Source organism: Monodelphis domestica, chromosome 1, assembly GCF_027887165.1.
Source record: "Monodelphis domestica isolate mMonDom1 chromosome 1, mMonDom1.pri, whole genome shotgun sequence".
NCBI lineage: Eukaryota > Metazoa > Chordata > Mammalia > Didelphimorphia > Didelphidae > Monodelphis > Monodelphis domestica.
Genome location: NC_077227.1, coordinates 356,885,429 through 356,957,517, shown reverse-complemented (window position 1 = coordinate 356,957,517; position 72,089 = coordinate 356,885,429).

Here is a 72,089-nt window from a genome sequence, read left to right as displayed (position 1 = left end):
TCTAAATGTGGACAGCAATCTTTCTCATAAGTCCCTTGGGATTGTCCTGGATCATTATATTGCTACTAGTAGCAAAGTCCCTCATATTTGATCCTTCCACAAATGTTTCACTTTCTGTGTACAATGTTCTCTTGGTTCTGCTCATTTCCCTCTGCATCAGTTCATGGAGGTTCCTCCCGTTCAGTTCATCATTCCTTCAAGCAATATAGTATTCCATCACCATCATATACCACAATTTGTTCAACCATCCCCCAATCAAGGGATACCCCCCTCATTTTCCAATTCTTTGCCACCACAAAGAGTGTAGTTATGAATATTTTTGTACAACTCTTATTATCTCTTTGGGGTACAAACCTAGTAGTAGTATATTGTTGGACCATTGGGCACACATTCTTTTAAAGTCCTTTGAGCATAACTCCAAATGCCTTCCACAATGGTTGAATCAATTTACAATTCCACTATGTGTAACTGGAAATCTGTTACCCTAAAAACTCCATTTCCCAGGAGCCCACTGACTTCCTGTTGTTACGTGGTGACATAGATATGGACATATATTGGGTAAGGTTCCTGGTCTTCCTCTCTTTCCTTCCTGGGTCTAGACATTGGTGGAGCAAGCTGTTGAATAGGTACATTAGCTATGGGCATGTGGTTTCATTGTTACCTTTTTATTTTGTTACTTCTAATGATCATTGATAAATCTTAAAAGTATAATATTTTAAATTACTGTACATTCATTTTAATTTTTACAACTAGCAATATATTAGTGTCCCAATTTTGCCACATTCCCTCCAACATTTATTTTTTTCCTTTACTGTATGGTATGTACAATCTGGTATGTGTGAGGTGGTATTTCAGAGTTGTTTTGATTTGCATTTCTTTAATCAGGAGAGATTCAGAACATCTTTTCATGTGATTATTGATAGATTTGATTTCTTCATCTGAAAACTACCTATTCATATCCTTTAACCATTTGTCAATTGGGGAATGACTTGATTTCTTGTATATTTGAATTAGTTCCTTATATATTGGGGTAATTAGACCTTTTTCAGAGAATTTTGTTATAATTTTTTCTCAGTTTGTTGCCTGCCTTCTAATTTTGGTTGCATTGGTTTTCTTTGTACAAAAACTTTTATGATTTAATATAATAAAAATTATTCATTTTACATTTTGTAATGTTCTCTATTTCTTGTTTGGTCTTAAATTCCTTCTTTTCCTATTGATGAGACAGTTATACTACTCTATGTTCATCTAATTCATTGTGATTTCACTCTCTATATTTAAGTCATTTATCCATTTTGAATTTATCTCAGTATAGGGTGTAAGATGTTTACCTTAACCTAATTTTTCCCATACTATTTTCCAATTTCCCCAGCAGTTTCCTGCCAAATAATGAGTTCTTGTACAAAAAGCTGTGCTCTATATCCTGGGAGATGATTGGCTCAGTATTTATAAGAGTGTGGGAAAGGTTAATAAGAGTGTGGAATAAGTTTATCGGAAAGTGGGAAGGGTTTATAAGTCCTTAAAATTTATATGAATAATAAAATAAATATAAAGCTCCTATTTTGCGGATTTTCACCTATCATCTGTGTGTGTGTGTGTGATGCTCTAGAACGCAACTCCTGTAATAGGTAAGGTATCATTGTAAATTTATTTTTATTACTTTGTTATTAATATAATCAATTCTGTTGATGGTTTTCCTCATATTAAGTCATCCACACATTCCTGGTATAAATCTTGTTTTGTCACAATTTGTAAATTTTGTTTTTATCTTATTTATCTTACTTACTTATTATTCATTTATTTTTATTTAATTTATTAATTTGTTTTATTTATGTTTATTTTATTTATGATTTTTGCACCTATATTCATTAATGAAATTGGTATATAATTTTCTTTTTTTTTCCTCTTCCTTTTTTAAGTATCAGTACCACATTTGTTTCAAAAGAGGAGCTTGGTACAACTCCTTCTTTACCTATCATTTCAAACAAATAATTTAATATTAGAATTATTTGATCTTTAAATGTTTGGTAGAATTAAATTTTCAATCTATGTTGTCTTGATACAATATGTTAGGAAGTTCATTCATGATCTGTTCAATTTATTTTCCTAAAATAAGTACATTTAGATATTCTAATTCATCCTTTATTAGGCTAGGCAGTTTATAGTTTTGGTATTCTTCCATTTAACTTACTTTGTTAAATTTGTTGTCAGTTAATTGAACAAAATAATTTAATGATTGTTTTAATTTCCTATGAATTGGTGGTATATTTATCTTTTTCAACTTTAATGCCAGTGATTTGGTTTTTTTTCTCTTTTTTTAAAAATCATAGTAACCTGAGGACTTCTGGTCAAGATGGCGGCTTAGAGAGAGCTAAAGTTCAGATCTCCTGAAACCCTTCCTAACTGATCTCAAACTGTAGGCTCCTAGGACACGGAAATTCAAAACAAACAACAGGATAGATCCAGGGAACCCTCCTCCTGGACCTGAATCAAAAGGTATGGACCCCCAAAAGCCAGAACCCGAGATCACTCGGATCTAAGGGATAGGCAGAAGGAAGGTCCCAGGACCCATCACCCCGAACCCAGAGCTCTGAGTCCAAAGCAGCAGTGGGAACCTAAGAGGCAGCAAAAGGACCCCAGGGCCAGCTATTCAGAAGGCCACATCCTGAAAACAACCTGAGCCAGTCACCGGGGCACCCAGACAGCCAGGAAACAGAGAGAGACAGAGGGGAGCCTGTAGCCCCCTGGCTGGATCTTTCTGTCTGAGTCTCAGGGAAGGTCCCAGCTTTAAGACACACTCAATCCAACCCAACTGAAGTTAATCCTATCAGGAGCCCTTGGAGCTCCGGGAAGCGTCGGCCCCTCCCCCCTCAGAGTGCAGGCCTCTCTGGCCCACAAAGGCTGAGATACCTCTCGGACAGTGCCAAGCCAGGCTCAGAGTATGGGAGTAAGGCAAGGAAGAAGCATTGGGAGGGAACTGAGAGCAGTAACACCCACAAATGGACAATTTGCCTGGAGCTAAAACCTCTGAACACCAGACAGAGATAAGAAAAGCTAGACCTCCCCACTCAGATAGAGATGAAAAACAGCACAGAAAAGTCCCAAAACTCCAAGAAAAACAAGAAGAAGGGGGCGACTTTGGACACATTTATGGAGCAAAAATACAAAATACAGAGGAGATAGAAGAGGAAACACTAGCAAATGCTTCCAAAGGAAACAGAAACTCTCCACAAACCCATGAAGAATTTGAATCAGAAATGATCAAAAAGATGGAAGCCTTCTGGGAGAAAAAGTGGGAAATAATGCAAAAGAAATTCACGCATCTACAAAACCAGTTTGACCAAACTAAAAAGGAAAACCAGGCTTTAAAAGTCAGAATCAGCCAACTGGAAGACAACGAGCAAGAATTAATAAAGCAAAGCCAAAAGACCAAGAAATTAGAAGAGAACACAAAATATCTCACCGACAAGGTAATAGACTTGGAAAATAGAGGGAGAAGAGACAATTTAAGAATAATTGGACTGACTTCCGGAAAAGATGGCGGCTTAGAGAAAGCTAAGGTTTAGATCTCCAGAAATCCTTCCCTACTGAACTCAAACTATAAGCTCCTAAGGCACCGAAATTCAAAACAAAAAACAACATAGACCCTGGGAATCCTCCTCCTGGACCTGGACCTGGATCTGGAACAAAAGGTAAGGCCCCCCCAAAAGCCAGAAAACAAAATCATTGGGACCTAAGGAGTAGGCATAAGGAAGGTCCCAGGACCCATCCCCCCAAACCAGAGCGCTGAGTCCAAGGCAGCAGAGTGAACCTCAGAACCTCAGGGCTGGCTATCCTGAAGGCCACTTCCTGAAAACAATCTGACCTAGTCGAGGGAACACCCAGATAACAGGGAAACAGAGAGAGACAGGAGGAGCCTGTAGCCCCCTGACCAGATCCTTCCATCTGAGTCTCATCGATAGTCCCTGCCTCAGGTCATACTCAGTCTGAGATTAATCCTATCACCAGCCCCTAGAGCTCCAGGAAGCCACGGCCCTCCCCCTTCAGAGAGCAGGGTCCTCTGAAACAACAGTAACCCTCAGGGCTCTCAAACAGGCCTCGGGAGCCGGCTATTCTGAAGGCCACATCCTGAAAACAAACTGACCCACTCGCGGGGGCACCCAGACAGCAAGGAAAAAGAGAGAGACAGAGGGGAGCCTGTAGCCCCCTGGCTGGATCTTTCTGTCTGAGTCTCAGGGAAGGTCCCTGCCTCAGGGCATACTCAGTTCAACCCAGAGAAAGTTAATCTTATCAGGAGCCCTCAGAGCTCCCAGAAGCCGTGGCCCCTCCCCCCTCAGAGTACTGGCACTCCTGGCCAGCTAAGGCACAGAAACAAACACCCTGGGAAAAGGGCCAAGTCAGGCTCAAAGCGTGGAAGTAAGGCAACGGAGAAGCATCGGGAGGGAACTGAGGAGGCAGAAACAGGGAAACACCAACAATTCCTGGCTTCCCCAGGAAGACAGAACAACAACTGCATAGAATGGACAATCTGCCTAGGGCTAAAACCTCTGAACACCAGACAGAGATAAGAAAAGCTAGTCATCCCCACTCACATAGAGATGGCAAACTCCACAGAACCACAAAAGCCCAATATTCCAAGAAAAACAAGAAGGGGGCGACTTTGGACACATTTTATGGAGCAAAAATACAAAATACAGAGGAGAGAGAAAAGGAAACACAAGCAAATGCTCAGAAACCTTCCAAAGGAAATGGAAATTCTCCACAAAGCCATGAAGAATTTGAATCAGAAAAGATCAAAAAGATGGAAGCCTTCTGGGAGAAAAAGTGGGAAATAATGCAAAAGAAATTCACGCATCTACAAAACCAGTGTGACCAAACTGAAAAGGAAAACCAGGCTTTAAAGGTCAGAATTAGGCACTCAAAGACAATGAGAAGGTAAAAGAGCAAGAATCAATAAAGCAAAGCCAAAAGATCAAGAAATTAGAAGAGAACAAAAAATATCTCACTGATAAGGTGACATACTTGGAAGACAGAGGAAGAAGACATAATTTAAAAATAATTGGACTTCCAGAAAAGCCAGAAATAAACAGCAAACTCGAAATCATAATACAAGATATAATCAAAGAAAATTGCCCAGAGATTCTAGAACAAGGGGGCAATATAGCCACTGACAGAGCACACAGAACACCCTCTACACTAAACCCCCAAAAGACAACACCCAGGAATGTAATCGCCAAATTCCAAAGCTCTCAAACAAAAGAAAAAATCCTACAGGAAGCCAGAAAAAAACATTTTAGGTATAAAGAAATGCCAATCAGGGTCACACAAGACCTTGCAAGTTCCACTCTGAATGACCCTAAGGCATGGAACATGATTTTCAGAAAGGCAAGAGAGCTGGGCCTTCAACCAAGAATCAGCTACCCATCAAAACTGAATATATACTTCCAAGGGAAAGTATGGGTATTCAACAAAATAGAAGATTTCCAAGTTTTTGCAAAGAAAAGACCAGAATTCTGTGAAAAGTTCGATATCAAAAAACAAAGAGCATGGAATACCTGAAAAGGTAAATATGAAGGAAAGGGAAAAGGAGAAAAATGTTATTTTTCCTTTCACTCAAACGCTCTTCTATAAGGACTACATTTATATCAATCCATGTATATTAACATGTGGGGGAAATATAATGTGTAAACAGGGGGAAAAGAAAGTCCAAATAGAATAATCTTTCTCACACAAAGATCCACACGGAAAGGGGAGGGGAAGAAAACACCTATAAGAAGGAGAGGAAGAGAGTTTTTACTTAAACCTTACTCTTAAGGAAATCAACTCTGAGAGAGAAGAGAGCATCCAGATCCATTGGGATCTTGAATTCTATCTTACCCAACAAGGGAAGGGAGAAGGGAAAACCAAAAGGTCAGGGGGGAGGGAACATAAAAAAGGGAGGGAAGAAGAGGGGGGAGGGGGAGGAACAAAAAGGGACTAGAAAGGGAAACATATCAAGGGAGGGGACAAGGGGGACAGATTTAAATTAAATCAATGGACTAAAAGGTAGAGCTGAAGAAGAAAGGTTAGAATTAGGGAAGGATATCAAAATGCTAGGGAGTCCACAAGTGACATTCATAACATTAAACGTGAATGGGATGAACTCACCCATAAAACATAGACGAATAGCAGAATGGATTAGAATCCAAATCCCTACCATATGTTGACTTCAAGAAACACACATGAGGTGGGTAGACATCCACGAAGTCAGAATAAAAGGATGGAGTAAGACCTTCTGGGCCTCAACTGACAGAAAGAAGGCAGGAGTTGAAATCATGACATCTGATAAAGCCAAAGCAAAAATAGACAGGATCAAAAGGGATAGGGAAGGTAATTGTATTTTGTTAAAAGGGACTTTAGACAATGAGGAAATATCACTAATCAACATATATGCACCAAATAATAGAGCACCCAAATTTCTAATGGAGAAACTAGGAGAATTGAAGGAAGAAATAGACAGTAAAACCATATTAGTGGCAGATTTGAACCAACCATTATCAAATTTAGATAAATCAAATAAAAAAATAAATAAGAAAGAGGTAAAAGAAGTGAATGAAATCTTAGAAAAATTAGAATTAATAGGCATATGGAGAAAACTAAATAGGGAGAAAAAGGAATACACCTTCTTCTCAGCACCACATCGCACATTCACAAAGATTGACCATACACTAGGTCACAGAAACATGGCATACAAATGCAGAAAAACATAAATAATAAATGCAGCCTTTTCAGATCACAAGGCAATGAAAATGATGATCAGTAATGGTACATGGAAAACGAAATCAAAAACTAATTGGAAATTAAACAATATGATACTCCAAAATCTCTTAGTTAGAGAAGAAATGATAGAAACAATAATTTCACCGAGGAAAATGACAATGGCAAGACATCCTTTCAAACCTTTTGGGATGCAGCCAAAGCATTAATCAGAGGTAAATTCATATCCCTGAGTGCATATATTAACAAACTAGGGAGAGCAGAGATCAATCAATTGGAAATGCAAATAAAAAAACACGAAAGCGATCAAATTAAAAAACCCCATCAGAAAACCAAACTAGAAATCCTCAAAATTACGGGAGAAATTAATAAAATTGAAAGTGATAGAACTATTGATTTAATAAATAAGACAAGAAGCTGGTACTTTGAAAAAACAAACAAAATAGACAAAGTACTGGTCAATCTAATTAAAAAAAGAAAGGAAGAAAAGCAAATTAATAGCATCAAAGATGAAAAGGAGGACATCAACTCCGATGAAGAGGAAATTAAGGCAATCATTAGAAATTACTTTGCCCAATTATATGGCAATAAATAAAACAATTTAGGTGATATGGATGAATATATACAAAAATACAAACTGCCTAGACTAACAGAAGAAGAAATAGAATTCTTAAATAATCCCATATCAGAAAATGAAATCCAACAAGCCATCAAAGAACTTCCTAAGAAAAAATCCCCAGGGCCTGATGGATTCACCAGTGAATTCTATCAAACATTCAGAGAATAGTTAATCCCAATACTATACAAACTTTTTGACATAATAAGCAAAGAGGGAGTTCTACCAAACTCCTTTTATGACACAAACATGGCACTGATTCCAAAACCAGGCAGTTCAAAAACAGAGAAAGAAAACTATAGATCAAGCTCCCTAATGGATATAGATGCAAAAATCTTAAATAGGATACTAGCAAAATGACTCCAGCAAGTGATCAGAAGGCTCATCCACCATGATCAAGTAGAATTTATACCAGGGATGCAGGGCTGGTTCAATATTAGGAAAACCATCCACATAATTGACCACATCAACAAGCAAAACAACAAGAACCACATGATTATCTCAATGGATGCAGAAAAAGCCTTTGATAAAATACAACACCCATTTCTATTAAAAACACTAGAAAGCATAGGACTAGAAGGGTTGTTCTAACCCTTATATATCTAAAACCTTATATATCTAACCTTATATATCTAAAACCATCAGCTAATATAATTTGCAATGGGGATAAACTAGATGAATTCCCAATAAGATCTGGAGTGAAACAAGGATGCCCATTATCACCTCTACTATTTAACATTGTACTAGAAACACTAGCAGTAGCAATTAGAGAAGAAAAAGAAATTGAAGGCATAAAAATAGGCAAGGAGGAGACCAAGTTATCACTCTTTGCAGATGACATGAGGTCTACTTAAAGAATCCTAGAGATTCAAGCAAAAAGCTAATTGAAATAATCAACAACTTTACCAAAGTTGCAGGATACAAAGTAAACCCGCATAAGTCATCAGCATTTCTATATATCTCCAATACAGCTCAGCAGCAAAAACTAGAAAGAGAAATCCCATTCAAAATCACCTTAGACAAAATAAAATACCTAGGAATCTATCTCCCGAGACAAACACAGGAACTATATGAACACAAGTACAAAACACTCTCCACACAACTAAAACTAGACTTGAGCAATTGGAAAAAGATTAACTGCTCATGGATAGAATGAGCCAATATAATAAAAATGACCATCATATCTAAACTTATCTTTTTATTAAGTGCCATACCCATTGAACTCCCAAAATTTTTTTTACTGATTTAGAAAAAAACATAACAAAGTTCATTTTGAATAACAAAAGATCAAGGATATCCAGGGAAATAATGAAAAAAAACACAAATGATGGGAGCCTTGCATTCTGAGACATTAAACTATATTACAAAGCAGCAGTCATCAAAAGAATTTTGTACTGGCTAAGAGAAATAAAGGAGGATCAGTGGAACAGACTGGGGGCAAGAGACCTCAGCAAGACAGTATACGATAAACCCAAAGATCCCAGCTTTTGGGACAAAAATCCACTATTCGATAAAAAACTGCTGGGAAAATTGGAAGACAGTGTGGGAGAGATTAGGAATTGATCAACACCTCACACCCTACACCAAGATAAATTCAAAATAGGTGAATGACTTAAACATAAAGAAGGAAACCATAAGTAAATTGGGTAAACACAGAATAGTATACATGTCAGACCTTTGGGAGGGGAAACACTATAAAACCAAGCAAGACATAGAAAGAATAACAAAATGTAAAATAAATAATTTTGACTACATCAAATTAAGAAGCTTTTGTACAAACAAAACCAATGTAACTAAAATCAGAAGGGAAACAACAAATTGGGGAAAAATTCTCATAAAAACCTCTGACAAGGGTTTATTTACTCAAATTTATAAAGAGCTAAATCAATTGTACAAAAATCCAAGCCATTCTCCAATTGATAAATGGGCAAGGGGCATGGATAGGCAGTTTTCAGATAAAAAAACCAAAACTATTAATAAGCACATGAAGAAGTGTTCTAAATCTCTTATAATCAGAGAGATGCGAATCAAAACAACTCTGAGGTATCACCTCACACCTAGAAGATTGGATAATATGACAGCAGAGGAAAGCAGTGTATGCTGGAGGGGATGTGGAAAAGTAGGGACATTAATTCATTGCTGGTGGAGTTGTGATCTGATCCAACCATTCTGGATGGCAATTTGGAACTATTTCCAAAGGACGATAAAAGAATGTCTACCCTTAGATCCAGCCATAGCACTGCTGGGTTTGTACCCCAAAGAGATAACGGAGAAAAAGTCATGTATAAGATTATTCATAGCTGCACTCTTTGTGGTGGCCAAAAATTGGAAAACGAGGGGATGCCCTTCAATTGGGAAATGGCTGAACAAATTGTGGTATATGTTGGTGATGGAATACTATTGTGTAAAAAGGAATAATAAAGTGGTGGAATTCCATGGAGACTGGAACAACCTCCAGGAAGTGATGCAGAGCGAGAGGAACATAACCAGGAGAACATTGTACATAGAGACTAATACACTGTGGTATAATCGAACGTAATGGACTTCTCCATTAGTAGTGGTGTAATGTCCCTGAACAATCTGCAGAGATCTAGGAGAAAAACACTATTCATAAGCAGAGGACAAACTGTGGGAATAGAAACACCGAGGAAAATCAACGGCCTTACTACAGTGGTTGAGGGGACATGACAGAAGATAGACTCTAAATGAACACTCTAATGCAAATATTAACAATATGACAATGGGTTCGAACCAAGAACACATATGATACCCAATGGAATCACGTGTCAGCTATGGGGGGTGGGGGGAAAGGAAAAGAAAATTATCTTTGTCTGTAATGAATAATGCTTGGAAATGATCAAACAAAATATTATTTAAAAAAACAAACAAACAAACAAAAAAGAATAATTGGAATACCAGAAAATCCAGAAATGAACAGCAAACTCGACATCGTAATACAAGAGATAATCAAATAAAATTGCCCAGAGATTCTAGAACAAGGGGGCAATACAGCCACTGACAGAGCTCACAGAACAGCCTCTACAATAAGCCTCCAAAAGACAACTTCCAGGAATGTAATTGCCAAATTCCAAAGCTTTCAAGCAAAAGAAAAAATCCTACAGGAAGCCAGAAAAAGACAATTTAGTTATAAAGGAATGCCAATCAGGGTCACACAAGACCTTGCAAGTTCCACTCTGAATGACCGTAAGGCATGGAACATGATTTTCAGAAAGGCAAGAGAGCTGGGCCTTCAACCAAGAATCAGCTATCCACCAAAACTGAATATATACTTCCAAGGGAAAGTATGGGTATTCAACAAAATAGAAGATTTCCAAGTTTTTGCAAAGAAAAGACCAGAGCTCTGTGGAAAGTTCAATATCGAAAAACAAAGAGCATGGAATACCTGAAAAGGTAAATATGAAGGAAAGGAGGGAAAAGGAGAAAAATGTTATCTTTTTCTGTTACCCAAAGTCTCTTCTAAAAGGACTACATTTATATCAATCTATGTATACTAACATATGGGGAAAATGTAATGTGTAAATGGGGGGAAAAGAAAGACCAAATAGAGTAATCTTTCTCACACAAATTCACATGGGAAGGGGAGGCGAAGAAAATTCCTATAAGAAGGAGAGGAAGAGAGTTTTTACTTAAAACTTACTCTCAGGGAAATCAACTCTGAGAGGGAAGAACATCCAGATCCATTGGTATCTTGAATTCTATCTTACCCAATAAGGGTAGGGTGTAGGGAAAACCAAATGGGGTAGGGGGGGAGGGAACATAAAAAAGGGAGGGAAGAAGAGGGGGAGGGGGAGGGAACAAAAAAGGAGGGGCTAGAAAGGGAAATATATCCAGGGAGGGGACAAGGGGGACGAATTTAAAATAAATCACTGGATTAAAAAGTTAGAGCTTGTAAAAAATAGACTCGAATACAGGACTACAATCCCCACGAGCCTTTGCTCCACTTCCCCAGAATGCCTTGTAGTCTCACCTGGGCCGAGATCAAGAAGGTTTAAGCTGATTCAAAGGCTTTTGAGGGTCTCTCTCTTGGCTCTTGGACTTCCGTCTTGGGGCAGGCCTGGCTTTTTTTCATAAAGTAGGTGAGGTTGTGTCTAGGCCACTCTATGGCCTGGACACTTGTTTCTTATCTTGTATTTCCTTTAATCCTTAATCTTCAATAAACCTCTAAAAAATATAATACTCCTTGCAGAGAGAAACTAATTTCTACCTGCCTCAGTCTCCCCAGTCTCCCCTAAATTTTAATCTTTACAGTTGGCGTAACCACTTTGGGAGAAAAAAACTCTCAATCTTCTGATTTAATCTTTAATACCTAGTACCTAGAAATTTTTTTTTGAGCCATATCTCTCTGGCCAAGGTTTTCTACCCTTGCAAAGCTGCTACAGGCTCCGGACCTGTTGCATTTGCTGCCCACCCCACCTGGCTTGGCCCAGTCGCTTCCTGCCTACAGCCTGCTTTGTTGTTTCCCTTCTGATTTTAGTTACATTGGTTTTGTTTGTACAAAAGCTTTTTAATTTCATGTAGTCGAAATTATTTATTTTACATTTTGTGATTCTTTCTATGTCTTGCTTGGTTTTATAGTGTTTCCCCTCCCAAAGGTCTGACATGTATACTATTCTGTGTTTACCCAATTTATTTATGGTTTCCTTCTTTATGTTTAAGTCATTCACCCATTTTGAATTTATCTTGGTGTAGGGTGTGAGGTGTTGATCAATTCCTAATCTCTCCCACACTGTCATCCAAATTTTCCCAGCAGTTTTTATCGAATAGTGGATTTTTGTCCCAAAAGCTGGGATCTTTGGGTTTATCGTATACTATCTTGCTCAGGTTGCTTGCCCCCAGTCTGTTCCACTGATCCTCCTTTCTGTCTCTTAGCCAGTACCAAATTTTTTGATGACTGCTGCTTTGTAATATAGTTTGAGGTCTGGGACTGCAAGGCCCCCATCATTTGTGTTTTTTTTTCATTATTTCCCTGGATATCTTTGATCCTTTCTTATTCCAAATGAACTTTGTTATGGTTTTTTTCTAAATCAGTAAAGAAATATTTTGGGAGTTCAATAGGTATGGCACTAAATAGATAAATAAGTTTAGGTAGGATGGTCATTTTTATTATATTGGCTTGTCCTATCCATGAGCAGTTAATGTTTTTCCAATTGCTCAAGTCTAGTTTTAGTTGTGTGGCGAGTGTTTTGTAGTTGTGTTCTTATAGTTCCTGTATTTGTCTCGGGAGATAGATTCCTAAGTATATTATTTTGTCTAAGGTAATTTTGAATGGGATTTCTCTTTCTAGTTTTTGCTGCTGAGCTGTGTTGGAGATATATAGAAATGCTGATGACTTATGCGGGTTTACTTTGTATCCTGCAACTTTGGTAAAGTTGTTAATTATTTCAATTAGCTTTTTGCTTGAATCTCTAGGATTCTTTAAGTAGACCTCATGTCATCTGCAAAGAGTGATAACTTGGTCTCCTCCTTGCCTATTTTTATGCCTTCAATTTCTTTTTCTTCTCTAATTGCTACTGCTAGTGTTTCTAGTACAATGTTAAATAGTAGAGGTGATAATGGGCATCCTTGTTTCACTCCAGATCTTATTGGGAATTCATCTAGTTTATCCCCATTGCAAATTATATTAGCTGATGGTTTTAGATATATAAGGTTAGATATATAAGGTTTTAGATATATAAGGGTTAGAACAACCCTTCTATTCCTATGCTTTCTAGTGTTTTTAATAGAAATGGGTGTTGTATTTTATCAAAGGCTTTTTCTGCATCCATTGAGATAATCATGTGGTTCTTGTTGTTTTGCTTGTTGATGTGGTCAATTATGTGGATGGTTTTCCTAATATTGAACCAGCCCTGCATCCCTGGTATAAATTCTACTTGATCATGGTGGATGAGCCTTCTGATCACTTGCTGGAGTCATTTTGCTAGTATCCTATTTAAGATTTTTGCATCTATATCCATTAGGGAGCTTGATCTATAGTTTTCTTTCTCTGTTTTTGAACTGCCTGGTTTTGGAATCAGTGCCATGTTTGTGTCATAAAAGGAGTTTGGTAGAACTCCCTCTTTGCTTATTATGTCAAAAAGTTTGTATAGTATTGGGATTAACTATTCTCTGAATGTTTGATAGAATTCACTGGTGAATCCATCAGGCCCTGGGGATTTTTTCTTAGGAAGTTCTTTGATGGCTTGTTGGATTTCATTTTCTGATATGGGATTATTTAAGAATTCTATTTCTTCTTCTGTTAGTCTAGGCAGTTTGTATTTTTGTATATATTCATCCATATCACCTAAATTGTTTTATTTATTGCCATATAATTGGGCAAAGTAATTTCTAATGATTGCCTTAATTTCCTCTTCATCGGAGTTGATGTCCTCCTTTTCATCTTTGATGCTATTAATTTGCTTTTCTTCCTTTCTTTTTTTAATTAGATTGACCAGTACTTTGTCTATTTTGTTTGTTTTTTCAAAGTACCAGCTTCTTGTCTTATTTATTAAATCAATAGTTCTATCACTTTCAATTTTATTAATTTCTCCCGTAATTTTGAGGATTTCTAGTTTGGTTTTCTGATGGGGTTTTTTAATTTGATCGCTTTCATGTTTTTTTATTTGCATTTCCAATTGATTGATCTCTGCTCTCCCTAGTTTGTTAATATATGCACTCAGGGATATGAATTTACCTCTGATTAATGCTTTGGCTGCATCCCAAAAGGTTTGAAAGGATGTCTTGCCATTGTCATTTTCCTCGGTGAAATTATTGTTTCTATCATTTCTTCTCTAACTAAGAGATTTTGGAGTATCATATTGTTTAATTTCCAATTAGTTTTTGATTTCGTTTTCCATGTACCATTACTGATCATCATTTTCATTGCCTTGTGATCTGAAAAGGCTGCATTTATTATTTATGTTTTTCTGCATTTGTATGCCATGTTTCTGTGACCTAGTGTATGGTCAATCTTTGTGAATGTGCGATGTGGTGCTGAGAAGAAGGTGTATTCCTTTTTCTCCCTATTTAGTTTTCTCCATATGCCTATTAATTCTAATTTTTCTAAGATTTCATTCACTTCTTTTACCTCTTTCTTATTTATTTTTTTATTTGATTTATCTAAATTTGATAATGGTTGGTTCAAATCTGCCACTAATATGGTTTTACTGTCTATTTCTTCCTTCAATTCTCCTAGTTTCTCCATTAGAAATTTGGGTGCTCTATTATTTGGTGCATATATGTTGATTAGTGATATTTCCTCATTGTCTAAAGTCCCTTTTAACAAAATACAATTACCTTCCCTATCCCTTTTGATCCTGTCTATTTTTGCTTTGGCTTTATCAGATGTCATGATTTCAACTCCTGCCTTCTTTCTGTCAGTTGAGGCCCAGAAGGTCTTACTCCATCCTTTTATTCTGACTTCGTGGATGTCTACCCACCTCATGTGTGTTTCTTGAAGTCAACATATGGTAGGGATTTGGATTCTAATCCATTCTGCTATTCGTCTATGTTTTATGGGTGAGTTCATCCCATTCACGTTTAATGTTATGAATGTCACTTGTGGACTCCCTAGCATTTTGATATCCTTCCCTAATTCTAACCTTTCTTCTTCAGCTCTACCTTTTAGTCCATTGATTTAATTTAAATCTGTCCCCCTTGTCCCCTCCCTTGATATGTTTCCCTTTCTAGTCCCTTTTTGTTCCTCCCCCTCCCCCCTCTTCTTCCCTCCCTTTTTTATGTTCCCTCCCCCCTGACCTTTTGGTTTTCCCTTCTCCCTTCCCTTGTTGGGTAAGATAGAATTCAAGATCCCAATGGATCTGGATGCTCTCTTCTCTCTCAGAGTTGATTTCCTTAAGAGTAAGGTTTAAGTAAAAACTCTCTTCCTCTCCTTCTTATAGGTGTTTTCTTCCCCTCCCCTTTCCGTGTGGATCTTTGTGTGAGAAAGATTATTCTATTTGGACTTTCTTTTCCCCCTGTTTACACATTATATTTCCCCCACATGTTAATATACATGGATTGATATAAATGTAGTCCTTATAGAAGAGCGTTTGAGTGAAAGGAAAAATAACATTTTTCTCCTTTTCCCTTTCCTTCATATTTACCTTTTCAGGTATTCCATGCTCTTTGTTTTTTGATATCGAACTTTTCACAGAATTCTGGTCTTTTCTTTGCAAAAACTTGGAAATCTTCTATTTTGTTGAATACCCATACTTTCCCTTGGAAGTATATATTCAGTTTTGATGGGTAGCTGATTCTTGGTTGAAGGCCCAGCTCTCTTGCCTTTCTGAAAATCATTTTCAAGCCTTACGGTCATTCAGAGTGGAACTTGCAAGGTCTTGTGTGACCCTGATTGGCATTCCTTTATATCTAAATTGTCTTTTCTGGCTTCTTGTAAGATTTTTTCTTTTGTTTGAGAGCTTTGGAATTTGGCAATTGCATTCCTGGGAGTTTTCTATTGGGGGCTTAATGTAGAGGGTATTCTATGAACTCTTTCAGTGCCCGTATTGTCCCCTTGTTCTAGAATCTCTGGGCAATTTTCTTTGATTATCTCTTGTATTACAATGTCTAATTTGCTGTTCATTTCTGGCTTTTCTGGCAGTCCAATTATTCTTAAATTGTCTCTTCTCCCTCTATTTTCCAAGTCTATTACCTTGTTGGTGAGATATTTTGTGTTCTCTTCTAATTTCTTGGTCTTTTGGCTTTGCTTTATTAATTCCAGCTCGTTGTCTTCCAGTTGGCTGATTCTGACTTTTAAAGCCTGGTTTTCCTTTTCAGTTTGGTCAAACTGGTTTTGTAGATGCGTGAATTTCTTTTGCATTATTTCCCACTTTTCCTCCCAGAAGGCTTTCATCTTTTTGATCATTTCTGATTCAAATTCTTCATGGGTTTGTGGAGAGTTTCTGTTTCCTTTGGAAGCATTTGCTAGTGTTTCCTCATCTATCTCCTCTGTATTTTGTATTTTTGCTCCATAAAATGTGTCCAAAGTTGCTCCCTTCTTCTTGTTTTTCTTGGAGTTTTGGGACTTTTCTGTGCTGTTTTTCATCTCTATGTGAGTGGGGATGACTAGCTTTTCTTATCTCTGTCTGGTGTTCAGAGGTTTTAGCCCCAGGCAAATTGTCCATTTGTGGGTGTTACTGCTCTCAGTTCCCTCCCAATGCTTCTTCCTTGCCTTACTCCCATACTCTGAGCCTGGCTTGGCACTGTCCGAGAGGTATCTCAGCCTTTGTGGGCCAGAGAGGCCTGCACTCTGAGTGGGGAGGGGCCAACACTTCCCGGAGCTCCAAGGGCTCCTGATAGGATTAACTTCAGTTGGGTTGGATTGAGTGTGTCTTAAAGCTGGGACCTTCCCTGAGACTCAGACAGAAAGATCCAGCCAGGGGGCTACAGGCTCCCCTCTGTCTCTCTCTGTTTCCTGGTTGTCTGGGTGCCCCGGTGACTGGTTCAGGTTGTTTTCAAGATGTGGCCTTCTGAATAGCCAGCCCTGAGGGTTACTGTTGTCTCAGAATACCCTGTAGTCTGAGGGGGAATGGGCCAAGGCTTTCCAGAGCTTTGAGGGCTCCTGATAGGATTAACTTCCCCTGGGTTGGATTGAGTGTGTCTTAAAGCAGGGACCTTCCCTGAGACTCAGAAGGAAGGATCCAGCAGGGGGCTACAGGCTCCCCTCTGTCTTCTCTGTTTCCCGGATGTCTGGGTACCCCTGCGACTGGCTCAGGTTGTTTTCAGGGTGGGGCCTTCAGAATAACCGGCCCTTGGGTCCTTTTGCTGTCTCTTAGGTTCCCACTACTGTTTTGGACTCAGAGCTCTGGGTTGGGGGGATGGGTCCTGGGACCTTCCTTCTGCCTATCCCTTAGATCTGAGTGATCTCGGGTTCTGGCTTTTGGGGGTCCATACCTTTTGATCCAGGTCCAGGAGGAGGGTTCCCTGGATCTATCCTGTTGTTTGTTTTGAATTTTGGTGTCCTAGGAGCATACAGTTTGAGATTGGTAAGGAAGGGGTTTCCGGAGATCTGAACTTTAGCTTTCTCTAAGCCGCCATCTTGACTGGAACTCCCCAAACTCTTTTTTTAAGATACAGAGTTCAAGAGATCTGGAGAAAGAAATCAATGTACCCTTTACTTTTCATGACTTATAACAGTGAAAGTATATGAAATAAGACTGTAAAATGCACTTTCCAGGATAGATCCTGAAGCTCTTACTCTGAAACTATTTAGTCTTACTTTATAAAAATTTTTAATAATCACTGTTATTAATATTAAATTAGAATAGGTAGATACAAATGCAAGATAAGTGTAGCTGACAACAAGAAAGAGAATGGAACTATAAGGTAAATGTTTAAGTGTAAAATCATTGCAGTCTATTGCTATTAAGCACAGAGAAAGCATTTTGACATATCAGGTTTTAAGGATGTTACTGTACTGTATAATAGAAGAATATAAATAATTGTTTTACCTAATTATGGTTGTCATAAAAAAGTTATGTAAGGACTCTGAGGACAATAACCAGGTTTAATTTCTCTTTATATCCTCTAGCATCCAACATAGGCTTCTATAAAATGTGGATGCTCAGTAAATATTTGTTGAACTTAACTTAATTCTCCTTTGTGTTTACCTTGCTTAGTTAATTTTTTTAAAAGATTCATATTCTAAATGTGAACAGGATAATTAGACAATAATTTAAATCCTAATTTCAGTCTATTTTCCCCCAATATCTTTTGGTTTTTGAGATGATAAAATATTTGTCTTATAGCAAAATGAAGAGTAGTGACCATCTCAGTTACATTAAGCAAAAGGATTCTAAAATCTGTTATTCACAACCTCTGTGGCAAACAATGGTCAAAGTTATGTTTTCATTCTTTTTAAAGTTATAAGGCTACATCTTTTCTTACAAGTGTTTTTAAGAACAATGTTTTCTTTGGCAAACAAATGTTTTACTGGGACTTTTCTTAACAGCACATACTATTTCCATCAAAGACATTTGTTTTGCCAGCAAATGTTTCCAGAATTGAAATGTTAGTTTCAATGTTGTATCTGAAACAAACATTTATTTTAGGGCTTCTCACATGTTGTGATATAGAAAATGCAGGCATAGGATTAGAATTCAGTGACCTTGGTGAGATATAGAAATGGCCAAAAAGCAGCAAAACCGTACAGATAGAAAAAAAATTTGGGTAGTATATAAAACTAATACAACTAGCCTTGTTTATGTTCAGAAAAAAGATGGAGGGATTCTATTGGGCCAGAAACCTCTAAAAATGTAATTTGAAGAAAACAATGCCAGTGTGTTAGATCTAGAAGGGATCTTAGAAGATAAAAGATAGAACATTAGAGAGCTATACGGAACTTTGATGTTTTGCATTCTAGAGTTTGTAATAATCCTAAAAAATGAAGCAGAGAATAATAGAGTTAGAAAGCACTTTATGGAATATTCGATATAACTTGAAGGAACACTGGACACTATCTAAACTCTTGAACGTACAAATAAAGAAATTAGTTTTATATAAAAAATTTAATTGGTTACCTCAGGAATTAGTGAGTTCCCTATATCTGGACATGATTAAAAGAGGTTTGATTACTCCTTGTCAGAGATAGAAAAAAAGAGAGAGAATTTCTTTAAATATGGATCAGAACAGATGAGGTCTGAAATCCCTTCAAATTCTGAGGTTCTGTGAAATGTAAGACTCCTTGAGGTTCAGTAATCATACTACTAGTGAACTAATGGACCCTATATTCCACCTACCTTTTAGGACATGAGAGCATTTCTTCTATGATAGATATTTTAAAAGGCTATCATTCCCCCCATTCAGGTTTAGTAATCACCAACCCTCAATCATACAAATAATTTTAATAAACTAAATTAGCCCTTCTGTATCCAAAGACCCAGAGCCAATTAAGTTTATGTGGTATGCAAAAAATGCATTTCAATAGTAATGCATCTGTGAATGTATATATACACACATAAATCTAATATAAAACATAAACCAATATATGTATATACATGTGTATATATTAGTACTGAAATTCAATTTTGCATACTATATAACCTACATAATTATGTATATATGTGTGTATGTGTATGTGTACCTGTGTGTGTATGTGTGTATATGTGTGTACTATAGAACCTTAACCTAATTAAGGTGGGTATTTGATGATTCACTTCTTAACTAACCTATTATTCACACTTTTTTTTGAAGTAAATAGAAGACATTTAAAGGGTCATAAGAAAGCCATTTATTGATAGGTTTACAACCCATTATAAAAAGGTAAATATTTCTCTGAGCTCCATTTCATTAATTGTTACCCTTTTTATAATAATAACCATAGTGATTCCTCCTGGATCACTTCCTTATTGTGGCAAAGCTTGTGCAGCTCAATGAAGACTACAAGTTTTCAGTAACCCAAAGATGGGTAAGTCATAGTGGAGAGTTCTGACAAAAGGTGAACCACTGAAGAAGGAAATAGCAAACCAGTCTAATATATTTGCTAAGAAACTCTATGAGTGGCATTAAAATAATAAGAAATATGACACCATAAGATGAGCCCCTCAGATCAGAAAGTGTTCAACTACACTACTAGGGAAGAGTGGAGTACAACTAATAGTAACTTCTAAAACAATGAATTAACTAGATCAACATCAAAAGGAAGCTCAGGTTCAGATGTGGCTGGTGATGAAAGTCTGATGCTATAAAGATCAATACTGCATAGGAACATGGAATGTAAGATCTATGAATGAAACTAAATTGAATGTGGTCAACAAGAGATGGAAAAATTAAACAGCCACATCTTGGATGACAGTGAACCAAAAGGAATGGTTAAAGTTCATTCAGGTGATTATATTGCATACTACTATCATCAAGAATCCCTTAGAAGAAATAGAATGGCTCTCATTGTCAGTAAGAGAATGAGAAGAACAGTATTGGATAAGTGAATTATATGAACTTAGTAGTATGGGTAGCAAGGGTGATTGTGGTTAGAGTAAACTTTCCCTTTCTCTTACTACATTTAGAAAACTTTTTACTACTCACAAAAGGACAGTTATAAGCCTCAAGAATTGAATTTATGGTTTGTATCTTTCATTACCCCATCATCCCCTACCTTATCTCAACTCCTTAGAATACCTAATTTTCCTTAAAGCTCATCTCAAAAGAAACTCAGAGGAGACCTCTAAACTGATAGAAATCCCCTTGTTCCTAGCAATGTTCCCACAAATCATTTTGTATTTACTTTGTATGCATTTTAGAGTTGAAAGAGTCTTCAAGAGCTGTATATCCATAATATGCTATTGTGAGAAAAGCATAGAATTTAGATGCACAAGAAAAGAGACAAAATACTAGCCTTTCTACACTACCTATGTGACCCTGGGAAAGTCATTGAACATCACAGGGCTCCATTTTCTTCATCTACCAAATAAGATGATTGGACTTAATTATTACTTAATTTACTTATCTCTTTCTCTTTAAATAATTCACTGTCTTCCATTCAGTTTTTAAGGTCTTTCCTTGGCTACCTTTAAATTACAAATCTTCTCTGTTCAGTTCTAAAATGTCTCCATACACCCTTTTCCCCATCATATTTCTTTTATTTCATTGTTCTTTTATCACAAAGAAGTATGTACAAATTAATTTAATGTGCAGAAGTTTCTCTTTTATATAAAATATAATGGAGGAACACATATATACATAAGTGTGTGTGTGTGTGTGTGTATAATTGGAGCAGGACTTTTGCCCTCACTTCAAAAGATCATCAGCTTTTCCAAATGTCATCTCTAGGGAGGGATAAAGAGGAAAAAGATGTACTTCTTTCTGAATCTACTCTTCTTGTGGCTAAACATCTCTAGTTTCTTCAGCCACTCCTTGCTGATATTTTCTACACTGTTCACCATCCTGGTGGTACTCTGATACTACAGTTGATCAAGTGTGTCAATTTCCTTTATGAAGTGGGATGCCCAGAACTCACCAGGAAAGTCCAACTAGTATCTGACCAGCACAGAGAACATTGGGGCCTTCCTCGTTCTATATGCTATGCTTCTGTTATGTGGTGTAAGATCAATTAACTTTTTTCATAACTACATTTCACTGTTGGCCCACAATAAGTTTTAATTCCTCTATAGACCTCAAGTACTTTGTAAACAGACTTCTCTCCTATCTGGTAAGGCTTTTTTTTTAATCCTAATGTTTACAATTGATTTTTTTTTCTTTTCACAGATGTTCAGAAATAAGATCTTGGGAAAGGGTTTAGACTTTGATTTCATTAACTCCAAGACTCCCTGAATGAGGAAACTCTTTACCAATATATCTCAGCATTTTCTCTAATACTTATAGTTTTTGAGTTGCCTAGACAATTCAAAGGTTAAACAAGTCACCCAGGATCACATAATATATATTTTAGATAAATATATATATAAGCTATGTAATATTATCTCCATATAGAATATATATGTGAATATGCATGAATATAAGAATGTACATATGTATGTACAAGCATCCTGTAGACAATATAGTATAATAGGAGAGCTGGTCTTAGAACCATGAAAATCTTGGTTCAAGTTACAAGCTGGCTGTGGGACCTTAGATAAGTCAGTTAGCCTCTTAATTCTTTAAACAACTCTAAGACTAACAGTTTCAGGAAACATTTTGGCCTGCAATGGTACATAGATTCTTCATTCAAGAGTTCCTTATGCTAATAAAACCACAGGCCCAGTCCCAAGGAAAGTGTAAAAATTAAAATTAAATATCAATAATAAAAATATTCTATTTTAGGAGATTCATTAATGATCATTAGAAGTAAAGGAATAAAAGAGATAACAAAATAAAAAATACCACATGGCCATGACTGATTAGCCCATTTAAAATCCCTGTGCTTAGCTTACCCTGGCCACCATGCTCTCTACAAGCCCAAAGAGGTTGTGACCCTCAATGTCACTTCCTAATATCCCTTGTCTACAGGAAGTATGTAATGACAGGAAGTTGGTGGCCTCTCAGGAAATGTAGTTCTTTTTTAGGGTTACAGATTTTCAATTATACATTTCCCCTGAGATCTGTGGAAGACTAGTTTCTCCAATGGATCTTGTAAACATAACCAACTTTTAAATTACAATAATTTGGGGAGAAAAGGAAAAAGAACAAAATCATGATTGCTACTCACATTGACAAAAAGCCAGTTAGGGAGCAGTCCCCTTTGGCATTAGAGTATACATATAAAACAAATTCATTCAAGCCCACACAATTCAAATCACCACATCCCAAAGTTCACTCTAGATCTTCTGGTGCAGTGTGTGGTCTGTCGAGGTATCTTTATGCCTCCATATGCCTTTATGCCTCCATATAATGTATATGAATCAATTGGAAAGATAAATAAAAAACATAAAAAATCCAAATAAAAGAGAAAAGATAACTTCTAGATGGAATATGGACTATCAAAGTCTTATATGTAAAAATTCTAAGTAAAGGAAAAATAAACCTATAAGATGTCCTTTAATCAGGGCTCAATTAAAATGATTTAAGCAATTATGCATTTAATCAACCAGTGGCCAGGACCACAGAAAGTTCGCCACACTATGAAAGACAGAAGAGGGACTAGATTATAGGAGCAAATAGGAACCAGGATGGAGCCAGAACTTCAGTACTTGTCTGTGAGTATTTCACAAAGAGTGTGGATACAAGGTGTCCAGAATCTCAGCATATGTCAAGCTCCACAACCTCAAGTCTCACAGTAAGTATAAGTGCTTTTATATTGGCCTAAAAGTTCATCAGTCCTATCTGGATTGGTTTGGTCCTTTTTGACATTGTGTTCCTTGGCACTGTGAAGATTTTCATCAACCCCATTGGGATTGGTTGGTCTCCTTGACCTTGTGATTCTTGGCACTGTATAATGGCTCTTTTGTTCCCTTCTCCTGGAATCAGACAAAATCATTAAGCAAAGTCCTATGCTTTTTAAAAAATAATCAGTGGCATCATTTTTTATAGTCTCAAGCTTTGGGGTATGCATTGATATTAGGCAAATGTATTATAAACTTATATTACTGCAAAATAAAAAAAAAGTTTAAGAAAATCTTCTCAATACTGGTCACATGTGCTTCAAATACAAAAAGGAAAAAAGAAATAAAAGTTAAATAGTATATTGCACTTGCAATAAAAAAATAACAAAAAAGTTTTAAAAATAAAAAAATATATAGCTTACTATTATTGACATGATGTGTCAGTTAAGAAAAGGTAAAATACAAAGGTTTCTTACCCAAAAATGAGACCCATTTCCTTCTTCAAACCTGGCCATGATCCACTGTGAGTGCAAATGATTTTCACAAAGTAACATTTTTTTTTTATAAAGAACAGTAGTACAACAGGTAATGCACATTAAAGAAGTATCAAAATCTCCAAAGTTATAATAGCCCATGTAATGACAATAGCAAACAAACCTACTATCATTAAGATTCACATGAGTCTGCTGTATGACATTTAAAGCTAACAAATACTTGTCACAAGTTTTTCAGATGTAGCAATGTTTCAAACTTGTCTGATATATTTTAAAAAAAAATATATTACTGACATCATTACAAAATATGGCAGAAGAGTCTAGGAAAACAAACAAACAAACCTCAGTACTGTTGATGTTAGGTCTAAAAATGTCACCAAGAATCTAGATCTTTCCAGTGGAAGGGTATAGTAAACTGAAGAGTTACAAATGGGAGATGCTCCCTCTCGAGAGCCATCCAGGGGTACTGGAATCAACTTCCCAGCTCCTTTGGTATGAAACTGTTATGTCCCATCCAATCACATTTTTACAATTGTGGAGGTGGGGATTATAATAGTACTTCACTTCAGCTACTAAAATGGACTCTTTACATCTTGTTATAAATAACTTAGAGGCAGGCAAAATGATCAGAGAGAGTTGTTGAGAAAAATCTAAAAATCATGTCTAAATACCCCTGAAAATCAATTTGAGATATTTAGCTTATTAAATTTTTCAAAGGTTGTTAGCCAGGTTGAGTCCATCCATCTTCTATGTGACAGTGAACAAATGCAAAATCGGAAAAAAGCTGATTATGGGCTTTTACAATATTTAACAAAATTTTTTCAGTAGTTATGGGAGAAAAGGAACAGAATATATCTAATAGTTAAAACACAGTATATTAAAGTGATTCAGTGTAACAGAATAGTATTTAATACATTAATATATGAACTTAAAACTTCAAAATTAAATCTTAAAACAGACAATCAGAAAAATACAATAAAATACAGAGTCTTTCATAAAAAATGGAGTCTGAGGAGGCTTAAAATTTCACCTCCAGACTCTTTAAAGTTCCTTTCTCTATCTGTTCAGATTCCTTTTGTCCAAACTCTTGGATTTCCCATAGTGAGGGAGAACTCCTTACTGAGCCTAGTGCGAAGAAATCCTAAATTGGATGAATCTTAGAGATGGGGCAGGCCCCAAACAGCAAATTTCTCCCCTGAACCTCAGGCAAGATAAATGAAAGGATCAGTGCACTCATGAAAAAAAATCTGAAAGTGGAAGCTGGTTGAAATAGGTAAGGTATTGCTCTTTCAAAGAGTGTGCCGCGCTTGTAATTTACTTCTTGCTTGGAAGAGTAACTTCCTTCTTCCCTTCCCCCTTCCCCCTGAGGTAAAATGCTAGGGAACAATTTGTTTCCCCAACCATGTGGAGAGGGAATTAGGAGGCTAATTGTTGCCTAAGGAAAATACACCCTGGTTTTTACCTGCTTCCTGAAGAGCAACTCCAAATTTGTGAGTTCCGAAGATACACAGAAGCCCAACAGGACCAGCAACCATGGTCAGGGTTGGGGCAGGGGCTGATTCAAGAGCAAGATTAGGAGCGGGCAGTATCACCAACAGTAATGCTAGAGGTATTAGCAAGGAATGCTGGCTTGGGCAGATGGGTGAGAGAAGTGGCTTATCTTTTCTCTGCTAAGAGTCTCAAACTAAAACCACTGGGTTGGTAGAGAAAGCAATCAGGCAAAAGGTGGGGATAGCAAAAGTAAAGCAGCAGCTGAGAATAGAGTTTGGAGTTCTCTTGGAGTTTGTGAGGGTGGGTGGGGCATAAAGCCATGGCAGGAGAAATATGGCTTAAAATTTTTTTATCTAGGTTATCTTTAAAAATTTGAAAAGTTCTTCTCCAACTAGTGGTTGCCAAAATGCAAAAATTAAAATTAAATGTCAATGATAAAAATATTCTATTTCAGGAGATTTATTAATGGTCATTATAAGTAAAGGAATAAAAGGGGTAAAAAAAATGAAAAAGATCACATGCCCATGGCTAATTAACTCTTTTAAAATCCCTGTGCTTAGCTTACTATTGCCACCATGCTTGCTACAAGCCCAAAGAGGCCAGGACCCTCCATGTCACTTATTAATGTCCCTTGTCTCCAGGAAGTATGTAATGACAGGAAGTTGGTAGGCTCCTGGGAAATGTATTTCTTTTTTAGGGTAACAGATTTTCAATTATACAAAAGGTAGAAGAGAGAGAGGGAAAGGGAGAGAGAGAGAGCTGTACTATATATGATATCAATGTGAATATATGAATGCCTCTATATCTATTATCAAATTAATAATCTATATCTATATCTAACTCTAATTACATCTTTATGTAAGTATGCATGCATGCTTACATCTATATCCATAAATGTGCTTATATTCATATATATATATATATATATATATATATCTGCTACGAGAAAGAGAGAAAAGGATATCAAGTCAAAGTTGGGAAATGGTCTATCAAGAAAGAGTATATTTGTATTGTATGTGAATCACTATCTCTATCCCTATCTGTTTCTCATCATTTATATCTATTAATCCCTATTTGGCTATCATCTATGTGGATTTATGTATAAATTTATGTGTGATTATGTATGAATACACATATATGTCTTATATAGAGATATCATACATGTATGTTAACATTTGATACTCTGTCTTCCATCTTTGACTTTGTACTGGAAATCCTATTTGTCTGGAAGTTCCACTTTCCCTTCATTACTTGAATAAAATTCTTCTCTTGCTCCAAATACTTTCAATTGAATTCTTTTCTAATCTTCTCCATTACTTATTGCCTTCCCTCCCAAGCTACCTTTTACTTAACTACTCCCCCTCCCATTTATTTCTAGAGGCAGCTAGGTAATAGAATCTTAACCCTGATGTAAGGCAGACCTGAGTTCAAATTTGACATCTGGTATCTATTAGCTATGTGATTCAAGGCCAGTTGTTTAACCTCTTCCTGCCTCAATTTCCTTATGGAAATAACATCACTTATTCCCCAGGGTTCTTGTGAGAAAGAAATGAGATTTAATTCTAAAGTACTTGATAAACCTTATGTATTATGTATATACATATATATGAGTATATGTTAATATGTATATGTGTGTGTATATATATATATATATATATATATATATAAAATCCTTCTCATTAAAATGCAATATCCTTGCAGGTAGGAATAATTTTATTCTTTTTTTCTTGTGTGTGGCACATGGTAGACAATTAATAAATATTTGTTTATTTTTGCATGTGTATGTATGCATACAGCCCCAAAATGTAATTGGGAAATATTTAGCCCAATTTAAAAATATAATAAAACATAGATAATACTACATTTTAAAACCAAGTCATATGTAGCCCATAGGGATCCTTTTGTATGGATTAGTAACCTTCTTTCTATTTGAGTATCATACCACTGATGTATGTATATAACTAGGAAGTATATATAATATACCTATAACCAATAACTTTCATTTTGTTCAATTTATTGAACATGTTTAATTTTTTATTATGCATTTTTATCTGCAACAATGTTTTTGAATTGTGATTTCATCATCTTACTGCTTAGCTATCTTCAAATTTCATCTTTATGAAAATTTGATAATCACATAGCAGAGAAAGAGAAATGGGAAAAGAAAATGTGTTACCTATCCACTGTTTGTCTTTGCTTCTGGCAATTGCTTCATGCTAGGGTTAAAGGCATAGCTCACTTTCAATAGACATTCCCTTCCTACCAAAAATTTCCCTGTCCTCAGTACACTTATAAATATCTTCATTCTGATGTAGAAGAAGCTGTTGCTTAAAAAATAGGTGCACACTTCCGGTTAAGATGGCGGCTTAGAGAAAGCTAAAGTTCAGATCTCCGGAAAACCCTTCCCGACCGATCTCAAACTATAAGCTCCTAAGGCGCCGAAATTCAAAACGATCAACAGCACAGACCCTGGGAACCCTCCTCCTGGACCTGGACCCGGTTCAAAAGGTACGGCTCCCCTCAAAAGCCAGAACCCGAGATCACTCGGACCTCAGGGGTAGGAGCGCGGAGTCCAAGGCTCCCGGAAGCCGCAGCCCGGCCAGGCTCAGAGAGCAGAGTCCTCAGAACAACAACCCTCAGGGCCTTCTACCCAAGTCCGGGTGAAAGTTACTGCCTGGGGCTTCCGCTGCAGAGAGCTGGTCGAAACAACAGCAACCCTCAGTGCGGGCAAAACAGCCTCACGGGCTGGATCCTGCTATCCAAGTCTCAGTGAAAGTCCTTGCCCTCAGAGCTTGGGAAAGCTACAGCCCATCCCCCCGCAGGCCGACAAAACAGCCTCACGGCCAGCGATTCTGAAGGCAACTTCCGGAAAGCAAGCCGGGGGGAGAGTGTGGCCTCATGGTCCGACCCTTCCATTCCAGTTCCAGTGAGGCATATTCAGTTTAACCCAGGGAAAGCTCATAGAAGGGACAATCTGCCCCGGACTAAAGCCTCTGATCACCAGACAGAGATAAGAAAAGCTAATCCTCCACATTCAGAGATGGCAGCAAACTCCACAGAAGCACAGAAGCCCCAAAATACCAAGAAAAATAAGAAGAAAGGGGCGACTTTGGACACATTCTATGGAGCCAAAATACAAAATACAGAGCAGATAGAAGAAGATATACAAGAAAATTCTCCAAAATCTTCCAAAGGAAATAGAAACTCTCCACAAACCCATGAAGAATTTGAATCAGAAATGACCAAAAAGATGGAAGCCCTCTGGGAGGAAAAGTGGGAAATAATGCAAAAGAAATTCACGCATCTACAAAACCAGTTTGACCAAACTGTAAAAGAAAACCAGGCTTTAAAGCAAGAACTAATAAAGCAAAGCCAAAACACCAAGAAATTAGAAGAGAACATAAAATATCTCACCAACAAGGTGATAGATCTGGAAAATAGAGGGAGAAGAGAAAATTTAAGAATAATTGGACTCCCAGAAAAGCCAGAAATAAACACCAAACTGGACATGGTGATACAAGATATAATCAAAGAAAATTGCCCAGAGATTCTAGAACAAGGGGGCAATACAGCCACTGACAGAGCTCACAGAACACCTTCTACACTAAACCCCCAAAAGACAACTCCCAGGAATGTAATTGCCAAATTCCAAAGCTATCAAACAAAAGAAAAAATCCTACAGGAAGCCAGAAAAAGACAATTTAGATATAAAGGAATGCCAATCAGGGTCACACAAGACCTTGCAAGTTCCACTCTGAATGACCGTAAGGCATGGAACATGATCTTCAGAAAGGCAAGAGAGCTGGGTCTCCAACCAAGAATCAGCTACCCAGCAAAACTGACTATATTCTTCCAAGGGAAAGTATGGGCATTCAACAAAATAGAAGACTTCCAACTTTTTGCAAAGAAAAGACCAGAGCTCTGTGGAAAGTTTGATACCGAAAATCAAAGAGCAAGGAATACCTGAAAAGGTAAATATTAAGGAAAGGGGAAAAATGTTATTTTCTTTTACTCAAACTCTCTTCTATAAGGACTACATTTATATCAATCTATGTATACTAATATGTGGGGAAAATGTAATGTATAAATAGGGGGTAAAGAAAGACCAAATAGAATAATCGTTCTCACACAAAGATTCACATGGGAAGGGGAGGGGAAGAAAACTCCTATAAGAAGGAGAGGAAGAGAGGGATTTTTTTTTTTTACTTAAACCTCAATCTCAGGGAAATCAACTCTGAGAGGGAAAAACATCCAGATCCATTGGGATCTTGAATTCTATCTTACCCAACAAGGGTAAGGAGAAGGGAAAACCGAGGGGGGGAGGGGGAGAGGGAGAACAAAAAGGGAGGGAAAGAGAGGGGGGTGGGGGAGGGAAGAAAAAGGGAGGGACTAAAAAGGGAAACATCAAGGGAGGGCACAAGGGGACTGATTCAAAGTAAATCACTGGACTAAAAGGTAGAGCCGAAGAAGAAAAGGTTAGAATTAGGGAAGGCAATCAAAATGCCAGGGAGTCCACAAATGACAATCATAACTTTGAACGTGAATGGGATGAACTCACCCATAAAACGTAGACGAATAGCAGAATGGATTAGAATCCAAAACCCTACCATATGTTGTCTTCAAGAAACACACATGAGGCGGGTTGACACCCACAAGGTCAGAATTAAAGGATGGAGTAAGACCTTCTGGGCCTCAACTGATAGAAAGAAGGCAGGAGTGGTAATCATGATATCTGATAAAGCCAATGCAAAAATAGACCTGATCAAAAGGGATAGGGAAGGTAATTATATTTTGTTAAAAGGGACTCTAGACAATGAGGAAATATCATTAATCAACATGTATGCACCAAATAATATAGCACCCAAATTTCTAATGGAGAAACTAGGAGAATTGAAGGAAGAAATAGACAATAAAACCATACTAGTGGGAGACTTAAACAAACCATTATCAAATTTAGATAAATCAAATCAAAAAATAAATAAAAAAGAGGTAAAAGAAGTGAATGAAATCTTAGAAAAATTAGAATTAATAGGCATATGGAGAAAAATAAATAGGGATAAAAAGGAATACACCTTCTTCTCAGCACCACATGGCACATTCACAAAAATTGACCATACATTAGGTCACAGAAACATAGCACACAAATGCAAAAAAGCAGAAATAATGAATGCAGCCTTCTCAGATCACAAGGCAATAAAAATAATGATTAGTAATGGTACATGGAAAACCAAATCTAAAACCAATTGGAAATTAAACAATATGATACTCCAAAACCGTTTAGTTAAAGAAGAAATCATAGAAACAATTAATAATTTCATCAAGGAAAATGACAATGGCGAGACATCCTTTCAAACCTTTTGGGATGCAGCCAAAGCGGTAATCAGAGGCAAATTCATATCCCTGAAAGCTTATTTTAACAAACAAGGGAGAGCAGAGATCAATCAATTGGAAATGCAATTGAATAACTCGAAAGCGATCAAATTAAAAACCCCCAGCAGAAAACCAAATTAGAAATCCTAAAAATTAAGGGAGAAATTAATAAAATCGAAAGTGATAGAACTATTGATTTAATAAATAAGACAAGAAGCTGGTACTTTGAAAAAACAAACAAAATAGACAAAGTACTGGTCAATCTAATTAAAAAAAGGAAGGAAGAAAAGCAAATTCACAGCATTAAAGATGAAAAGGGGGACAGCACCTCCAATGAGGAGGAAATTAAGGCAATCATTAGAAATTACTTTGCCCAATTATATGGCAATAAATACACCAATTTAGGAGAAATGGATGAATATATACAAAAATACAAACTGCCTAGACTAACAGAAGAGGAAATAGAATTCTTAAATAATCCCATATCAGGAATTGAAATCCATCAAGCCATCAAAGAACTTCCTAAGAAAAAATCCCCAGGGCCTGATGGATTCACCTGTGAATTCTATCAAACATTCAGAGAACAGTTAATCCCAATACTATACAAACTATTTGACATAATAAGCAAAGAGGGAGTTCTACCAAACTCCTTTTACGACACAAACATGGTACTGATTCCAAAACCAGGCAGGTCAAAAACAGAGAAATAAAACTATAGGCCAATCTCCCTAATGAATATAGATGCAAAAATCTTAAATAGGATACTAGCAAAAAGACTCCAGCAAGTGATCAGAAGGATCATTCACCATGATCAAGTAGGATTTATACCAGGGATGCAGGGCTGGTTCAACATTAGGAAAACCATCCACATAATTGACCACATCAACAAGCAAACTAGCAAGAACCACATGATTATCTCAATAGATGCAGAAAAAGCCTTTGATAAAATACAACACCCATTCCTATTAAAAACACTAGAAAGCATAAGAATAGAAGGGTCATTCCTAAAAATAATAAACAGTATATATCTAAAACCAACAGCTAATATCATCTGCAATGGGGATAAACTAGATGCATTCCCAATAAGATCAGGAGTGAAACAAGGATGCCCATTATCACCTCTACTATTTGACATTGTACTAGAAACACTAGCAGTAGCAATTAGAGAAGATAAAGGAATTGAAGGCATCAAAATAGGCAAGGAGGAGACTAAGTTATCACTCTTTGCGGATGACATGATGGTCTACTTAAAGAATCCTAGAGATTCAACCAAAAAGCTAATTGAAATAATCAACAACTTTAGCAAAGTTGCAGGATACAAAATAAACCCACATAAATCATCAGCTTTTCTATATATCTCCAACACAGCTCAGCAGCAAGAACTAGAAAGAGAAATCCCATTCAAAATCACCTTAGACAAAATAAAATACCTAGGAATCTATCTCCCAAGACAAACACAGGAACTATATGAACACAACTACAAAACACTCGCCACACAACTAAAACTAGACTTGAACAAATGGAAAAACATTAACTGCTCATGGATAGGACGAGCCAATATAATAAAAATGACCATCCTACCCAAACTTATTTATCTATTTAGTGCCATACCCATTGAACTACCAAAATACTTCTTCACTGATTTAGAAAAAACCATAACAAAGTTCATTTGGAAGAACAAAAGATCAAGGATATCCAGGGAAATAATGAAAAAAAAAACACATATGATGGGGGCCTTGCAGTCCCTGACCTAAAACTATATTACAAAGCAGCAGTCATCAAAACAATTTGGTACTGGCTAAGAAACAGAAAGGAAGATCAGTGGAATAGACTGGGGGAAAGCGACCTCAGCAAGACAGTATACGATAAACCCAAAGATCCCAGCTTTTGGGACAAAAATCCACTATTTGATAAAAACTGCTGGGAAAATTGGAAGACAGTGTGGGAGAGACTAGGAATAGATCAACACCTCACACCCTACACCAAGATAAATTCAAAATGGGTGAGTGACTTAAACATAAAGAAGGAAACCATAAGTAAATTGGGTAAACACAGAATAGTATACATGTCAGACCTTTGGGAGGGGAAAGGCTTTAAAACCAAGCAAGATATAGAAAGAATCACAAAATGTAAAATAAATAATTTTGACTACATCAAACTAAAAAGCTTTTGTACAAACAAAACCAATATAACTAAAATCAGAAGGGAAACAACAAATTGGGAAAAAATCTTCATAGAAACCTCTGACAAAGGTTTAATTACTCATATTTATAATGAGCTAAATCAATTGTACAAAAAATCAAGCCATTCTCCAATTGATAAATGGGCAAGGGAAATGGATAGGCAGTTCTCAGATAAAGAAATCAAAACTATCAACAAGCACATGAAGAAGTGTTCTACATCTCTTATAATCAGAGAGATGCAAATCAAAACAACTCTGAGGTATCACCTCACACCTAGCAGATTGGCTAACATAACAGCATAGGAAAGTAATGAATGCTGGAGGGGATGTGGCAATGTAGGGACATTAATTCATTGCTGGTGGAGTTGTGAATTGATCCAACCATTCTGGAGGGCAATTTGGAACTATGCCCAAAGGGCGACAAAAGAATATCTACCCTTTGACCCAGCCATAGCACTGCTGGGTCTGTACCCCAAAGAGATAATGGACACAAAGACTTGTACAAAAATATTCATAGCTGCGCTCTTTGTGGTGGCCCAAAACTGGAAAACGAGGGGATGCCCATCAATTGGGGAATGGCTGAACAAACTTTGGTATATGTTGGTGATGGAGTACTATTGTGCTAAAAGGAATAATAAAGTGGAGAAGTTCCATGGAGACTGGAACAACCTCCAGGAAGTGATGCAGAGCGAGATGAGCAGAACCAGGAGAACATTGTACACAGAGACTAATACACTGTGGTATAATCGAATGTAATGGACTTCTCCATTAGTGGCAGTGTAATGTCCCTGAACAACTTGCAGGGATCCAGGAGAAAAAAACACCATTCATAAGCAAAGGATAAACTATGGGAGTGGAAACACCGAGAAAAAGCAACTGCCTGAATACAGAGGTTGAGGGGACATGACAGAGGATAGACTCTAAATGAACACTCTAATGCAAATACTATCAACAAAGCAATGGGTTCAAATCAAGAAAACATCTAATGCCCAGTGGACTTACGCGTTGGCTATGGGGGGTGGGGGGGAGGAAAAGAAAATGATCTATGTCTTTAATGAATAATGCTTGGAAATGATCAAATAAAATATATTTAAAAAAAATAGGTGCACATCGACTTCTGGTCAAAATGGCGGTTTAGAAGCAGCAAAAGTTCAGACCTCGGAAACCCTTCCTTACAGATCGCAAACAGAGGGCTCCTAGGCCACTGAAATTCAAGCTGAACAACAGGATAGACCTGGGGAAACCTCCTCCTGGACCTGGATCAAAAGGTACCACACCCCAAAAGCCAGAACCCTAGATCACTCGGATCTAAGGGGTAGACAGAAAGAAGGTCCCAGGACCCATCCCCCCCAACCCAGAGTGCTGAACCCACGGCAGCAGCAGGAACCTCAGGGCTCTGAGGACTCACCTTGAAAGCAACCTGAGCCAGTCTCCGGGGAGCCCAACACAGACGGCAGGGAAACATAGAGAGAAGGGGGAGGCCTGTAGCCCCCTGGCTGGGTCCTTCCATCTGAGTCTCAAGGGAGGTCCCCGTTTTAGGGCACCAGCTGAATCCAATCCCATCAGGAGCCCTCAGAGCTACTGAAAGGACAGAAAACTCAGGGCTGGCAAAGGGGTTGCTCCAAAGAGCTTATCTTGAAAGTAACCCGGGCCAGTTTCTGGGCACTCAACACAGACTGTGGAAGAGGAGGTTGCTGCTTTTTTTTTCTTCCTTTTTTTGGCTCCTGGATCATTCGGCTCACACCACCTGAACCTAATCCCATCAGGAACCCTCAGAGTCCAGGCAAGCAACCACCCCTCCCCCCTTAGAGAGCTGTGTCTTCTGAAAAAACAGAAACATAGAGGCAAAGTCAAGATGGCAGCCTAGAAGGAGCATAGACCTGGCAGCCTGGCCAGAGCTTTAGAGATCCTCCATATCTGCTCTAGCCTTCCAGGAAGTTTAAAACTCCGCGTAAACCCAGCCCAACTAAGCTGAACTCAATCCCATCAAAAGTCTGCAGAACACAGGGAAGCCCAGGCTCCCCATCCATCCTCACTGACTGCTGGACTTTAAGCCAATCAAAAGCCTCCAGAGGACAGGAAAGCTCAAACCCCCAACAACCCTCCCTCAGAGATTACACCAAGAGATCCTCTGTTAAAGCTCCAAGAGGGGAGACTGATAGAAGTCCCCAAAAAACAAAAAAATGAGAGGAACAAGAGCACAGACAAATACGGTGAGGAAAGAAGGGGTGAATTTGAACAAACAACAGAAACAGAAGAAAGAAATTACAATAGACAGCTACTACTCACCAAATGGAACAGAGGGGGAGAGATCAGCAAACGATAAACCAGAAATCCCAGCGAATTGAAAACAGGCTGTGGAAGAACTCAAAACACAACTAAGAGAGGCTGAAGACAATTGGGAAAAGAACTTAAAAATTAAGATAAGTCATCTGGAAACAGAGGCACTTGAACTAAAACAAGAAAATAGTGTCCTGAAAGCCAAAATCATCCAGCTGGAAAATGAGGCAAAGGAGATGAAAGACGAGATAAAGAGGATGAAAGACGATCTTCAAAGAAACTCAGACCAGAAGGAAAAAGACGACCAAAAAGCCAAAGATGAAATCCAATCTTTAAGAACCAGAGTAAAACAACTAGAATCAAGTGACCTCACAAGGCAGCAGGACACTATAAAACAAAACAAAAAGAATGAAAAAATTGAGGAAAATGTGAAGCATCTCATTCACAAAACAGATGATTTAGAAAATCGTTCAAGAAGAGACAATTTAAGAATAATTGGACTACCAGAAGACCACGACAAAAGAAAAAGCCTGGACATAATACTAGAGGAAATTATCTAGGAAAACTGTCCTGAAATCCTAGAACAAGAGGGGAAAGTGGAGATTGAAAGAATCCACAGATTACCCCCTGTCTTTAATCCCCAACTGACAACACCAAGAAATGTTATTGCCAAATTCAAAAACAATCAGATGAAAGAACAGGTATTACAAGCTGTCAAGAAGAAACCATTCAAATACCATGGAAACATGGTGAGGATAACACAGGATCTGTCTGCATCCACACTGAAGGACCGAAAGGCATGGAATATGATATTCCGGAAAGCAAGGGAACTAGGCCTACAGCCAAGAATAAAATACCCATCAAAACTGACTATATTCTTACAGGGGAAAGTATGGTCATTTAACACAACAGAAGAGTTCCAAGCATTCATAAATAAAAGACCAGACCTGAACAGAAAATTTGAAGTCCAACCACAGAACTCAAGAGAATCATCAAAAGGTAATTAAAAAAGAGGGGAAAAACAACAACAACAAAGGTTTTTTTTAAAAGACTCGATAAGTTAAAATTATATGTATCCCTATAAGAAAAGAGGTCATTGGCAACTCTTAAAAACTGTTGCTATCACCTAAGCAGCTAGAAGAACTACACTCAGAGGGAACAGTGACAAAGTGTATAGGATGAAAGGACAAGACATAAATCGGTATATAGATATATGCATGCATAAATACATATACATGTGTATGTATATATATATATATATATACATGACTAAAGCTAAAAAAGAAAAGAGGTTATGACTAAAAGAAATGGGAAAAGAAACAAATTGGGGTAAATTTATATATCACAAAGAAGCTCATGGCGGGAGGGGGGAGAACATCAATACACTGGAAGGGTAAAGAGGTTGGAGATAGGAAATACTCAACTCTTATGTACTTTGAAACTGACCCAAAGAGGGAAGAACAATCCAATCCATTGGGGAAGAGAATAGATTTGCACCCTATACGGGAGTAGAAGGGTACTTTAATGAATAATGCATGGAAATGATCAAATAAAATACTATAAAATTAAAAAAAAATAGGTGCACATGGTATAAGAGAAAGATCAGGGTACTGGAAGTCAATAGATTGAGATCTAGTCTCTCTCCTGATATTCTCTATCTGAATGATAAACCACATGTCCCTTCTCAGTCCTGATATATTTATAGTTCATATGATTTCATTTTCCTTATTATGCTTTTATCTTATATTTCAAATGACTATGTTAAACTAAAGAAAATTTTAAGTGTCTACTATAAGCCATGAATTTGGCTAGATTCTGAAGATTATAAACATATCAATGAAATATTCCCTTCCATTAAGGAGCTTATATTCCCTTGGGGAAAAAACATATACATATATAAGTATATTTTATGCATATGTGTGTATTGAATTGTTTTATAACTGTATTCTATTATTTCAAATTTTTTTCAAAAGTTTGCATTTTGAATTTATGTAATTCTATGTTTTGCACTTTCATTTATGCAAGTTTGTTTTCATTTATTATTTGTTTTCATTGAAATTTTCTTTTCTTTGATTTATATCTCTAGTGCAGGTTAGCATAGATAAGGTGTAGCAATAAGAATAGGATAAGATAAGTATAAAATTAAAACTATTTTTTTTGGAAATAATAATAAGATTAGGTATAGATTTAGAATTATATAGAATAGCAAGCATATGGGAGAGATGTTTTTATCTCTCCATATGCTTTAAGGGGGGAAATTATAAGGATGACATTAGAAAATAGGTCTTGTTATATTAATTTAGAGATAAGAAGTAGAGAAGCTGGCTAGAGAAAGAATTGGAGTTTCAAACAGAGCTGAGACAGTGTCAGTTTCAAGTCTAATGGTTTTTCTTTGTGGCAGTTGGTCTCTGGCAGTTGGCAGTCACTCACAGAGACTCTTTCTAAGGGGTTGGAGGAGATAACATCTTTTCCTCTCTCTCTCTCCTGTCTGGAGTAGAAAAAAAGGAGGGAAAGACCTGAAGAGGCTTAGTGTTTTCCTTTCCCAATTTAGGAAACACTAGTGACTAGCTATTACTGTCTTTATAGACTGGTTTATATCTAAGAAGACAAAGAAAAGCCTGGTCTTTGGTTTGGACTCTGAGCCTGCTAAGGTTCAGAGTCCTCACTTGGTTCTTGCTGAGACTCAACCAGCTAGTCTTTGTTATTTTTTATAACTTGGAGGCAAAGTTAAGAATTATAAGGATAAGAGTGTTAGTTCCTTGTAGAATAGAAAAAATTTGGGTTAGTCAGAGCAGGAAGGATCAGTGTAGCTTGTGGACACAGGAAAAGAGGTTCCTTGCGGAACCAGGGAGTTTTATTTGGATACAGTTAGAATCACTTAGAGTTAGAAATCCTTTTTATCCTTATATTTTCAATAAATATTTTATTTTTTTATAACGAGTCTCTTTAATGTCATTATGCCTGGCCCTGAAGAGAAGTTCACTTATGAGCTTCACTTCACTGATATAAACTGAAGATACTTTGTGAGCACAGCAAGCAGAGTATCAAAATCAATTTATAAACCCATAATCAATTCATTGCTTTATTATTTTTACAGTTAGCCTTTTTTTTACAGTATACATACATATATTACAACTAACAACAGATGAAGAAGGAAGAGCTTTATATAGGAAATGGCATCTGAGCTAAGCTTTGTAGGAAACTAGGGATATAAAGAGGCAGAGATGAAGAAGGCGGACATTGCTGGCAATTGGCACTGCCAGTAAATAGAAAGAAAAATGCCATGGGTGAAGCAAGAAGGACAAATTGATTACATCAAAGATGATGAAGATAAAAAATGTATAAGAAGATTAGAAAAGGCTGTAAAGGACTTTCAATGCCCATCCGAGAAATCTGCAAATGATTGGATGATTCTGAAGTTCTTTCTATCTTTAAGAATATTGGGTGATATTTTTATGCATTTACAACCTAATTTCTTATAGGCACAGATTAACTTCTTTTGATTTCTAAGCATATAAACCCATTATACAACATATATTGCGTTGAGTTTCTGGTCTAGAAAGGGCAGATCTCTAAGTATGTAAAAAAAAATAAAAATTTCATTGAATTCTATTTTTAATGTTATATTTTTGGAGAATTGACTCACTGCATTCATAAGTTTATGTTTCAGGGAAAGCTCTTCTTGCACATTTATCTATTCCTTCTCACCCTTCATCTGTGCAATATTTGCATCTTCCACATCCATTCCCTCTGCAAATCATAAAAGGACCATTCTTAACAAAGGCATATGTTCCGTTGTTCCTGTCTCCCTTTCAATTGTGGTAGAACGTCATTGATTTTCATTTACTGATCATTCTACAAGCTGTTCTCATAATGACCATTAGAAGGTTTCTCTTTGTAATGCAAAATCTACAATCTGACTCCAGCTTCAATTTCCCATCAGCTGCCAAGGAAAATGTCATATATCTAAAATCCAAAGTTAGAGTAAAAGGTTGGCTTTGTTTCCTCTAACTTCTCCAATGAAGTCCTACTTTGCCCAAAGTCTCAGGGAACTATTTTTAGTTTCTCTGAAGGATGCCATATATGGTCATAACTAATCCACTGAACACAACAACAAGGCACCTGCTGCTAATGACTCATGATTCTGAATGCTACAGGAAAAATATAGGCCACGGAATAGTTTGAGGGTTTTGAAAAATTAACCTCTTTCTAAGGTCCTTGTGTGGTTTAGTAATCTGATCAACTAAAGGTCAATCAAGGTCAAGAAAAAAGAAGGAAGGTGTTTAGCAAAAGCCCCCCCCCCCAATTAAAGATAAAAGTTCCTTTAAAAGGAATTGAAAAGTGTCTATATTGGGAAATCCTTTTTAAAAATCTATTTCTCATCAGTAAGAGTTCAGAACTGAAATTTTTTTCACCTATGTATAATCATCTTCAACATGTTTTTAATCCTAAGATTACTTCCCCTTGCAACTAAGAATAATGATAATACTAATGGCTACAAACCTCTTGTATTTGTGTGATATTTTATACCTTTCAAAGAACTAACAAATAGAATAGTACAGATTACCCATCTGAGCATGTTCTGAGGCAATATATCACTACAAATAGTTGACCTTGGGATATCTAGATGGCTGAATAGATTGGAAGCCAGACCTAGAGTTGGGAGGTCCTGAGTTCAAATCTAACCTCAGTCACTTCCAGCTGTGAGATACTGGACAAGTTACTTAACTCCAGTTGTTAAGTTGTTAAGCAGTAAGATTTTTTGCCCTGGAATCAATAATTAGCATTGATTCTAAGGTAGGAGTTAAAGATTTTTTTTTTTAAAGTCAAACTTACTTTTTGAGACTAGAAGGTATTCAAAACACCTCCCCATATCAGCAGAAATTGGGAAAATATTGCTTTAAATAAAGTGATATTGTACACCTGTGAATCATGGGTATAAATTAAATATTGCCCACAAGGGAATGGAGAGATGCATAATGGGTGTGAGCAGATTACAGATTGTAATATATTACAAAGTCAGAATTGCTTGGAGATGGAGTCAATTATGTCCTTAGAGATATGCATGATCAATCAGTTGTTTAACAAGGAGGGAAGATGACCATTAGAAGCATCCATTTGTCATGTGTTCAATTAGCTAATTCTAGGATGCTTCTCCTAGAATGCAGAAACAATTTTGCAGGTCTTCTCAACAGATATTCTACATTCACTTCAGAACTGTGCTATCCAAATAACTCACAAATATAGAACTTCTAGGAAGCCGAGGCATAACTAAGACTTCCTTAAACTTTTTTCATTGTAATATCTTTCTGGCAATGACCATCTTCTCTAAGACATTGTTGTGGAAACTACCTCTTGCTAGGCAACTAGTTCCTAAATTCTAAATTTCCTGAAATTACCAATGAGCATAGAAATATCAGTTTCTTAGACCGGCTATTTAGTGACCTAGACTAGGGGAAAGAAATACAAAATAGATGACAAATCCCAGGGACTGAAGAATAGTCTCAGGCTCACTTAGGTAGGCATATATATATATATATATATATATATATATATGTATATATATATATTCCATTGTTATTAATGCTAATGAAGGGCAAGAAAAGAAAGACATTTCCTCTCCATAAAAGCCCTAAGGAGAATTAATATTTCCTGTGTTCCAACAAAAAGCTTAGTTCAAAAAAGCAAGACAGTCAGACTTCCTCACTCCTTAGAGTGACCCATAGAATGAGTGACTTTTCCTGGAACAATTGCCAATCCTCTTCAGCACAGGCCTCAGTCAAGGGCACATATGAAGATCACTTAAAAATTGATTCTCACTCATGTTCATTAGCAATCAAAGAAAGAATGTAGGGTTTCCCATTGAGCTAAAGCTACAACCTCTTGAGAGACTCCCCTGATCACTCCAGTTATACTCTTCTCTGAATTAAACATTTGTTGTAGCATATAAGCTAGGGGCCTCTTGCCATATTTGTGCAAATCCTCAATTCTGTATGGCTCTCTGGGAATCTGGGAAGGCTCAAGCATTGTCCTTTATAATGTCTCCCCCAGTGCCTTGAGCTAAAAAAAAAAAACAAACTACATGGTACAGCCTTAATTGTCTCATGAATGTCATTTATGATTCCCAAGATGGCTATTTAGCATGGTTCTTAGTCAAACCCCAAACTTACAGTCTTTTGAGAGGAACTAGGCATTATAATTTGTGATCTGGAGGTTATAATCACTCCTAAATAGAAAGTTATATAAATTCTGCAAGCAAATATTACAATGTTCTCATGAGTAACCACTAGGTTCATACTTTAATAGATCAAGAAAAAACTATTTCTTTAACTCCAGCTGTGGATCAAACACTGTGCTAGGAGCTGAGAGTACAACTCCAAAGAATAAAATGATCCCTACTTGCAATAAGCTTATATTCTAATCAAAGAGACAAGTACATATAAAAATATAGAATATAAATATAAATATATATGCCACACATGAAGTGTGTATGCACAGGGCACAAAGGGATGAAGGACACAAAAAGTTTGTGAGAGCAGAAAAGGCTTCATGTAGAAGATTGCATTCCACCTTAATCTTAAAACAACAAAAGGAGGCTCTGAAGTAGAAATAAGAAAGTAGTGCATTCCACAAATGAGGGAAGGCTAATACAAATTCATAAAGATGTGATATGGAGTATTGTGAATGAGAGTGAGAGATAAGGCCAGTTTGGGTCGATCACAGAGTGCTGGCAGGGAAGTAATCTCTGATGCATCTGGAAAAATATGAAGGGGTCAGGTTTTGAATAACCTTAATAATTAAATAGAGTTGACTTATACTAGAGGTAATAGAAAGCCACTGGAGTTGGTTGGGTAAAGAAGCATATGACCAGATCAGCACTTAAGAAAAATTACTTTCATGTTACTGTGTAGAAAGGCTGAAGTGGTGAGAAAGTTGAGTCAGGAAAACCAATTAGGAGGTTGTTGCAATAATCTAACTGAGAAGTAAAAACTGGTGGCTATATTAGTTGAATGGAATCAAAGTCAAGAGATACTGTGAAGATAGAAAAGTCAAGATTTGGCAACTGATTAGATATATGGGGTGAAGGAAGGAGGAGCCCAAGATTATGAACCTGAGATGCTGGAAGGACTCAACATAACTAAACAAAATTTATAAATCAACAAATGAACAAATAAACAAATTCAACAAAATAAACAGCAAAATTAAAACACAAGCAGAGCTTGAGGAAAGAATAAGTTTTGTTTTAGATGCATTTTTTAGATATCTTTAGGGGACATTCAGTTCAAAATATCAAATAGGCAAAGTGGTGTAGTAAAGTTTAATGGAGAACCTAAGGTTTAATGTGCAGATCTGATAGTCACCTGCAAATAGATGATATTTCATTTTAAGACATGAGAAGTGAGTCCATGTCAGAACTTTAGAGATGATTAAGAAGAGGAAATGTGTGAATGAAGAACCAATAAAAGAAATTTAGAAAGAGCAGTTACAAAAGTAGGTAAGCAAAAAGATAGTCATATCACAAATGTCCAGACAAGAGAACAGTGAGGTCAGGGGTGTCAAATGCACTAGATAGGTTGAGAGGAGTTAGAGCAGATAAAATATGATTTAATTTGGCAATAATAGATTGTTGGTAACTATGGAAAGAATATTTTCAATTGAGTGATGACTCTGAAGTACAGAATGCAAAAAGTTGAGGAGTGAAGAAGAGTGAGTGGATAGTAAATATAAATTTTTTTGAGAAAGTGAAGGCCAATGGGAAGTAACCACTTGTTAAATAAATGTTGAAGTGTTGAGAGGGATAATGTTGAAGACTATGATCTGCTGGGGAGGAAAGAAAATGAGATCAAGTCCACATGCATAACTACTGGTCTTGACAAGGAGAAAGGCTACTTCTTTGTCAGAAACTGGGCAAAAGGAAGAAAGTGAGAACTGATGTAGAGGGTTTTCAGAATGAGAATGGAAACAAAGGGAGAGAAGGTTGAATGATATTAGTTTTGTCAATAACTGGTAAGGTTCTCATCACAGTGGGAAGAAGGGTGATATATGGGGAAATTCAGGAAGGAAGAGAAGCTTCCAAAGAGCTTCTGTGAAAAGTGAAGTAGAGTATCAATTAGGAAGGAATAAAAGGACTACCTTGCTAGAGTGAGAGCCCAAATGGGGGTTGGATAACATGATTTTAATAAGATTCCCAGTCAGCACAATTGTAGGATTTTCTCTACTTTTATTCAGCTGCTTATTAGTAGAAAAGGAATTTGTAGATAGGAGTAACCCATTGTTGCTGTTTGTCTATAGAGCATCAGTGAAAATAGAAGGGGTCAGTAAATTAAAGAGCAGAAGGCAGTGTAACATTTTAAAGAATTATCACTGGATTGAGTTTAGAGGGGTGTGCTAAATAAGACAGAAAGAGTAGAGTGCTAAGAAATAGAAGGAATAGTGATTTTGGTGAAAGTAAAGAATAGGCATAGAAAGGTTAACACATGGGGAGAAGTTGAATGATAGGAAATGAATATACTAGGAAACATCAGTCTCTCTAATTTGAGAAAGGTAATATATATAGTAATGGAAAATTCTCATATGTGACTGAGGTAGGATGAAGGAGTAGGTCATAGGACTGAAGGAGGTTGAGGACATTGGAGATTAGTAAGTCTGAAGAAGCACCCATTGATACCCTTCTATAAGGGCAAGAGAAGATGATCATACATCAGGTTTTAAACACCTTGAGAAAGGTGGAAGAATGACTTGCAGGTCAGTAAACTACAGTGCAGGCTGCTAGGTGGCACAGTGAATAGAGCTTGGAATTAGACTCATCTTCATGAGTTCAAATCCAGCTTCACACACTTAACTAGCTGTGTAACCCTAGCAAGTCACTTCACCCTATTTGATTAAATTTCTCATCTATAAAATGAGGTGGAGAAGTAAGTGGCAATCCACTCCAGTGTCTTTGCCAAGAAAATTCCAAATGGAGTTGCAGAGAGCTAGATAAAACTGAAAAAGACTGAACAACAAACTACAGCATAGTTTTTGAGTAGAAAATTTTAATTATATGGACTTCAAAGGAACTAATTATAATAAATGAAGGAGACAAAGATTGATTCTAAAGGTAACAATGGAGAACAAGGAGTATTCCACCTTCCACACCACAACCAGGGTGATAAGAAGTTTGAAACAAAGTATAATGTTTTTCATGCTTAAATTGCTTACCAGCTCTGAAAAGGGGAAGGGAAGAGAGGAAGGGATACAATTTGGATCATATAACATGAATTGGTAAAATAAAATATCTTTACAAAAATAAAAAAATGAGTGAAAGAAAGAAAATCCTAGAGAGGATAGCTGGAAGTAAAATGTTAGAGGGAAGCCAAGTCTCCATAAGGGGCTAACCAAAAGGTGTGAGAGAAAGAGGTCCAGAATGAAGGAGATTTTGTTCATGATGGATTGGGAATTACAGAAGGTGCAGTAAAACGAGTGGAAAGGGTTATATTGCGACATGATTGGGTCACATTGACAGGGAAAGAGATGAAAGAATACGAGGGGAGAAGAGACAGTTTTCTCCTAAATGGCTGATAATTATTATTGAGATAGAGAGAGAACAAGAGAAACCATAGGAGAAATAGTGAAAGAAAAACTCACAGACTCCAAATATTGCTACAAAGAGAGTTAAACTGAACCTAGGTCCTATCATTCTCTTGAGAAGCTAATGTGGATGGGTGGTAAATATGTTTGGGGAGAAGGTGTTTCACTGACTGCAGAAGGCCCCCTGATTAGTGGCCATACACCCAGGTTTGAGCTTAGCTTGTGTCTGTCTAGCTCATGTCAATCTGCTTCATTTAAGTGACTCTTTGTGCCTCCTCCAGGGTTACTGGCAAAAGAGAAGGTAGAATATTGAGGGGGAAGGTCCCCAGGGTGGCTGAGAGTTATGGTAGCTGGGCCTGTGTCTAGATTAATGCAGGCCAAGATAATTAGGCCTGGATAAAATTCAAAGTGAAAATGAAACAAGTAATTAAAAGGGGGAAAAGAAGGTAAAATGATGAAAAAAATTAGCTTTACCTCTTACTTGTGTAGTCCCAAAGAAATATAGGTCATAGGGGCTCTCCCATTTGGGACTTAAGATGTAATGTTGATTGGCAATTACCTCTTTACTCTCTGGTGAGAAATCAATGTGTTCTAGGTGAAACTTTAATATGTGGGATAACTCATGCCTTTCTACATCATATCTTGACAATGTATAGACAATCCAGAGGGAGATATTGACAAAATATCTGCCTGTAACATAGGGCAAACTTTTTTCCTACAATGAATCTCTCTAAATACATAGAACATTCTAAAAGGAAATCCAAAATTAGCCAATGACAAGACAAGCAAGCTAGCCCAAAATTAATAGGACAAACTCATATGAGCTTAAAACACCTATGGTATGTGGAGGAGGAATTCCCAAAAGAGATTTTTGAGATTGATAAAAATCAAAATTCCAAATGAACTATTCAAATCCTTGAGGCTCCTCCAAATGTGAGTCTCCTTCTATGTGAGTGATTTTACAGAGGAGTCTGGTGCTAGAACTCCTCTAATACTGGAGCAGGCAAGCAACCACCCCATTGCCTCATTCACTTTTGGCCTTAGATAAGTAGGCCAACTACAAAAATGCTAAAGGCAAGTAGCTTCAGTCCCTTCAGGCTGAATCAGTGGTTGCAACTCCCCCTCCTATGGCTTGAACTTTTGTTCTACATGTTTTCCTGATGAGTCTATTTATGTTTATAGTATGATCAAGATTCATTTTTATTCCAAAAGTTTATGAACTTATCAGATTCACTTTCTATCATTGGCTCCAATCACCACCTCCAGCTTTCACTAAGGGAGAGAAAATACTGTATATTTCTGTGAGGAATGGATTCTCCATGCTCTCCCAGACTATACACATTCAGTAAACAAGGAATTTCAAGTTGATGGCCAGCATGTGTTTTTTATAACAATATCAAAAATCAACAGGCATTTATTAAATACTTATTATATGCTAGGTATTAGGCTAAATTCTGGGGAAACAAAGAAAGGTAAAACATGTCTATGGTATCTTCAAGCAACTCACAATCTAATGAACAACAATATACAAACCACCATGAATGATAAATACACATTATTTAGCAAACTATGTATAAACAAACTATGCATACTATGTATCATATACATGCATATATGTGAGATAAATATTTAATATATACAAACAACTATGTTTAGATCACATATATGTAATATATAGTTACACAATTTATATTACATACATACATATGTAAATATATATATACACACACACACACACACACACACTGGGGATAATTTCAGATGGAAGTATTAATGGATATTAGGAAATGCTTCCTGTAGAAGTTGAGATTAGGAGTTAGGGAATGGGAGAGATCTATTTATGTCAAAACTGAGCACTTAAAAAATTAATCTAAGGGCCTATAGCAATAGGATACAATTAATCAAGTATTAAATTGTCTTTTCTTCATTCTTCCTCTTTTCCCATTCTTAATTTGGAACAGCAATGGAGATTATTGCAAACTAATAAACAAAGATAGCTCAACTGACCAAGAATGAAGAAGAGCTGGGAAGGAAAAAAGGTGTTGGGATAAGGTATATCCATTTTACCAGTTCTTTCATGATGTTCTGGACTCAATTTGCCCTCAGTTTTTTTTTTTCTATTCTATACATTTCTCCAGTCCATAGCTCTACTCCAGTGCATCAGTCCACTGACCATAATAACTCCTTGCTTAGAGAATCCAAGATGTAGACCCACATGATATTTTATTTGCTATTTCCCAGAGTAGCTGCCCTACTTCTCAAGCATATCAGGTTCAAAGTCATTAGCATTTGGGGATCACTGGAAAAATGTCTGTCTCTTCATAGATAGAAACTTTGGTTGTTTTAAATATCTATGGCAATCTTTCTTAGGAAAGGAAAGCCCAGAATTACAAAACAATAGATACTTTAAGGAAGACAAAAAGAAAACTCATCTAAAGAGATGAGAGTGATCTTAACACATAAGATGGTTGATATGGAAGAAGATATGACCACAGAGGAAAGAAGGTCCATTTAAAAATATAGTAAGAGTGATGTTCTTACTGTACCAAAAACAAACAAACAAACAACCGAACTACCTGTAAAAGAACATTATTTCTTATGTTAGAAATATTGATCACATGGATCCATAGGAGCCATCAATTGATTGGTCATCCAGCAGAAGTGAGAAAAAGAAACCAAGTATTCTTAAGTGTGATTCTCTGTTCTGGGGTTTTGAGTAAGTTAGTAATAATTAACTTTACAAAAAATAACAGAGGGCTGCTGTCTCCTAATGATCTATGATTCAACCTAAGATGGAGTATCTCCTAAGACTTCTCAGATTTGATAACTAAGCTTTCTCTCAGTGATTCAGGTGGACAAAATGATACCAATGTACGAAACATAGAAAATGTTTCTGAAGATTATGAGGCACAGGTGTTAGAGTACAGAAGGCCATATTAAGGTCACAGAATTAATTTTCATTTCTGTTGTCAATGGTAGGAGTATCAGAATAAAAAGATGGATCCAGAACATAAATCACTTGCCAAGAAAGTGCTGCATGAAAATAGGTTTTAGATGTAGGAAATTAAGCCACAAATAGACTCCATATCATTAAGTATTAGTAAAAATGGATTTATTTGGAATCTTCTAAAATTGATCAAATGCTTTATTTTTTAAAAATTTTTTTATTTGGTCAATTTCAAACATTATTCCTTGGTTACAAAAATCATTTTCTATTCCTCCCTCCCCTCTGCCCTTTCTTGCCTTCCCATAACCAACACACAATTCCACTGGGTATTACATGTGTCTTTGATCAGAATCCATTTCCATATTGTTGGTATTTGCACTAGGATGTTCATTTAGAGTCTATACCGCCAATTGTATCCCCCTCGACCTATGCAATCAAGAAATTGTTTTTTCTTTGGTGTTTCTACTCCTACAGTTTTTCCTCTGAATGTGGATAGTGTTCTTTCTCATATATCCCTCCAGGTTGTTCAGGATCACTGCATTGCCACTAATGGAGAAGTCCATTACATTTGATTGTACCACAGTGTATCAGTCTCTGTGTATAATGTTTGCCTGGCTCTGCTCCTTTCACTCTGTATCAATTCCTGGAGGTTGTTCCAGTTCCCATGGAATTCCTCCACTTTATTATTCCTTTGAGCACAATAGTATTCCATCACCTATATATACCAGAATTTGTTCAGTCATTCCCCAAGTGAAAGGCATCCTCTCATTTTCCAATTTTTTGCCATCACAAAGAGCACAGCTATGAATATTTTTGTACAAGTCTTTTTGTCCATTATCTCTTTGGGGCACAAACCCAGCAGTGCTATGGCTGGATGAAAGGGCAGACAGTCTTTTATCGCCCTTTGGGCATAGTTCCAAATTGCCCTCCACAATGATAGGATCAATTCACAACTCCATCAGCAATGAATTAATGTCCCGACTTTGCCACATCCTCTCCAGCATTCATTACTTTGCTCTGCTGTCATGTTAGCCAATCTGCTAGGTGTGAGGTAATACCTCAGAGTTGTTTTGATTTGCATATCTCTGATTATAAGAGATTTAGAGCACTTTTTCATGTGCTTATTAAATGTTTTGATTTCTTTGACTGAAAATTGCCTATTCATATTCCTTGCCCATTTATCAATTGAAGAATGGTTTGATTTTTTTTTGTACAATTGATTTAGCTCTTTGTAAATTTCAGTAATTAGACCTTTGTCAGAGGTTTTTGTTATGAAGATTCTTTCCCAGTTTCTTATTTCCTTTCTGATTTTGGTTACATTGGCTTTGTTTGTACAAAAACTTTTAAATTTGATGTAGTCAAAATTATTTATTTTACATTTTGTGACTCTTTCTAAGTCTTGCTTTGTTTTAAAAATTTTTCCCTTCCCAAAGGTCTGACATGTATACTATTATGTGTTCCCATAATTTACTTATAGTTTCCTTCTTTATGTTCAAGTCATTCACCCATTCTGAGTTTATCTTGGTATAGGGTGTGAGGTGTTGATCCAAGCCTAATCTCTTCCACACTGTCTTCCAATTTTCCCAGCAGCTTTTATCAAATAGTGGATTTTTGTCCCAAAAGCTGGGATCTTTGGACTTGTCATAGACTGTCTTGCTGAGGTCACTTACTCCAAGTCTATTCCACTGATTCTCCTTTCTATCTCTTAGCCAGTACCAAATTGTTTTGATGACAATTACTTTATAGAATAGTTTGAGATCTGGTACTGCAAGGCCACCTTCCTTTGTATTTTTTTTTCATTATTTCCCTGGATATCCTTGATCTTTTATTCTTCCAAATGAAATTTATTATGTTTTTTTTTCTAATTAAGTAAAAAAGTTTTTTAGTAGTTCGATGGCTATGGTGCTAAATAAATTAATAAGTTTGGGTAGGATGGTTATTTTTATTATGTTAGCTCATCCTACCCATGTGCAGTTAATGTTTTTCCAATTGCTCAGATCTAGTTTTAGTTGTGTGGAAAGTGTTTTGTAGTTGTGTTCATATAGTTCCTGTGTTTGTCTTGGCAGATAGATTCCTAAGTATTTTATATTGTCTAGGGTGATTTTGAATGGAATTTCTCTTTCTAATTCCTGCTGCTGAGATGTGTTGGAGATAAATAGAAATGCTAATGACATATGTGGGTTTATTTTGTGTCCTAAAACTGCTAAAGTTGTTATTTCCACTAGATTTTTAGTTGATTCTCTAGGATTCTTTAAGTAGACCATCATATCATCCACAAAGAGTGATAGGTTGGTCTCCTCATTGCCAATTTTTAATACCTTCAATTTCTTTTTCTTCTCTAATTGTTACTGCTAGTGTTTCTAGTACAATGTTAAATAATAAAGTTGATAGTGGGCATCCTTATTTCACTCCTTATCTTATTGGGAATGTATCTAGTTTATCCCCATTGCAGATGATGTTGGCTAATGGTTTCAGATAGATACTGTTTATTATTTTTAGGAAAGACCCTTCTATTCCTATACTTTCTAGTGTTTTTAATAGGAATTAGTGTTATATTTTGTAAAAGGCTTTTTTCTGTGTCTATTGGTATAATCATGTGATTTTTTTTGTTGCTTTGCTAGTTGATATAGTCAATTATGTAGATGGTTTTCCTGATATTGAACCATCCTTGCATTCCTAGTATAAATCCCACCTGATCATAATGAATAACCTTGTGATCACATGCTGGAGTCTTTTTGATAGTATCCTAGTTAAGATTTTTGCATCTATGTTCATTAAGGAGATTGGTCTATAGTTTTCTTCATTTTTGACCTGCCTGGCTTTGGCATTTGTATCATAAAAGGAATTTGATATAACTCCCTCTTTGATTATTATGTCAAATAGTTTGTATAGTATTGGGATTAGTTGTTCTTTGAATGTTTGATAGAATCCACCTGTGAATCCATCTGGCCCTTGGAATTTTTTCTTAGAGAGTTCTTTGATGGCCTATTCAATTTCTTTTTCTGATATGGGATTATTTAAGAATTCTATTTCTTCCTCTGTTAGTCTAGGCAATTCATATTTTTGTAAATATTCATCCATATCACCTAGATTGGCATGTTTATTGCCATATAATTGGGCAAAATATTTTTTAATGATTGCCTTAATTTCCTTTTCATTGGAAGTGAGTTCACCTTTTCATCTATGATACTGTTGATTTGATTTTCTTCTTTCCTTTTTTTTATTACACTGACCAGTAGTTTGTCTATTTTGTTTGTTTTTTCAAAATACCAGTTTCTAGTCTTATTTATTAGTTCAATAGTTCTATCACTTTCAATTTATTAATTTCTTCCTTAATTTTTAGGATCTCTAATTTCGTTTTCTTCTGGGAATTTTTAATTTATTCACTTTCAAGTTTTTTGATTTGCAAGTCCAAATTATTTACCTCTGCCATCCCTAATTTCTTAATATATGAACTCAAGGATATAAATTTTCCCCTGAGTACTGCTTGGGCTGCATCCCATAGATTCTTAAAGGATGTCTCATCATTGTCATTTTCTTCAATGAAATTATTGTTTCTATGATTTGTTCTCTAACTAACCGATTTTGGAGGATCATATTATTTAATTTCCAATTAATTTTTGACTTGGCTCTTCATGTACCCTTACTGATCATTATTTTTATTGCCTTATGATCTGAAAAGGTTGAATTTATTATTTTTGCTTTTCTGCATTTGTATGCCATGTTTTGATGACCTAGTATATGGTCAATCCTTGTGAATGCACTATGTGATGCTGAAAAGAAGGTGTATTCCTTTTTGTCCCAATTTATTTTTCTCCATATATCTCTTAACTCTAATTTTTCTAAGATTTCATTCACCTCTTTTACCTCTTTCTTATTTATCTTTTTATTTGATTTATCTAAATTTGATAGTGATAGGTTCAGGTCTCCCGCTAGTATAGTTTTACTATCTATTTCTTCCTTCAATTCTACTAGTTTTCCATTAGAAATTTGGGTGCTATACCATTTAGTGCATACATGTTGATTAGTAATATTTCCTCATTGTCTATATTCCCTTTTTCAGGATGTACTTACCTTCCCTATCCCTTTTAATCAGGTCTATTTTTATTTTGGCTTTGTCAGATATCATGATTGCAACTCCTGCCTTCTTTCTATCAGTTGAGGCCCAATAGGTCTTGCTCCAACCTTTAATTCTGACCTTGTGAGTATCTACCTGCCTCATGTGGGTTTGTTGTAGATAACATACAGTAGGGTTTTGGATTCTAATCCACTCTTATTCGTCTACATTTTATGGGTGAGTTCATCCCATTCACATTCAAAGTTATGATTGTCATGTGAATTCCCTAGCGTTTTGATATCCTCTCCTAGTACTGTCCTTTCATCTTTTGCTTTATTCTTTTAAACCAGTGGTTTACTTTTAATCAATCTTCCTAATCCCCTCCCTTGATAAGCTTCCCTTTCGGGTCCCTCCCTTTTTGTTCCCTTCTTGTTTTTCTTTAGAGTCGGTTAAGTTCCCTCCCCCTTCTCCTTCCCTCCTTTTTTTTAATCCCTCCCCCTATACCCCTTAGTTTGACCTTCCCCCTTACCCTGTAGGATAAGATAGAATTAAAGATCCCAATGGATGTAGATGCTTTTTCCTCTCAGAACTGATTTCACTGAGAGTAAGGTTTAAGTATTATCTATTAGCACTCTCTTCCCCTCCTTATTATAAGAGTAGTCTTCCCCTCCCCTTCTCATGTGTATCTTTGTGTGAAAAAAGATTATTCTATTTATTTTATTTCTTCAAGTTTCTCTTGATACCATCATCGATTCCCCCATTTTCTTTTTTGCATATCATCTTATAGCCCTTAATGCCCCAATCTTTTCCTATGAGTGATTCTTCTAATTACTATTATAATGAATACAGTTTTTGAGAATTACAAATAACATTTTCCCCATATATTAATATATATAATTTGATCTAATCGTAGCCCTTAAAAAAGAAAGTTTGAATAAAAATTTTTTTTCTCCTTTTCCCTCTTTTTCTTATTTACCTTTACATGTTTCTCTTGATCTTTGTGTTTGGATATCAAACTTTCCTCTTAGTTCGAGCCTTTTCTAACAAATACTTGGAAATCTTCTCTTTTGTTGAATGCTCATACTTTCTCCTGGAAGTATATAGTCAGTTTTGATGGGTAGGTGATCCTTGGTTGAAGACCCAATTCTCTTGTCTTTCTGAATAGTATATTCCAAGACTTTAGGTCCTTTAGTGTTGAAGCTGCCAGATCTTGTGAGATCCTGATTAGTGCTCCTTAATATCTGAATTTTCTCTTTTTGGCTTCTTGTAAGATTTTTTTCCTTAGCTTGGAAGCTCTCAAATTTGACAATTACATTCCTGGGAGGTGTCTTTTGGGGATTTAGTATTGAGGGTTTTCTATGAACTCTTTCCCCCCCCCTTGTTCAAAAATATCACGGCAGTTTTCTTGGATGATTACTTGTAGCATGATGTCAAGATTTCTGTTTATTTCTGGCTTTTCAGGTAGACCAATGATTCTCAAATTGTCTCTCCTTCCTCTGCGTTCCTGTTCTGTCACCTTGTCAGTGAGATATTTTATGTTTCCTTCTATTTTATCAGTCTTTTGACTTTGCTTTATTAATTCTTGCTGTTTTATAAGATCATTGTTTTCCAGTTGCTCAATTATGGTCCTTAAGACCTGGTTTTCTGCTTTAACCTTTAGATTTCAGCTATAATTTTTTGGTTTTGTGCTATATCTTTTTTATTTCTTTTTGAGCCATTTCCAACTTATCTTGCAACAAGGCTTCCATCTTTTTTATAAGCTCCAATTTAAATTCTTCCAGAGCTTGTGGACAATTTCCATTTTTAGAAGGTTTTGTTTTTGTTTGAATTTCCTACTGTATATCCTTTGTGGCCTGGGGATTTCCTCTGTAAAAATTTTTGAGGGTTATTGCCTTTTTTTTTTGCTTTTTTTGGAAGGAGATTGGGGTTCCTGTGCACAATTAGCCATCACTGTAGAAGATTTACCTTCCCTTTTTGGTCAGAAATCTGAGTGACTTGGGCAGGTTCTCTGTGTGTGGAGTTAAGGAGCAAGGATTTTGCCTGAGGCAGGATCTCAAATCTCTGCAGCTGCGCTACCTTCCTGGGGGTGCCCATGGTCTGCGCTCCCCTGTCTGCTAGGTTTTCAGGTGTAACTGCTCTCAGGGGTAAGTCCTTGGTGGTCTTAGTCAGCTTCTAAGACCTAGAGCTGCCCCTTGCTCACTCCAGAGGAGCTCCTCGCTCCCTTGCTGACTGGTGCACACTGGCTCTGACTCTGGCTCCATAGGTGGGGTGGGGGAAAGGGGAAGATCAACTCATGTTGGGGTGGTAGCTTTTTCACCCCCTTATAATGTGGAAATGCTCAAATCACACGTACCTTCAATTTTTCACCCTACTGTAGAGTCCCTTTGTTCTTATGAAAATGTTTTTTTGTCTTTTGAGGTAGTCTATATTGGTGGGTCTGAGGAGAGGAAGTGTCCTGCGTCTAGACTGCCACCATGCTTACCCGGAAGTGGAAAATACTTTATTTTTAATGAAAAAAAGAGGGGGTGGAGAGAACTACCTGCACAGGTTGGTCTACTGGGTAGCACTTATAGCATGGGAAGAAAAAAATTGCAGAAAATAGTAGTAATAATTCAAAGGATTAATTTCTTTAAAAATTTTGGGGAGAATGAAGAGAGATATAAAACACAACCTCTGATGTCTATATACAGTTTTTAAAAACTGGACAATAAGCACAGTTAACTAGAGAGCCTAATGTAAGAAAGCACAACCAATCTCATAGGTGTTATTACAATTTGGGTGAATTGTATTTTTAACTAGAAGATAGTTTTGAAAGAGCATTCTTTATTCAAATAGATAAAAGTCCCACTGAAATAAAATAGTAAAACATAATAATGTTCCCCTCTGAGGACACTCAGGGACCTGTAGAGGTAAACAAACTTTTTGAAGTGAGGCTTAATGGACACATAAAGAGAGGTGATAATGACATTAGAATTTAAAGCATATCATTGGGACAGAAGGAGGGATTAAATGTGTTTTATTTCTTGCCCATTGGAGAGGTTGTGTGGTATAGCAGAAAATGCTGGATTTCGAGTCAGAGATTACGAGTTCAATTCCTGAAAAGGGTTTTCTATTAACTACCTTGTATAACCTTGTATAAATTTATTTGAACCTTGGTTTACTTATCCATAAAACCAGGTTATTGGGCTTGATGATCTCCTATATCTCAAAATTTCTTTAAATTTAATATCTTATGATCCTAGAAGATAGCACATCAGAGTTAGAAGGACCTTACAGTTTTGATTTTCTTTATTTTTAAAAAAATTTAAACTTAAATACAAAAAAGCATTTCCATAACAGGAGAATACAAAAAGAGAATTTTATGTGAAACTATGAATTTCAATTTGATCTTACTTACTTTAAATATATATTGTATATTTAATAAATTCCACATTTTCAAACTTTTCCTGCTTATAAATTCTTTAACTACTTTTTCTTTTCTATTTTTACATTTTAAAACTCTTTAATTGTCCTTTTATTGACTTTGTTATTGCTTTCTTCTCCACAATCTAACCTCCAATTAAAAAACTAAAGAAAAAAATGAAAAAACTTATTATGAATAAGCCTGGTTGAGCAAAAATGTATGCTTTGGTTTGGACCAGGAGTTTGTTGCCTCTCCATCAGGAGATGGGTAGTAGGATTTATCATTAGTCCTTTATAAATGAAATTTGTTGCTGCAATGATCAGAATTCTTAAGCCTTTCAATTTTTTTAAATTCAAATACTGTTCTTTATATGAATGTAACTGGTTCTTCATACTTTACTCTGTATCAATTCATATTAATTTGAATTTTCTGAAATTTTCATTTTTAATCACTACTTATAGCACACTCATATTTCATTATATTCATATAAGGCAGCTACGTGGAACAGTGGATAGAATGTTGGCCCTGGAGTCAGGAGATCTTAAATTCAAATCTGACTTCAGATATTAGCTATGTGACCCTGGTCAAGTCACTTAATCCTGCTTGCTTCAGTTTCTTCATCTGTAAAATGATCTGGAGAAGAAAATGACAAACCACTCCACTTCTTTGCAAAGAAAAAATACAAAACCCAAATGGAGACATAAAGAGTTGGATACAACTAAATCAACAAAATGACAATTCAAATACCACAGTTTGCTCAGCCAATCTCTAATTGCTGAGTACTCCTTTAGATTCTAGTTGTTTGCTATTCTTTTATTCCTTTTTTTTTTAATCTTCCCTTTAGGTTTGGAAAACTTGTTCTGCTTGTGGCTATTTTCTCTCTTGGATTATCCTCTCTTTTAATCATTCCCTCCTTAAACCTTGTTGATTCCTTTTTGAGTTTCATATATTCCTATAATAATTGTGTGTATATTGAATCATTTTCCCATTTCAAATGAATATAGTTCAACCATGCTAACTTGCTCTACAGCTTCCTTCATGTTTTAAACTTTTTTATACAACCTTATTATGAGAAACAGTTTTCTTTCTTCCTCCTTTCTACACTGTATTTGTCCCTTTACTCTCTCTTCCTTTGTCCCTCTTAAAGCCCTCAGAAAAGAACTAATCCACCTACTATCATACATTTTTAAAAAGGAATCAATTATTTGTATAGGCTTTAATTACCTCTCTTGACCACAATCCCCCTTCCAACTGAAGAGTAAAAAAGAAAATCTCATAGTAAATATGTATACTACAATAAAACAAATCTCCAAGTTGACTATGCCTAAAAATGTATGTATCATCCTACATTTTAAATTTATCACTTCTCTGGAACTGATGACTGTCATGATTCATCTTTAATCCTCTGGATTTGTGGTTTATTATTGTATTGATCAGAGTTTGTCTTTCAAAGTGTTTTTTTATTATACAGATGGTAACATTATATAGAATGTTCTCCAACTTCTGTTCACTTCACTGTATATCAGTTCATAGATAATTTCTCAATTTCCTCCTTTATTTTCAATTTTCTCATTTCATATGGCAAAAAAATATTCCATTTAATTCATAGATTAAAATTTGTTTACTCATTCCCCTGTATATTGTCATTTATTTCAATATTTTGGCTATGGCAGGAAGAGTTGGTATATTTATTTCATACAGATGTGTCCTTTTGCCTTTTTCTCTGATACCTTTCTGGTATAAGCTTGGTTAGTGGTGGTATAGCTTGATATAAGAATAAGTTTGGGGGGCAGCTGAGTTGCTCAGAGGATTGAGAGTCAGGCCTAGAGACAGGGGGTCCTAGGTTCAAATCTGGCCTCAGACACTTCCCAGCTGGGTGACCCTGGGCAAATCACTTAACCCCTATTGCCTAGCCCTTACTACTCTTCTGCCTTGGAGTCAATATTGACTCCAAGGCAGAAGATAAGGGTTTAAAAAAAAATAATAAGTTTTGTTACTTTGGGTAAATAATTCAAAATTACATTTTAAAATGGCTGGACTAATTCATAGGAAGTAATTAAAGAAATGAGCATTGATTAAGTATCTACTATGTCTCAGGCACTGTGCCAAGCATTTTACAAATGTTATCTTATATGATGCTTATAAAATTTATGAGAGGTAGGTGCATACTACTATTCCCATTTTACATTTGAGGAATTTGAGACAAATAGCCAATAAGTGACTTGCCCAGGGTTATGCAACTATTAAGTGTCTGAGGCTAGATTTGAATTTAGGTCATCCTGACTCCAGGTTCACTGCTGTATCTACTGTGCCCCTTCTATTGTGCATAAGTGTGCCTTTTTTTTTAGCTCCCCCATACATTTGTAATTTCCCTCTTATTATTTTTCCAGTCTGCTAGATAGGAGCTATAACCTCAGAACTGCTTTAAATGCCTTTCTATAATTATTAATGATTTAGATCATTTCCCCTAAGTTTGGATTTCTTCTTTTGAACACTTATCTTTTGATTTTTAATCTTAACAGTTCGAATGAAGTTTTTTTGTTTTTTTTTTTAATGTTTTGGATATGAGATCTTTATACCAAAAAAAAAAAAGGTTACCTGTTTCTCATCTAATTTTAACAGTATTCAATTTGTGCAAAATTTTGATTTAATATAATCAAAATTGCCCAATTTATCTTCTCTAATGCTATCATGATCATGATACTCTTCCCCAGTCCATAGATTTAAATGATATTTTTTCCTTGCTTTTCTAATTTACTTATGATGCCACATTTTATATTTAAGTAGTGTATCTTTTTAAATTTCTATCTTGGTAAGAATTGTGAGATATTGCCTATAGTTAATTTGTGCTATACTAACTTTCTAGTTTTCCTGGTAGGTTTTAATTAATTAATGTCTTTCTTCCAATAAGTAGACTAATTGGATTTACCAAACATTATGTTACTATATTCACTAACTTCTCTATGTAATAAATACATTATTGGTTCCATGGATCAATCTCTTTGTTACATTCTCTGTTTTTCATGTGATTACCTCAATAAACTTTGAAAATGAATATATGAATATTGTTTCTTTTCTCACTATTAGGATGCTAGTATTATATCATCAGATAGCCTCTACCAATTGATAAAATAAATTTACCTTTCTAGGTTTCTCTCAACTCTGATAAACCTTACTAAGTCCTAATATTTTTATTAGAAATGTTTGAAAGTACTTCATTTAATTAAAGGTTTGCTTTTCTCTATAGTATGGTACTTAGCTATAAAGGCTGTAGTATTATTGGTTTATTTTGCCTTCTGTAGTTTCATATCCTCAGGTCTCCTCATTCATGTGCAAAAGTACCAAAACAGATAAAACTCACAGCTATGGTTAGAAAGTGAGTTCTAACAATAAAAAAGTGATAAAAGCAAAATATAAAACAAAAACTTGATTATATTATACTCATTTTTTTCATGAGCATAAATAATGCATCTAAGATAATAAGGGAAGTAATCAACTAACTGGGAAAATGTTTTTGCACAAAACATCTTTGAAAAGCTATAGAAAACTAATATAAGAAAGACCAAGAGCTATTCTCCAATGGATATCTGTACATAGAATATGAATAAATAGTTCTCAAAAGAATAATTGGAAAGCATTATCATACATGAAATACTCCTCCATATTAGTAATAAGAGAAATGAAAATCAAAAGTACATTGAAATTTGACCTCAAACCTAGAACAGTGACAAAAGTACCCAAATTTTTTGAATAGCTAATATGCGATGAGTTGTGAAAATAAAGGCAAATTAATACATTGCTAGGGGAGCTGTGAATTGGTTCCACTATTCTGGAAAGCAACTTGTTTTTATGGTAAGGAGATAAAAATGTCTATGCCTTTGACTCAGAGACCCTACTTATAGGCATATATCCAAAGGAAGTTAAAGACAAAAAGTTCCCATATATAAAAATATTTTAGTAGCTTTTTTAGTAGAAAAGTATTAGAAACAAACTGTGTCCATTAATACCTAGAGAAACTGTGTTATATATAAATGTAATGCAATATTACTATGCCATAAATATTGATCAATAATTAATAATACAAAGAAGCATGAAAAGATCTATATGCTGATGCAAAATGAAGCAAACAGAACAAATAAAATAATATATACAAAAATACCCCTAAACCATAGGCAACATCATTATAATATCCAAGATTTAAAAAAAATATTCCCAATGAATAGAAATGCAGAAGAAAAATATATGATAGATCATGTGGTTTGATGGGGATATGATTGAGGTACTGACATTAAAAGATCACTCTACTGCAATATAACCCAGTGGAATTGGTTGTTATCTCCATGAGGGGGGAGGGAAGAAGGGTGGGAAAAAATCGTGAATCATGTAACTACAGAAAAATATTCTAAATAAATAAATAAATAATAAAATATATATTATTCCCGATGAAGACATGAGAAAATACATCTCCAATGTATCTTATTTGCTATGACAAGTGGAAGACTTTTAATGTGATAAATTTTAGGTACTGTCAGTTTTAGTTAATGATAGATTATTATTTTGTTAATTTCCTCCTTATTTTGTTATTTGTTGCAAGGAATGGCTCTTAGAGGACTGGGAAAGATATATTTAAAGATGAAGGTAATAGAAAAAAATGAAAGCTATCTGCACAAAGTAATTTTGAGGAGGGTGGGTGAAGGGAGGAAAGAAAGGAAGGAGATACAGAGGGAGGGTAAGAGGGAGAGAGACAGAGCATCCCACAGTGGGATGCACTTTCTCATTTATAATTTAAAATCTGTTACCCTAAAAAGGAACTACTTATCCCAAGAGCCCACTGACTTCCTGCCATTACATACTTCCTGTTGATGGAGGATAAAGTCAGTGGGCATAGAGGCTCTGCCTCCTTCTTTGTGAATGCAACCAGCAGTGATGGTGGTGAGTGGGGATTTTGAAAACAGCTAACCAGCCATGGGCATGTGGTTTTTATTTGTATCCTCTTTATTCTTGATTTCTAATGATCATTTAATAAATCTCCTAAAATATAATATTTTTATTATTTGAGATGAAATTTTAATTTTTATAGTCATCACCTCTCTTTTGGAATCCATAATTTCTTTTGATATTCAATTCAGGCATAATCTTCTCCATAATTCCTTCACTCACATCACCTCATCTCTTTCTGCCATCCATCCCAAACTATGCTACATTCACTCCATACCTATTTTGCATCTATTTCTAGGTATACATGTCTCTCCCATTAGAATGTACATTCTCTGAGGGCTAGAACAATTTTACTTCTGTCTCTGCATCACTAATACTTAGTACTGTATAGTTGCTTCATACATCCTTTCTGACTGATTGATTAATTGAAAGCAGTAAGGGAAGAAAACTTCTCTGTCCAAAATGGTTGTGAAAGGCCCAGCATGAAGTATTTATTAAGAAATTGTTATGATCTCGGCATTGTACAATTCACTGAGGATAAAAAAGTAAGGAAAAAGACAGTCCCTGTCCTCAAAATGCATGTTAATTAAGGAAGAAAATAATAAAAGAAATTTTAAACATATGGTTAGGTACCATTTGGGGTCATGGTATCAAAGTCTGGAAAGTCAGTAACAGAGTCAGGAAGAGAGAGATTAGCTGGCCTGAACTCCTAAGCAAACGGGTTTGCTTGGGACTAGAGATTTAATTAGGAACCAAACAAGAAGGGAAGGAGAGATAGCATGGAGTGGAGATATTCCAGAGTGAAAAGAGGATGATGGATGTTCTGTTCCTCTAGCTCAGGAGACTGAGGGTACCAAAGTAAATTCTATAGTGAGAAGATAGCTAAAGAATGGATGTGAAATCCAGAAAATCAGAAGCATGGACAAGAGGGTAAGGACTTTGGAAGAGAGGAAAAATATATAATGATTACTTAAGGAGATGACAGGATCTACTGGTTTCTTTTTAAGAATGGGGAAGCCCTGGGCACAATTGTAGGAAGCAGTCTAGGATAGTGAAAATTAGACAATGAGATAGAGGGAATAATTGAGGAAACAATCTGTTAGAGGAGAGGAGATGGGGTAAATGATGGATATAAGTACTTTGGCCGTGGTGAGAAGGGCTACCTGTAAGTCAAAGACAAAGGGTGACAAGATGGGACGATGTCAAGTGATTTTAAGAAGTAGAAAAGTGAAGAAGGGAAACTCTTGGCAAATGGCCTCTATTTTCTTTATAAAGTGTTTTTTTTTTTTATGTAGTATCAGGGGATGTCTAAAAGAATTTAAATAAAATTCAAGAGACATTGATATGGGAAAAATTGGTTCCAAACTTGAATTTCTAAAAAAAAAATAATAAAGACATTGAGCTAATTTCTGGGTGTTCCAAAAATTTTGGTGCTGTTTTAAGTGTTGTTAAACTTTAATAAGCTTAAAACTACACTAGGACTTTTGGGGACAACATGGATAAATATAATCAGGAAGTTTGTATGTGGATCCTGACTTGGAAATTTTCAGCTGTGTATCTGTACTTCAGTTTCTTCATCAATAAGAAAAAGAATAATGAGTAAACTATATGCTTTGGGGTACCTGTAAGAATTGTAATTTATACATATTATGTAAATATGAGATATTATTATACTTTGAGTAGACAAGGAAGAATCTGTAGTTAGGGTTTGTATGACTTAAGAGACAAAAAGTTAGCATTTCATACATGGGAACACAATGGAAACTTTGTTTTGTATTCAAGATAATTTAAATAAGCACAGGTCAGACTTCTAAACTGAGAAATAAATTCAAGACAGCTGGTTTTAAGTTTGGCCCAAAGTTTGGCAGGGTGGGTGAAGGTGTCCCAACAATACTCTTTATCCTTTCACCTGAATTTACTACAAGGTGTATGCGGGGGTAGGGGGGTAGTGTGACCTGAACAGAAGGAGGGAAAGTCAAAATGTATTCTATTTCAATGCCTTCATCCCAGAGTACAACTCTAGGGATAAAGCTTAGATATGGACCACATCCAGGGTCCTCTCAAATAGGCTCCCATATAAAAAATCTATTTATATGGCTATCAGGTCAATCATTCAATCAACAAACATTTGTAAAATGCCCATGCTATGCCAAACGTAATACTAAGCACTGTGGACACAAAGAAAAGAAAAAGGACTATTCTCAAAGCAAAAGGACTTGCTCTCAAGATGCTCATATTCTAATGGTATATAAATGTACAGTAATATATAGTTCTCTGGATAGAATAATTTATTTTTTCCACCACAAAATTTTTTTAAAGATTAAGATGAATGAGGCTAGGAAAATGAACAAACATAAAAAAAGAACTAACATCTAACCATAGAAAATTATTATGGAGATAAGAGCAGATAAGGCATCTCCAAGATAAGGCACAGACTTAGATGAGGACAGTGAGATCAAATCAGCTACATTCAAAATTTCAAAGAAAAATGTAAATTCATTTCAAGCTGTGAAAGAGCTCAAAAAAGGATTTCTAAAATCATTTAAGAGAGGCAGAAGAAAAATGGAAGAGAGAAATGAAGACAATGCAAAGCATAATTGGCTAAATGAAAAAAGAAATACAAAAATCTTATGAAGAAAACAATTTCTTAAAACATCTTAAAACATCAAATTAGCCAAATGGAAAGGAGGTTCAAAAGCTTATGGAAGAGTATATTTGCAAAGATTGACCATGTACTAGGGCATAAAAATATTGCAAATAAATGCAACCTTTTCAGATCATAATGCAATAAAAATAATAATTAGTAAGAAGAAGACCTGGAGAGGCAAATCAAAAATCAATTGGAAATTGAATAATATGATTCTACAAAATAGGATGTTTAAAGAACAAATCATAGAAACAATTAATCATTTCATTCAAGAGAATGACAATGAGGAGAAATCATATCAAAATCTATGGGATGTAGCCAAAGCAGTACTCAGGAAAATGTATATCCCTGAGTGCATATATCAACAAATCAGAGAGGGAAGAGGTCAATGGATTGGGCATGCAAACTAAAAAACTAGAAAGAGAACAAATCCCCAGATAAAAACTAAATTAGAAATCCTAAAAAATTAAAGGAGAAATTAATAAAAGTGAAAGTGAAAGAACTATTGAACTAATAAATAAGACTAGGAGCTGGTACTTTGAAAAAAACAAATAAAATAGATAAACTACTGATTAATTTAATTTAAAAAAAGGAAAAAAGGAAACTGAATTAATAATATTAAAGAGGAAAAAATTCCTCTAATGAAGAGGAAATTAAGGCAATTATTAAGAACTATTTTGTCCAATTATATGGCAACAAATATGGCAATCTAGGTGATATGGATGAATATTTACAAAAACATAAAATGCCTATAGGAGGAGAGGAGAGGAGAGGAGAGCAGAGGAGAGGAGAGGACAGGACAGGAGAGGACAGGAGAGGACAGGACAGGAGAGGACAGGAGAGGACAGGAGAGGAGAGGACAGGAGAGGACAGGAGAGGAGAGGACAGGAGAGGAGAGGAGAGGAGAGGAGAGGACAGGAGAGGAGAGGAGAGGAGAGGAGAGGAGAGGAGAGGAGAGGAGAGGAGAGGAGAGGACAGGAGAGGAGAGGAGAGGAGAGGAGAGGAGAGGAGAGGAGAGGAGAGGAGAGGAGAGGAGAGGAAGGGAGAGGAGGGGAGGGGAGGGGAGAGGAGAGGAGAGGAGAGGAGAGGAGAGGAGAGGAGAGGAGAGGAGAGGAGAGGAGAGGAGAGGAAACAGAATATTTAAATAACCCCAAATCAGAAATAGAAATTGAATAAGCCATCAAATAACTCCCTAAGAAAAAATCCCCAGGACCAGAGAGATTCACAAGTAAATTCTATCAAACATTTAAAGAACAACTAATTCCAATACTATACAAACTATTTGACAAAATAAGCAAAGAAGGAGTTCTACCAAATTCCTTTTATGACAGAAATATGGTACTGATTCCAAAGCCAGGCAGGTCAAAAACAGAGAAAGAAAACTACAGACCAATCTTCTTAATTAACATAGATGCAAAAATCTTAAATAGAATACTAGCAAAAAGACACCAGCAAGTGATCATGGGGATTATTCACTATGATCAGGTGGTATTTATACCAGGAATGCAAGGATAGTTTAATATTAGGAAAACCATCCACATAATTGGCCATATCAACAATCAAACTAACAGAAATCACATGATCATCTCAATAGATGCAGAAAAAGCCTTTGACAGAATACAACACGCATTCCTATTGAAAACACTACAAAGTATAGGAATAGAAGGGCCTTTACTAAAAATAATTTTAAAAAAGTATATATCTTCAACCACAAATAAGCATCATCTGCAATGGGGACAAATTAGAAGCCTTCCCAGTAAGATCAGAAGTGAAACAAAGATGCCCATTATCACCCCAATTAGTTAACATTGTACTAGAAACACTAGCAATAACAATCAGAGAAGAAAAAGAAATTGAAGGTATTAAAATAGGCAAGGAGGAGACTAAACTATCACTCTTTGCAGATGACATGATGCTCCACTTAAAGAATCCTAGAGATTCCACTGAAAAGCTAGTGGAAATAATTTAACAACTTTAGCAAACTTGAAGGATATGAAATAAACCCACAGAAATCATTAGTATTTCTATATATTTCCAACAAAACTCAGCAGCAAGAGTTGGAAAGAGAAATTCCATTCAAAATCACCCTAGACAATATAAAAGATTTAGGAATCTATTTGCCAAGATAAACTCAGGAATTATATGAACTGTGTCTCCTCCTCTAAATTTTCACGTCTATCAATCACATCAGAGGCTTTTCTCCAGGACTGCCCATTCTTTAATTCTCATCTTCTTTGATTAGATTGTATCTTTTGAGTTACTTAACACTTCTTTATTAAGTTCGCCTTTTGTTAGTTACTTAACCTTTTTGTGATTAAATTACCCATTATATTTACTTAACACCTTTTTGTAGTAAGATCTAAAAAATAGACTTAGCTTAAAGTTCTAGCTTCACTATAAAGTAAGAACTAAGTACCTTCATTGTTCAATCAGGAGATTACAACTTTATCTTCACCATTAAGTAAGATCTAAGTAGGGTGGAATAATTTAAAGTTCAAATCCCCCTGATGGTCACTGGGAGACATCTCCCCATTGATCATTTAACATCTTGTAGTCCTAAAGCACTTCTAACTACAGATGAATACAATATTCAGTTTCTAAGAGGAAATGACAATAGTTAGGGAGAAATAAAAAACAGAGAAAGCAAAACCAATGTTTTGCTAGGCACATTGACAAAAAGCCAAATTAGTGTCAGTCCCCTTTGGCATAAAAGTGTACATTTACAATAAATGTTCAATCAAACTTCAGTTCAATTAACCACACCCAAAATTCATGTGTGATATTCTTGATGTAGTGTAGATTTTCTGGCATCTTCCTGTAATAGTTCATTCTCTGGATTTAGGAGTTAGCAAGCTTCTTTCCTTGAAGATTTTTCTCAAGCAAAAATTCAAAATCATGGATTTTTATTAAAATACAATCCCCCACTGAAGTTGGTGTTAAAAAAAAAAAAACATCCAGTTCATCTCAGAATGTAATGTTGAGTTATGGAGGTGTATGAGTCAATTATCAAAAGAAGATAAAAACCAATATATATATATATATATATATATACATATATATATATATATAAAGAAAAAATGGAAAAAAGTTAAACAGTGGGAGAAAGAAAAAAATCAAAATCAGAATAAAAATACTAAAATCTATGTATATAAAATGTAGAGTAAGCAAGAATAAATTCATAATAGGCCCTTGTACAGATCCAATTTAAAGTAATTTCTATCCCACAATTCTGTAGGACAGAATGCAGTAATATTTCACTTACCCATTTGCAGCCAAGACTATAGGAAGTTGCCATACTATAAGAAGAAAAGAATTAGAATTTTGTTTTGATAGGGAAATGTCATTCCTTGGTCTGATGTTTGTCATTATCAGGGATATGGGGAGCTAGGATGATAGTCAAACTTTGGTACTTTTCTGAGTCCTTCAGAAAGAGTGTAGATACAAGGAAGTTCAACAACTTAATGTATGTCAAGCATTGCAACCTCGAGTCTCACACTAGTTTTTCCTGTGTGCTCTTTTTGACACTATTCAGGTTAAGTCTGTGCTCCTTGTTTTTCTCCCATTTTCTATATTCAGACACAAACATTAATCACAGTCCCATAATATTTTATCAATAAATGGCAGATTCCCATAGTTTAAAGCTTCATGGGTATGCATTGATATTATAGCAAGAATATATGTAAATATACATATATATATATATATATTACTGCAGAAAAAATATTAATTGTATGTATCTTTAGTACAAGAAATAAGGAAAAAAAGGGAAAAATCAAATACTCTAATCAAAATAAAAGAAAATCATTAAAAAATAAGGGGGATAAGAGGGAAAAAATCAGGAATTCAATGTGTTCTCAAAAAATAACATCCACTTGTCAATGGATTATTATCTCTAATGCATGTGATAGAATACAGTCAATCAGTCTCAACAGGAGATGCTCTCTTCACATGTGAGCAAAGAAACCAAGGGTCCTTCTCTCCAATCTTTATAGATGTTGGAGTAGTCAACAATATTTGGAATGGCCCTTCCCATGAAGGCTGAGTTGCTCCAGTACACTGGAAATTTTTAATATACACCTTTTCTCCTGGGTTCTGCTCATGAAGTGAAAAGTCTAGTGGTTCGGCTTATACTGCAGCTCCAGATTCATGGAGTTCATGCAGTTTGTGCTGTAATTCCTGTATATAGGAAGCAATAGTAGTCTCTCCCCCTAATATTGATGTATATGCTGGGGGAAAAGGTTTAGTATGTATAGATGGATGTCCAAAAAGCATCTCAAATGGTGAGATGTGTAGATCTTCTGTAGGCCTGCTTCTAAGATAAAATAGGGCCAGAGGAAGAATTTCAGGTCATTTTAAATGTGTTTCAGTGCATAATTTGCCAGTCATAGTTTTAAGTTCTCTGTTTGTTCTTTCAACTTGGCCTGAGCTCTGGGGATGATGTGGTACATGAAATTTGGGAGTTATCTCCAAGCAAGAATATATCTGATTTAGGACAGAATCAGTAAAATGACTTCCTCTATATGAATCAAATCATGCTGGCAGGCCAAAGCAAGGAATAATTTCTTTTAAAAGCACCTTAGCAACAAAAGCTGCTGTGGCTCAGGTCACAGGAAATGCTTCCAGGCATCTGGTCAGTTGATCTACTATGACTAGACAAGATTTATAATGTCCAGCCTTTGGCATTGTTATGAAATCTATCTGTAGATGCTCAAAAGGTGTGTAAGCCAGAGGATGCCCCACCAAAGGCTTTGCCACAAAAGGCATGTTGGTTATATGCTTGGCATGTAGAGCAAACTGTACACACTTTAGAGGCTATAGTACTTATAAAGGGGCTAGCCATACTCTCTTAACAGAGTCCATGATGCCCTGCGTGCCAAAGTGACCATTTTTATGAATACATTGGCAAATTTGGTGATAGAAACTTCTAGGGAGCAGGGGTTTCCTTCAGATGACACCCATTCTCCATTAATCTGTTTTACTCTGAATTTTTGCTTCCAGTTTTCCACTTCCTTTTCATTATAGGAAAGTGATAAATTTAAGTCATCAGTGGTTGTTAATGTTAAAATTAATTCAGGCCCTTTTATGCCCACTAGCTTTGCAGCAGCATCTGCTCAATCACTTCCCCTAGAGACAAGGTCAGTACCACTGTATGAGCAGAGCAATCAACTACAGCTAGGGCTTCAGGCAGCTGGAGAGTAGAAAGAACTTCATTAATAATTTTGGCATTAGCTATAGATTTTCCAATTGAGGTTAAAAATCCTCTCTGGAGCCTAGCATACCGACTGAGTGACAAATGCCAAAAGCATATCTAGAATCCATATAAATTGTTGCTTTTTTATCCTTAGCAATTATACAGGCATGTTTCAGAGCTATGAGTTCTGCACTTTGAGCACTAATATTAGAGGGAAGCGAAGCTGACCACTCAGTGGCAAATTCTGTGACTATAGCAGCTCCACTGTAGCATGTGCCATCCCTCATAAAAGAGGAACCATCAGTAAATAAGACCAGATCTGGTTTGTCTAAGGGAGTGTCCAAGAGATTATTTTAAGGCTTTTCTGCCATGGACACTAGTGTTTCACAACTGTGTAATGGTTCTCCTGAAGTAGATAAATCTGGAAACAAGGTTGCAGGATTAAGGGTTGTACTGCATTTCAAGGTAATGGTTTTGATATTTAACAAGGTTATTTCATTCCTTGTAATTCACGGATCCAAGAATGCCTGTGTTCTATGCCTTAGCAACAATTCTTCTACCTCATGTGGGCACATAATTGTTAATGGTTATCCCAATACTAGATAAAAAGTTTTTGTCACTAGTAAAGCTATAGCAGCTACTCCTTTAAGACATGGTAGTGCTCCTGATGCTACTGGGTCCAGTTGGGCAGAATAATAAGCAATTGGGTGCTGAGAAGGTCCCAAAGTCTGAGTTAAACACCTGAAGTTAAACACCTTCTTAGCCCATATGCATACAAAGTAAATGGCTTGTTGTAATCTGGGATGCCTAGAGCAGGGGCAGATAGGATAGCCTGTTTTAGATCTGATAGAGTTGACAAGTGTTCTGGCTCTAATTTGATGGGTTCAGGGACAGAATCCCTTGTTAGTGCTATAAGGAGTTTAGTAATTTCCCCATAGCAAGGAATCCATTGTCTACAAAATCCTATTGCTCCTGAAATTGCTCTCAACATTTTCTTAGAGGTAGGAGTGCTTAAATTTTGAATATTTTAAATTCATTTGGGAGAAGTAGAGCAGGCACCTGCATTCAGAATGAACCCCAAATATTCTACTTTAGGGAGACACCACTGAACTTTATCCTTCAAGATCTTATGTCCTCTTTTGTGCAAGTCCAAAAGAAGGTTTTTACTATCTGCCTGACATGCTTCTGCATCTGTTGAAGTCAAGAGTAGATCATCTACATATTTGATTAATTTGCTATTTTTAAATGTTATATTATCTGTGTCTTGGCTCAAAATTTGGCAAATAAACTCGGGCTTTCCACGAACCCTTGTGGCATATAATTCCATGTATATTAAAGCCCTTCCAGGTGAAAACAAAGATATGAGGATGTAGACTCCAAATGATACTCTATTGCAAATATTAATAATATGGAAATGGGTCTTGGTCAATGACACATGAAAAATCCAGTGGAATAGCTCATTGGCTATGGAGGGTGTGGGAGGAGGAGAGGGAAAGAAGAGAAATCATGGAATTATGGAAAAATATTCCAAATTAATTAATTAAATAAATAAACTTAATTTTTAAAAATTAACTTAAATTTAAAAGAAGCTTTTGGAAGAATATTATGTCTTAAAAATTAGAACTGGATAAATAGAAGCTAGTGACTTCATGAGACATCAAGAAACAGTAAAACAAAATCAAAAGAATGAAAAAAATTGAAGAAAATATGTAATATCCAAATTAAAAAAAAACCACTAAAGGGGCATGAAAAACCTATTTCAGTGGAGGTGAAGATAAGGGTGATGATAAACAATGCTTAAATCTTACTGTTATCAGAACTGGCTCAAAGAGGGAATAACAGCCATTCTCATTTAGGTATAGAATCCTGTGTTTCTTTATAAAGAAGGAGGAGAATAAGACAAGGGGTGGGGTAATTGAATGAAGGGGGAAGTAAGTGGTGGTGATTAAAAGTAAAACATTTGTGAGGAGGGACAGAGTGAAAGAAGTGAGAAAAAACAGGCTCAAATGGGGAAATAAGATGAAGGGAATACACTGTTTGTAATCATTACCATATCAGTAACCAAACTAATAGAAATCACATGATTATCTCAGTAGATACAGAAAAAGCCTTCAACAATATACAACACCCATTTCTATTTAAAACACTATAAAGTATGGGAATAAATAAACCATTCCTCCAAGTGATAAGTAGCATCTATCTAAAACCATCAGCAAGTATCATCTGCAATGGAAATAAGTTAGCTATCTTCCCATCAGGGTAAAGCAACACTGTTCATTATTACCACTATTATTTAATATTTTATTAATATTGATAATAAATATTAATATTTAATAATATTTACTATTATTTAATAAAAATAATGAAAATAATATATATTATTTAATATTATTTAATATTTAATATATACATATTAGTGTAAAAAATAAATTATGTCTAATAATAAACATATTATATTTTATGAGGTTTATTAGGATTATTCGAAATCAAGGAATAAAGATGATACAAAATGATAACTCACATGCCCATGGCTGATTAGCCAATTTATAACCCCTGTGCTTAGCTTAGTTACTACATCATTGCAATGGAAGAGGGAGAGGTAGGAGTTGCTGCCAGTTAAATACTAATTGTGATCTTGCCCAGGTAGAGACTCAGATTATAGGCAATTCTGGGAAATACCAAGGACTTCTGGGGATTTAAGTCTGGGGTTCAAAATCTCCATTTTACACTAGTAATGTTAGATTTAGCAATAAGAGAAGAAAAAGAAATTGAAGGACCTAAAGTAGTCAGTGAGGAAACTATACTATCACTCTCTGTAGATTATATGATGATATACTTAGAGAATCAATGAAAAAACTAGATATATTAACTTTAGTAAAGTTATATGATACAAAATAAACCCACATAAATTATCAGCATTTCTTTATATTACCTATAAAGTCCAGCAAAAGGAGATAGAGAAATTCCATTTAAAATAACTCTAGACAATACAAAATACCTAGAAATCTATTTGTCAAGATAAATACAGGAATTATATGAACACAATTACAAAATACTTTTCACACAAATAAAGTTGGTTCTAAATAACTAAAAAGATATTAATTGCTCATGGGTAGGCCAAGTTAATATAAAAATGAAAATTCCACCTAAATTTATTTATTTATTTATTGAGTGCCATAACAATCAAACTACCAAAATTATTTTATAGAACTAGAAAAATAATAAGCAATTTCATCTGGAAGAACAAAAGGTCAATAATATTAAGAGAATTAATGAAAAAAATGTGAAGGTATCCTAGTAGTATTGTATCTCAAATGGTACTATCAACAGTAATCATCAAAATGATCTGGTACTGACTAAGAAATAGAATGGTGAATTATTGCAATAGATTAAATTAAAAATATGCAGTGGTAAACAACCTTAGAAATCTAGTATCTGAAAACCTCAAACACTCTAACTTCTGTGATAAGAACTCACTATTTGACAAAAACTGCTAGGAAACTACTAAACATACTGCTAGTATGGCAGAAACTAGATATAGACCAATAAATTTCTCACAAAAAGATAAAGTCAAAATGAGTATTTGATTTAGACATTAAGGGTGATACCATAAGTAAATTAGAAATTAGAATAGTTTACCTGCCAGATCATTGTAGAAGAGAAGAATTCACGACCAAGCAAGAAATAGAGAATATTAGAAGGTGTAAAATGAAAATTTTGATTATATTAAATTAATAAGGTTTTGTGCAAATAAAATCAATATAATAAGATTAGAATAAAACAACAAATTTTAAAAATGTATAGCCAAAATTTCTAGCAGTTTTCAGATGAAGAAATCAAAGCTACTGATAATCAAAAGAAAAAATATTCTAAATCACTTTTGGTTAGAGAAATACAAATTAAAACAACACTGAGGAATCATCTCACACCTATCCAATTGGTCAATATGTTAGTAAAGGAAATGATAAATTTTGGAGGGGATGTGACAAAATTGGGACACTGATGCACTGTTGATGGAGCTTTGAAGTAATACCATTCTGGAGACAGTAAGAGCAATATTCTAAGATGATCAACTGTGAAAGATTTAGTTACTCTCAGAAATAAAATGATACCAGGCAATTCTGAATTACTTATGACAAGACTGTTATCTACCTCCAGAACTTAAAAAAATTATTAAAGTCAGAATGCAGATCAAGGCCTACTATTTTTCACATTAGTTTATGTTTATTTTTGAGGGTTTTGGTTTTATATGAGTATTCTCTTACAACAATGAACAATACAGAAATATATATTTGCATGAAAATACATGCACAGCCCATATCAAATTGCTTACCATTACCAAGAGAAGGCAGGTGAGGACAATTTGGATGTTATAATTTAAAAATAAAACCATATATT